Source organism: Corticium candelabrum, chromosome 3 (assembly GCF_963422355.1).
Source record: "Corticium candelabrum chromosome 3, ooCorCand1.1, whole genome shotgun sequence".
In the NCBI taxonomy this organism is placed as follows: Eukaryota; Metazoa; Porifera; class Homoscleromorpha; order Homosclerophorida; family Plakinidae; genus Corticium; species Corticium candelabrum.
Genome location: NC_085087.1, coordinates 3,172,042 through 3,244,130, shown reverse-complemented (window position 1 = coordinate 3,244,130; position 72,089 = coordinate 3,172,042). Strand labels below are relative to the sequence as shown.

At 40.3% G+C, this 72,089-nt stretch overlaps 4 protein-coding genes and 2 long non-coding RNA genes across 6 annotated transcripts in view; 2 read left to right on the top strand and 4 right to left on the bottom strand.

Annotated features, from left to right (window-relative positions):
• Positions 1-446, top strand: part of LOC134177595 (uncharacterized) — a 6,706-nt gene extending 6,260 nt beyond the window's left edge. The window contains exon 9 of the mRNA XM_062644371.1: positions 1-446. This exon is cut by the window's left edge and continues 99 nt beyond it. The gene's annotated coding sequence lies outside the window, so the exon portion shown is untranslated.
• A 380-nt stretch (positions 447-826) lies between these two features.
• On the top strand, positions 827-5,258 carry LOC134177248 (uncharacterized). Its single transcript, XM_062644031.1, has 6 exons — positions 827-963; positions 1,037-1,312; positions 1,396-1,680; positions 4,470-4,808; positions 4,879-4,949; positions 5,009-5,258. Exons 1-6 carry the CDS (start codon positions 900-902, stop codon positions 5,090-5,092), a joined length of 1,119 nt encoding a protein of 372 aa, XP_062500015.1. The 5' UTR covers positions 827-899; the 3' UTR covers positions 5,093-5,258.
• Positions 5,259-12,158: 6,900 nt separating this feature from the next.
• LOC134177594 (uncharacterized) lies at positions 12,159-14,721 on the bottom strand. The gene is made up of 7 exons (XM_062644370.1): positions 14,199-14,721; positions 13,786-14,130; positions 13,404-13,700; positions 13,213-13,341; positions 13,093-13,147; positions 12,273-13,026; positions 12,159-12,212 (listed from the first exon to the last, which is right to left on the bottom strand). The coding sequence occupies exons 1-7, from the start codon at positions 14,347-14,349 to the stop codon at positions 12,159-12,161; spliced, it is 1,785 nt and encodes a 594-aa protein (XP_062500354.1). The 5' UTR covers positions 14,350-14,721.
• Positions 14,722-16,616: 1,895 nt separating this feature from the next.
• Positions 16,617-17,588, bottom strand: LOC134176699 (uncharacterized). The gene is made up of 3 exons (XR_009969338.1): positions 17,467-17,588; positions 17,314-17,386; positions 16,617-16,712 (listed from the first exon to the last, which is right to left on the bottom strand). It is a non-coding gene; the product is annotated as an uncharacterized LOC134176699 (long non-coding RNA).
• Positions 17,589-39,030: 21,442 nt separating this feature from the next.
• LOC134177253 (uncharacterized) lies at positions 39,031-40,488 on the bottom strand. The gene has a single exon (XM_062644035.1). It carries the CDS (start codon positions 39,941-39,943, stop codon positions 39,386-39,388), a length of 558 nt encoding a protein of 185 aa, XP_062500019.1. The 5' UTR covers positions 39,944-40,488; the 3' UTR covers positions 39,031-39,385.
• A 17,825-nt stretch (positions 40,489-58,313) lies between these two features.
• Positions 58,314-58,906, bottom strand: LOC134177832 (uncharacterized). The gene is made up of 3 exons (XR_009969554.1): positions 58,869-58,906; positions 58,687-58,812; positions 58,314-58,562 (listed from the first exon to the last, which is right to left on the bottom strand). It is a non-coding gene; the product is annotated as an uncharacterized LOC134177832 (long non-coding RNA).
• Positions 58,907-72,089: the final 13,183 nt, after the last annotated feature.

Below are 72,089 nucleotides of genomic sequence, written 5' to 3'. Positions count from 1 at the left end.
AGGAAACAATACAATCACAACATGAGTATCAATTTGCTTAGAACGTAAAAGTATTCAATGACATTAGGCTAGTGCACTTAGATGCGTACATTACCCAAATATTGTATGATATAAAAATTATATTATGTCATGATATTGTACTGACCGACTCCGTGTACTGTACATGATTGTTTAGAATTTTGTCAATTATTATTCCTACCCACAACTGTTTTGTAGATATCATTATCTATGAACAATTTTCAGTCCGTAGTTGTACATAATGATATTTCCTTTCTCCTGACTCGTACCAGTGGCTAACACCCTGCAGATCATTGTAACTTTTCCTACTGAATCTGTTTTCGCTTACACAGATCTCTCATCAAATCTATGTTGTAGAACTAGTGTAGCATATACTAAAGTACTGTAGATGGTTGTCAACATGATGACCTAAAATTGTAACACACACACACACACACACACACACACACACACACACACACACACACACACACACACACACACACACACACACACACAAACACACACACACACACACACACACACACACACACACACACACACACACACTCACACACACACACACAGACAGACAGACAGACAGACAGACAGACAGACAGACACACACACACACACACACACACACACACACGCACGCACGCACACACACACACACACACACACACACACGCACGCACACACTACCACACCGGATCGCACAACAATTTATTACATATTTCCTACTTCCTACACCAAATTCTATTAACTATCTCGGAGTCTTAACGTGTGTCCGGCTCATAATCATGCCACGCCTTTTTCTGATTGAGGTCATCTAATTTACATCGCTATGCAGGATTTCGTACACTAGCAAACCATTGATACCACATGTACAGAAGGACTTCATGCTCGTATTGACACTCTCCGCACTTCTCCTCCAAACGAGTGCCGTCGCTTGCATTAGATGCGGTGAGCTGCAGACTGTCTAGGCAGTCAATCTAACCCATTGCAACCACTGATATCACTGGTGTGTCCGTTCTAGGCTCTCAGCAGACACTTGGAAACGTGTCATTCACATTCTACACGTTGACACCCACGGAAGTTACAGTTTTCGCGCAGTTCTTCGACTCCAACGGTTTTGCTGACTGGATCTCTGACACTAGCGGAGCACGGGTAGGACAGGGATACGTGCTGAGGTCTTCAAAGGTTTCTAAAGACCGACTGATCCTTCCAAACGTTACAGAATCGTTCGACAACTCGTCGTACAGATACGTTCTGCACGGCAGGGCTAGTGGAACGGCGACTGTGAGAACCGGAAGTGAGTTATTTGTTGTCCGACCGGCACGTCCAACACTACACGTGTGGCGCAGTTGTAAACGTTGATTGCTTTCCGTTCTCTAGCTATTCCGTCTGTTTCTTTACGAAACGAGTCGGAGCTGCGAGAGTATGTTGTAGCGCCGGGAGAGAGACCGCATCCTTTGTGTTTGTCGGTGTTTGGAAAGCCGGTGCCCTCTGTTTCGGTCACTAGAGGCGCGCATGTGCGAGTCCCATTCAATTGGACGAACGGCAGTCGCTGTTTGCAAGTGGAAGACTCATTAGCACCGTATGAGGAGATTGTGGTTTACAGTGTGGTCGCGTCGAACTGCTTCGGGAACAGCACTATTTCGTTTTCAGTGGAAGTGAGAGGTAATGTCATCATGAGTTAATTGGACTGAAATGCAATCATTGTTGTGTTTGTGCTGTTCTGTGTGTATGTAACCTGGAGATGTTGATTGGTACCTGTCCTGTGTGTTAGAAATTTCTCTAACAGACCCTCTGATAGATAATTAATGCGTGAATGATAATAAATTTATTGAATGCTGGATTCCATTAATAATTGATTACCTGAATCAGATATTATAGGGGCCGTCCGTAATTATCAAATAATTTAAAAATCTGAACGACCTTGGGAAGTGGGTGAGTAGGTGATGCCATATAGTGGGTCAAAGGACTGTTGGAATGAGAAATCATTTGAACATTGTGCATGGCCAGCAGATTTCACATGTCAGTAAGGTGATGAAAAAGCAGCTTACTCTTGTTGGTGTACGAAGAGGAAGAGAGAGCCTTTCTTCCAATGCAGCAAGATGCATGTCACCTCCTTGTAACAACTTGAGTTGTGTGCAAGGGCAATGGCGTGACAAATACTCAAAGGCAGGAAAGCTAGAGATGACATAATAGCTAATAATGTTGGAGTCCAACAGGAAATGCATAATACCAGCAAGAAGACGTGCTAGGACTAGGACCGGTTATTTCTGGCAACATAATGAACCGGAATGGAAATGGTCGCACTAACATAGTGATGGGTCTAGTATGATTGCTTCGGTATCCCATGCACATGCAGAGGATGAGACAAAAGTTAGTGGGTTCGCTTTGAGAGTCCAAAAATAACATTCTTGAATACAGGTGGGATTGATTCCTGTCAACTGTTGAAGGAAGATGTTATTACGTCAGTGCATGAGACAATGGATGGAGAGATTGTTTGACAGCTATGGATAGTTGTTTGTATTAGGTAGGCATGAGTGGGTAAGAAGAAATTCTAACGTTTGGATTTAAAAATCATTCAATAAGTACAGATGGTTCTCATTGAATCCCAGATCCGGATAATTGAACCAGTCAGGAGTCTGTATTGAGGTTGTGTATATGGCAAGTGTGCAATAAGTTACTTCCTGTTAACATCGCACTCTCACTTAATAAAGTTATACTTATACATGTCACGTGACCATGGTATAAATAATTTATCGTATGATTAGCATGCCTAGATGGCTGTTACCGACACTCGAGTGATAACCCACCCCTCACACTCGTAAAAAGCCATATGACACACCAATCATACAATAACCTATACAGAAGTACTATAGTTTAAAGGGGAACTCCAACAAAAATACAACCTGATCTCAAAATGTAGGGTTTGTCGTGAAACTTCGTGCTGCACTACTTTCAGGCCAGCCGTCGCCTTGGTAGCGGAGAAAACACGGGTTAGGTACAGAGCATGTGCCAGTAATTGGTGCTAAGCTCCGCCTACACCATATGAATTGCTTGCATAGGTCAGTTATCTTGACAGTAAACTACACGAAAACTAAACGGGAATGGTAACTATAAAGGGATCTTGTGCCTTAGAAGAGCAATGAAAGTAAATGCTAGGCATTGTTTTCTCCCAGCAGACTTGACCCACTCCTCTCACAGAAGATGAGGCTAGCGCAATAAAATTCAACGGTAATTAGCGTTAGTCTTCGTTCTATTAATCTACAAAGAGAAACATTCAGTGGATTCGAATATGAGGTTCTCTTAGAGAGATCTGAGAAAGCGGACACTCCCCTTTCAAACAGCGGCTGAGCCAAGTGTTACAGGTGCAGAATGGCTTTGATTGAGCCTTAGACTTTTCCCCAAGCACAATGATGTCGAAGACGTAGCTAGTACTGTAGTACGTAAGTTTTTTACACCCTGCACAGTGTGTGGACTCGTGACCATAGCAATGTACCGCCCCTTCGTCATTTCTGGATACTCAATCTTCTATCGTGGCTCGTGAGGCATCAAGAAGCCATGCTGATCGCCAAAGCTGATCACACTGAACTGCTACCTAAATTTGACACTAGAGAACAACAAGAAGGCTGACACGTCATGGTGCTAAGCGCTGCCTACATCAAATGCATTGCCTGCGTAGCTCAGTTATCTTGCCAGTAAACTACACATAAACTAAACAAGTTATGGTAACTATAAGGGATCTTGTGTTTTAAGGCCTTAGAAGTGCTCTTTGTACCGAAGTAGGATGCTAGAGGCCGTTTTCTCCCAGCAGACTTGACCTTCTCTTCTCACAGAAGATGATGCTAGTGCAATAAAACTCAACGGTAATTAGTGTCCACCTATGCAGGTTTCTCGAACAGAATGTTTACGCTTTCTTGACATACTTGAACCTAGTGCGTGTTTCTCCTCGATCAATAGAGCGAAGGCTGATGCTAATTATCGTTGAGTTTTATTGTGCTAGCATCATCTGTGAGAGGACAGGGTCAAGTCTGCTGGGAGAAAATGGCCTCTAGCATCCTACTTTCGGTACAATGAGCTCTTCTAAGACTTTAAAACACAAGAACCCTCTATAGTCACCATTCCCGTTTAGTTTACGTGTAGTTTACTGGCAAGATAACTGAGCTACGCAGGCAATGCATTTGGTGTAGGCGGAGCTTAGTGCTAATGACGTGTCAGCCTGGCTCACGCTCCATACATAACACACAATTTCTCCGCTACCAAAGTGACGGCTGGCCTGAAAATAGCGCAGCACGAAATTTCGCGATAAAGCCTACATTTTGAGATCAGGTTGTATTTCCATTGGAGTTCCCCCTTTAAATAATTCGTGATTAGGTACCCATACATACCAGCTAATAAAATTTGTTAAAATTTGCCACTGAGAGGGCTGATTGTAGAGCATGTTTACTTATTTTCAGGTGGTGGTGACAGTGATGAAGAAGTATTTCCTTGGTGGGCAGCTGTCATTGTTGTTATTGGGTGTGGTGTACTCGGAGCTTTCATTCTGTGTCTCGTCTGTTGTGTGTGTCGTCGAAGAGCTCACAGACACCTCGAAGTCAGAGAAAACAATGGGAAGAACTCTTGCAATAATAATAATAATAATCCGGACGACATACAGTACATCGAAATGAATCCATCGAAGGCATCACCATCGCCAGGACGATATTCGAATGCATTACGACCAGAGTCGAGTCACACTCTCTCGGTGAAGCCGTATGCAACAATCCAAATTACCGCAGCAGATCCGGTTCTTTTAGGTAATTCAAATTGTTGTTCAAGTAACATCTTCCTTGTACAGTAACTTGATAAATATTGCTGTCATTGTAGGCTCACCCGCTGTTGGCAGTGGAAACGGCACCTTAAATCATGAGAATGATGATTACGAAGTGATGACTATGGTAATTGTAGTACTGCAATCAGTTCCATTGTTTGTCGTGTGACATTCTGAGTTAAACAGGTATCCAAGAAATCTCAGAACGACTATGAGTACGAGACTGGATATGTTGCAGTCTCGATGAAAGCTAGCGATCTCGATCAGTAGGTCGTACGTATTGGTGATAAAATCCACATCGTTTTCACCGTGTGTCACTCGATTCGGTTGCATCGTGAGTGTACATTTTTGTGAACGATAAATTAGCGTTTTATAGAATAGAAATTATATTAATATATTAGAAGCAAGAGAAAGTGAGGTTTGATAACAGCTACAATTGTACACTAACTGCTCATTCTAGCGGCATGATAATCTTTGACTTCATGCTTATTAAAGTGTTCTTTAATTGTTAACAGTAAATATAGTACTTGCTGACCATTCAAAGTGCACCTAAAATTCTGTTGCCCCATAAAATGATTTCTTGCTTTGAAAATCTTTATTGTTTAATATAAGTAATTTTTGTGTGGGGTTTGAATGTAACCGTGATCAACTGTTTTCATATTTATATCTGTGAGGATTCAATGTCCTTTAAGCTTGGTGCACAGTACAACTCTGGCACTGCGTCCTGCGAGCGTCCTGGATGCTGACGAGGACGCTCACACGAGGGTCAGCAAACACGCTGGCGCTGTACCATTCACACAGTATTGTGTCTGACGAATGTCCATTGCACAAAGAGAGCACACTGCGACAATGGTCTGTCGCTGCAAAGTAACCACGTGTGCACTTGCGACAGACATGGACGACGACGTTTGCTCTAGTTGCTGCTATGCGTAGTCTCAAGCGTTTTCTTTCATGCTTGTCCTTGTAGTCCTTTGGCTGGACTTGCCAAAGGCAGGCAAAATCACGAAAACTTCCATCGAGGCCATGTGAACGAATAGAATATCCCTGATACGTCCAGCTGCTCTGACTGACTTTCGATTGGTTGAAAATGAGCACGTTATGTCATCAGACACTGGGTCACTTCCGGATAGGATGCTTGATTAGAACTTTTCTCTATTCCAGCATCGTGGATGCTAGGCGAGCGTCATGGGAGCGTCGTGGACGCTGACATGTTCACAGTGTGACGTTGATGCTCGTTCATCGTCGGTGTCCAGGACGCTCGTGCTAGCGTTGTACTGTGAACCGGGCTTTAGTCTCACGGGCAGCGAAAGCAAATTACAAGTGGTGAGTCCTAAAGGCTGTTCCACAACATTCACGTCAACGTCAACGTCTGATGATGCTAAGGTCGACATTGATGTTGTGAATCAGTCTTAGTAACGTGCGTTAAAAGTCATGGTCCTAAAATCGCTAATAGACGTAATAGCTCATGTGATTTGCTGTGTAGACAATTTACTTTGAAAACCCATACAGCGTGCAGTTGTAGTATGTACATGGTACAGTAGGGATCAGAATGGTGCTTGCCAAGCTTTGCAATCATGAGTTGGACCAATAAAGTGTTTGATAATATAGCCTAGACTGGAAGTAGGGACCAACAATCCACTGCACGGGCACATGCAAAAGTACACTTTTTGAGAAGTGGTTCGGCCATTTCACCTGACCAGCCTGACCAGCTCCACCACTGCTGGAACTATATTGGAATCTCTTCTCACTATTGATTGCTCACAGTGTGATCAATTGTTGTCTCTGTACGCAGGGTCGTCTCAAGATTTTCGTAAGTCATGGCGGAAATTATTATAACCACGCCCACCCAAAATTTCTGCTCCAGCTATTCCAATTTTATGGTGACACACCCACAAGAGCTTTGATGCACAGGTTTGCTTACACTGAGATGCCACAAACTGTTGTCATAGAATGCTCAGGCACAAAAGGAACAAAGTGGTTTATTTTTAAAGAAAGTTTCTCTCTGTCTTAGTTCACTGTGCTTGACCACATGGTAGCTATACTAAGCCTTATAGCCAGTGGAAAATTTCCAGAAGCTGAGAATCTAGTATATAAGATAGGAAGGGCCAGATATCTACAAAACTCGTTTACCATCAGATACTAACCTAAATAGTGGGCAGTGCCCACAAAACTGTTGATCTTTGAGTACTTACATTACAACTAAGTTCATACCATATGGCAGTCTTTGTCTTAATTTGGTCTTATCTTCAAACCAAGCATCCCAGGAACTACTTGTCAACTTCCCACTTTTCAAATACAAATACAAGTCCATTCATTGTCTTTATAGCTAGTGATAGTAATCACTGCCTACTCATGCATCAAAGCATATGTAGTCTCTGTGCCAGACCTTCAGGGTAAGGGCGGGAGATGTGGGTCCCCGTCCTCGTGCACCCAGACCTGTACCCCGCATACGCCAAAGGTCTGGCACACGAGACTGCAAAGCATGGCCGGTCTGTACGAAGTGGAAGCCAAGGCATGGCAAAGCGGCGGTGCCTTTTGTATGCTGGGGACAACCGTGGTATGGTAACTAACCGTTTACTGTAGGATGTCTGTTACCTATGATGTCTGGTACACTTGGTGGATATTTTGAGAGGTGAGGACTAGAGAGAGAGCATGGCCAGCCGAGACATTCATCTGATATCATTGATCATTGCATCAGACAATTGGGATTATACGTACATGCCAGCTAGCATCATGTCTTTGATATCTTAGTTTCCACTACATTTCTGTTTCTTCTTTCCAACATCATTGGTCAGAAGGTGGCATGTTAGTAGTAACTTATTTTTTTGAAACCATTTTATTGTAAATTCTAGACTGGACTAACTCTGTACATAGAGAAGAGGAGATACTGCAGGTTAATTGATTAATATTTAAACGGATCACATAGTTAGGGCCCTAGCTATAGCTCATCACATCATCATCATGCACACACACACACACTCACACACACACACACACACACACACACACACACACACACACACACACACACACAATGGACAATGGACAAATGTTAAGCCCTCCACGTTTTTTCGACGTCAGAGATAGCTCCCCTGCCTCTAGAGACAGGGCCTCCATTTGCTAAGTGGAGTCTTGGGGCCAGCGCTACAATCCACCTGGAGCTTGGCCAGAGTCATCCAGGGGCACTGACAATGGCGCAGCTCTGGGACTGGACACCAAGGCCCACACGTACCCGTCTGCTGCATGATGTTGCGGCCAAGCCAGCGGTCTTGTCCACCCCAGTCAATGACCAGGTACTCATTTATCCTCCTGAGTCGAAAGAAGCAAGTGTGGGAAACTGCAACAGTGTCGCCTCCACCAGGATCGAACCTTCAACCCTCATCACGGAATACAAGATTCCGGATGTGATCACCAACGCTCTACCATCTGCTCCACCGTGACACACACACACACACACACACACACACACACTTCTGGCTATATTGATGTGTCATGGATTCCAGGATCATAGTCTATTGTGTCCACTGTCAAACTGTAATTTACTACTGGTAGTGTTACAATCAGTTTAATTAATAGTAATTTATTGCAGTATATATGTTAAAGTTTCATGTGCACTGTGGTTTCAAACGGAAGTCGTATTATCTATAGGTACCCCAGACGTAGACATTGACACAGACTTCATCTCACAACGCACGTCGAGTAAGCATATTATGACAGTTGTGCCATACAATCTGTTGTACATTCTATAACCTCATAAATATGCCAATACCTTTGCTTTTGGATGTGTCATAATGCGCCCCTCCAAACATATATTAGTTTCTGGTCCACAGTTCTTCAAAATTTCCCACAGGTGGGCAGTTACTATTATCTTCATACTATGCCCAACAAATAAATTTCAATGGTATTAAATCTGAAGACTAAATATGCAGCATGTTAGGTCCATTTCGAATCTACTAACATTATTTAACTTCACTGTTTCCATGCTGTAGCAAAGATAAACAAACACAACAAGTACGGCAATAATGAAGTAGAGTTGTTACTATTTAATTCCCATACTTCTTCACTTTTTGGATTTGCAGCACTCTAGACACATACAATAGTATTCAGTGATTTTACTATGCATGCGTAATTATACTCTTTCTTGTTCTGAGACAAAAAATCATGCAGGTGGCGACCAGAAACTAATATATTTCTCGGAGTGGCATAACTATTAGCTTTCCCATGTTTGCTATTTCAAGACGGACAGTTATTTGATACATTTGTTTTTTAGAAAATACTAAACATGCAGACCATGCACAGTCGTGTACAACAATACACAATACAGACTTATGGTCAATGATCAAGGACTTCATCATGCAGATGGTATATGTCACATGTCAACTGCTACACACTCTGTAGTAGCTTTTACCGTACGAGAAGTCTTCTTGCCCATTTCCTTCGCAACTCATCCAAAGACTGAAGACAAAGTTGGTAAGAAACTTGCCTCCTAAACACGTGAGAACAATGGTCAAATAATAATATTTGTTAGCAATAATTGTCAGTCAGGAAAAAATTACTAAAATTGAAGATCAGACACTAGATCATAGCCATAAGCATGTACGATGAGTTACCTTAGAATTCTTATTTGAGAGGCAGCTACAGACTAGCGATTACTTCGTATTATTGCACCAGAGCTGCTGAATCAAAAATTGAAGCTAGACCTCTGGACAGAGCGTGGTACACTTCTCATTTTCTCTCTGCAAACATGAAAGGAGTCACTGAATATTCAGCAAGCTCATCATACTAATTGTACTTGTTGCGTATATGCATACAGCTGCACTCTGAGCAAACAACGCAAAACGTTTGCGCATGCGCAATAGGTTTTATGTCTGTTGTGTTTGAGTAAAGTGTGCGCAGCTGTTTCTCCTGGTAGTGAGAATTTGTGGCGAGTGAGAATGTTTAACGCGGTTGCTTGTACACAGCACACAGTACGTAACGTTACGAATTTGTGTCGATGTAGGTAGTTAACGCTATACGTTTATCGAGTCTTAAATGTCAGACTTGCAAAGGCTTTGGTAGTTATTTTTGTTACTAAACATACCGCTCGGCTTCTCAGAAAGATTGTTTTTATGTGCGGTATCGCATACGGGAATTATTGTTCTACCCACGATACCGTATACGGGACTTCAAATGGAAACATGGCAGTTAGTCAACACAGCGTAGAAATACATGGTCGCTGAGATGTACGACATGGAAGCTAAATCTACGCTATTGTCACTTATTATATAGTTATCGGAGCTTGAATTTACAATATTGTCGTCATATCAGCTAATTTGAACGGAGCGCCAGTGAAATGCCTCCCGCAACATTGCATGGATGGCTCTATACTAGCAAGTCCTAGCTCCCGAGCTATTTTGCCGCTGACAAATCGTAGCACCGAAGGCCAAATACTACGGCTACAAACATACTTGCAAAGTGAGTTTTGTTCTTGAAAGTTAAAAACCAGATAAGTTAGCAGATGTGGTACCTTTGTTCAGAAGTTGCTGTCTAGATTCTACAAACGACTAACACTGGCTGTTTCTTTTGATCCATTTGGAGGGCTAGACAATCAGCTTTGAACGAGTGCTTACTTATTAGAATTGAGCTTGGTTCTGAGCCGTGGTCGGCTATTGAAATCAAACTTTACGGAATTACCTCTGATTACCCTACTGTATTGAGTGAAATGTCGGTCTTGTCAGACAGTTTCGTGCTTGATTAGCCTTGAAATTGTCTATATTCGCTCTTTTTGTACATTCTATAGCATTATCAGACAATTTTTTGCCTAGTTGTAGCCAGTCGTGGCCATTCAACAGACAACGGTTATGTGGATGAGAAGTGCCTCGATCTAAAGCAGCAAAACAAACGTGTAAGTTTGTCGGACTATTTATTCGGTCTGGAATTTGGACTAGACTACTTAAGCGAATGTGTGTTTGGACGAAAAGGTGTTGCTCATGGATCTAATTTTCAACGAGAAATCACTTTGACACTTTGGCACAGTAAGGCATTGATCCTTGCAAGTGGAGAAATAATTTTGTAATCTTTGTCAATTTTAGTACCATAGTTTACCTTATTTGTATAATTTGCATTGCAATATTTGCAACAGGTACTGTGTGTGTGTGTGTGTGTGTGTGTGTGTGTGTGTGTGTGTGTGTGTGTGTGTGTGTGTGTGTATGTGTGTGTGTGTGTGTGCGTGCGTGCGTGCGTGCGTGTGTGTGTATGGCGTCTTTAGCTCAATTGGTTAGAGGGTTGCATTAGGAGAATAGAAACATCAGGACCTTTGGGTCTTGGGTTCCAGTATAGTCACAGGCATAATTACATCAGGCAAGGAACTCACGCGCAATTGCCTCTCTTGACTAAGGAGTGTATGACTACATGGTCGTTGACTGGGGGTAGACAAGACAACTGGTTTGGCACTATAACATCCTGCAGCAGACGCGTACTTGTGGGTTTGGTGTCTAGTCCCAGAGCTGCGCTATAGTCAATGCCCCTGATGACTCTGGGCAAACTCCAGGTGGATAGTCAGGGCTAGCCCTAAGCCTACTCGCAGCACATGGAGGCCCTGTTTCTAGAGGCAGTGGAGCTATCTTTGCAACTGATCAGATGGTCAACGTCGAAAGAAGTGAAAAGCTCAACATTTGTCCATGTGTGTGTGTGTGTGTGTGTGTGTGTGTGTGTGTGTGTGTGTGTGTGTGTGTGTGTGTGTGTGTGTGTGTGTGTGTGTGTCTGTGTGTGTGTGTGTGTCTGTGTGTGTGTGTGTGTGTGTGTGTGTGTGTGTGTGTGTGTGTGTGTGTGTGTGTGTGTGTGTGTGTGTGTCTGTGTCTGTGTGTGTTTGTGCGTGGTGCTATAGCTCAGTTGGTAAGAGAGTCATGCAATAGAGTGTGCACATCCGGGATCTTGTAGGGTTGCAAGCTAGTTCAAGTCACAGTGGTGGCGAGGTATGGCCCTTGGGCAAGAAACTCACACGCAATTCCCTTTCTCGACTCGACTCAGGAGTGTCTGTGGTTTGTGTGTGGTCATGAATGCCATTATTGTAAACAAGAAGTCGTTTACAATCTTTTGTTTAATTAATTAATAGCACTTATCATATTACATAAAACGCAGGAGTTAATAGCCAGAATTAGACCCCCATTATGCTAAGAGTATTACATCCAACACGTAGTCACCGCTTTCTCCAAATTCAAACTGTATTTATCATTCTCTAGTTAGACCAATCAGGTCTACTAATTGACTATAAATCTATTCTGACGTAGATTACATGTACGTCACTCAATTGAAATTTGCAATAAAGTACCAGTTGTCACTTATGGACCATTCGTTGTCACAGCTTTTTGTTGAGTGCAGAGAGGTCGAGTTCGACGTACTGAATACCATGCTGTCGTCCACAACAAGACACATCAGAGAACACATTTCACATTACAAATATACTAGTTACCTTGCTTCGACTGTCAGCTTTTTCCGTTGCATCATCATTCTTTGGTTTTGGTGTCATCAGTTGCGCATACAAAACAGTCGAGTCTTGGTCGGTGTCTTTTCCGGTACTTTGGCTGGGTTCTTGACTGGTGTCTGTTTGTGTGATTTGATCAGACCGTTGAGCGGTGTCTTGATGGCTGTCTTTCTTGGCGTCTTCCTTTGTTTTCAAATCTTTCTCTTCCAACTTTTTGGAATCAACTTTCTCAGATTTCTCTTTTTTAGATTTATAGAGACCAAAAGGAACTGGATGTTGAGGTTTGTTTTGTGTGCCGTCAATGGGGCTTGTATTGGAGTTTGTGTCTTTGACACGAATGTCTTCTGGTGTGTTTTCGGTTGTAGACGGAGTATTCACTTTCGGGGAGGGAGGGATGCATATGGGCACGTAGGCTGAACTGTGAGGCACCGCCACCGATGGAGTCGGCTTGATGTTTTCTTGAGGAGCACGAACTGATTTCTTCTTGTTAACGCAAGCATAAATGGGCATTTCGTGGATTTCTTTATTCACTAACTCGGTAGGTTGTACGTCTCCGTCGATTTTGTCGGCTGTGGCGTCAATGGTTTTTTGAGCCGCAGCCTCTGTAATGATGTCTGGTAAAGTATGGCTTGTGTGCTCGACTGTGTGTGATTGTTCGATTGGCGTTTCTGCGTACAAATGCCCCTCAGATGTACGTCTACGAAATGTACCCGTAGTTAGCTCTTCTCTTCCTACGTTGAAACTGAAGTGAAAGACAGAAAAAATTAGTCCTGGTTAGCAATAGACTCCATTGTATAGGTGCCATTACTCGTAGAATTTAGTATCGCAGTTGTCGTGCCAGTTGCCTGCAGATTGACGTCTACCTGCATCGATTAGAATGATCAAATGATTTACGTGTTTTACAAACGGCTGGTTTTGATTTGGTTACCTTTTCTAATTTTACGGCAACTTGAGAAACAGAATGTCAGCAGTGTTTGACGGTGCTTGTAGAACAAGAAGACGATCACAATGAAGAGGAGGAAAACGAATGCAGCAATTGTTACTATAACCCATGATTCTATAATAGTGTCATGTTTGAAGAAATGCATTTCTGGTAGTGTACTACGTTCAAATGCTCACCAAGCGTTGACCTTGTCAACACTTGATTTCTAGTACTTGATAGTGTTGGTACTTCTGTTACCATAGAATCGTTGTCTGCCGACAACGTGGCAGTTGCAGTTTGTAAAACTTGAACAGTAACACCAGTTGTCATTGTCATTGGAGTAGGTTTTGTTGGATTGTATACGGGTTCGGTTGATGTTGTGATTGTATTTGTAGTTGGAAAGACTGTAGTCTGTGCTTTGGGACTGGCGCTGCGGCTTGAACGTTCGGCCGTTGTGGGACTAGCAGATGACATTATACTTGTAGTCAAACCAGCTGGAAAGATACAATAACAAATGATATTGATGTGGATTGTTACATGACATTGTGGTATGAAGTATTGCAACAATTGTTGAATTACCTGACGAAACAACCTTGATAGTGAAATATATGACCGATACGGTTCTTGACGATAGACAAGTTTTTATAAGTAGCATATATTTTCCATTGTCCCTTTGTTTCATCCCATTCATTTGTAGGCAACCATTTTGATAGTAATAGCGGGAGGTTGGAACGGTTCTTCTTCTCTTTCCTTCCATTTTGTAAAGCAGATGATTTACTCTAGGAATATCCCTTTGAGCCATGCTTTTCGAAAGACTAAACTTGTAGCAGTAAACTTGTCGTGTTTGTCTAGAGCGTGCTTCAGGCACTTCAACAAGGCCATCGAAATTGTTCTCGTGTGTTGTACTTACAATAAGTTTATCAGCTGAAGTAAGAGATACATACATGTTGTAAACACTTGCACACTGAATTGCAAGTAAAACTATTTCCAACCTGCCAAACGTAGAGTAGCAGATTTACTGACGTATTTTATCAATTTCCCTTGTTGTTTGTAATGCACGACATACATTACCCTCATATGATGTAACTTCATTGTCATAGGACCGATGTTTAAGTTTTTTTGCAGTTGTTTGCTGTTACTCATCAGCAGGTCGGTTTTGTTCTCTGCAGCGAACCAAGTGATATTGCTGTTTGCCAGTGGAGGTAAGAATGGCCGTAGAGTGAAGTAGGCGTTGGGCAGAAGGTAGACGTCGATGTGTGTCTGATTGATTGTGTACTCACCGGCACCTGCACATACGTTTACGATCACTGCGTTGTTTAGCAAAGAAATACTGTTGCTCGTTATTGACAAGAAAATATACTTTTTGTTTTACGTCAAAGTTAGAGCCAAAGGCGCTTTACAAAGCCCCTCAATCGCACTCTGATTTGAGTAAATTGAACTTCTTACCACAGTGTACGCTTGGCTTTTGCTCTCGAGCCATCGAAACGGTGAAAATGAGAAGAAACGTCCATCTATTTCTATGCCATTGTGAAGCCGAGTTAGCCATTTCTAGTAAATGTGAGCGGCTTGTCTAATTATCAGCGACGCAACACTCACCTGACAGTTAGTTGAGATCAAATCGCTCTGGTTGCAATATCGAAGCAAACACTATCGTATAACATCGACGGATCCATTACATCTCTCATTGCAGCACTTTTAGAGGAGAAGATAAGTATGTTTTGCCAGCGAGACACTCTGGTATAGCTAATAATTATTATTAGAGATGTTTGCTTTTAGCGTGCGCTAGATTGCAATAGTACATTATTATGTTGCTTCTTTGAACATCCTATTTTGAAATTGAATTTAGTATATGAAATGCACATGCACGATAGTAAATTTTCTGTAATTATAGATTTCTGTATCGCGTACGTCAAACAAAAAGTTACTGTAAATCAATTAGATAGATGTTCGTAACTACAAATGTACGTAAACTGCCGCAAACTCTATTTCGTAAGAAACAAATGTTTGTAAACGTTCGCCATGCGTTTTGAACACGTGCGTCGAAGAGGCTCAGTCGATATCCGGATAGATCGGCCGACGTATCTAAAACTTCATCTAATATACTAGTAATGCGTGAACCTCCGTCGAGCGTCGCTTCAAATGAAAGCTACGAAGCAATACTCATTGGGAGTAGCTTCTATCCGGAGTGGAGCAAATTTATCTTCCCCCACGCAGAGTGTATCCAAACACCACAGCTGCCGACTGCTCCTTCTGTCGACCGTAGACAGGATAGAAGCCGGTTCTAATTTTTTCAAAGCTATAGTTATAAATTCTGTATGTCTTTGTGTATCGCGTTACGTACATAATTTAGCTGTATGTACAGTACACGTACCGTATCGGTAGTTGGCAACGCGCGTTAGCAAGGAAGTTCCGTACGTAAAACGCGCACTACTCTTCACGTTTGTGCATTCTACGGCAACAAGATTGGATGCTCGTAGATTTTCAGGTAGCGCTACTTGAAATACAACGTTTTTGTTGTTTCTGATCAAAAATTGACGTCTTTCTGGCTAGATGTTCTTTCATGTCGAACAGCGCGTAGTGATTGGCTGTCCGACCATTGTCCCTCGTTGCCTCGTGCGACACAAAGAAGACTAATGCGTCGTGATTGGTCACTCGCTTGCATACCATACATTCCTGAAGCAGCCAGCCAGCCAGATTTGGGGCAAATAGAACCCGTTAGTATACCGCTCCTCGCAAGTCACGTGACTTCTTCAACGTCCCGTTCCTTTGACTCGTAGCTTTCAACTAGTAATTGAAGCTGTGTTTACACCATCGCTTCTACAGCTATGAGCCTTCAATCTAGGAAAGCAGTCTCGCAGATCGATCAAGAAGCAAGAAACTTCGCTACCAAGTCTGAACATAAAAATATGAAATTTGATTGTTACTCTTCATAATTCCCTGTGTGATCTCTATGACACGAGACTATTTATCATCTTCAAACTTCATGCGCGTTAGCAACATCTGCGACTGCATGGATGACTATGTTTATGCTTTTGTGCCAAACTATATAATGTCTTCATTCTCAGGAATGTCTCTTTAATGTAACTATGTCCATCAAACGATACAAGCAGAGAAGGTGTTGCTAATTTGCCGTACATACGCATTGGTAAGCATGTTAACGTTATCGTCAGAAGATGATGGCAGCCGCGGTCTAGACTACTACAGTAGTAGTCTCATCCAGTCACACCCTCCCCAGTCATACAATGAATACTTGAATTACGTTACATTGTTGACACGTTTGTCTATTCATCTGCTGCAAGCTACAGAGAATATTTATAATTTCAAGTTACATTGCTGATTCATACGCTGGATTATCTTGCACTGCGGTGATCGATTGTTTAGCGGCAACCGACTCTAGAATGCTGGCGTCGTGCTGAGTTTGATTTCCTTCAACGCATTCATAAATGACGGTTGCATTGAAACGAGTTGAAATCGACTCTGGCATTGGTATGTCATTTGACGGATATCTATAATAATGTCATACAAGTATTGAATGTCAATACAGCAAATTGAATTACGTATTATTGATTTATTAAAATTATTTGTTTGCTTGCATTCACAGATTACGTTTGCATTATAATTCTTGTTACTAATGAATCATGTGACTGATTTGTTCTAAAATGAGTAATTTAGGCTATTCTAAACGAACTGAGTTAATTAAGGATTTGCTGTGTTCAGCATTGTGTTTGTGTGTCAAGGTGTAAATTGATGGCGTAGAGGGTTTGTGGGAGACTTATAAGTCTTTGCAGATAATGATATGAACTAGGCAGTTACTAGATATCAAATGTCTTTTCTTTGGAGTATACATTAGTTGTAACTGAAATGATTATGTTTGGTTTAGCTTCTCGCCTGCCGTGCAGAGATTTTGTATTGTGACAACAAAGCCAGGGATGTCAGCGGATGTCTTAGCAGTGAAGTCAATGATTACCTGCGGAATCAGCCGTCCGTTAGCATACGCCATTGGTATGTAGTAATTCCCTCGTTACTCACGTCGTGTTTATGCCACTCGTGTAGTTATTAGACTTAGTTTAACTTAACTTGTAATGTTTGCGGCATATTCCACTTTACCTCTTAGTCGATGTTTCTCTGTCTTTCAAGTTGCTTTCAACGTTTGAATAAGTAGGAGTTTCTTGTCTTTCTTCTATTCGTGTAAATAATAATGTAGAGCTTTTCAAATGAACACGTTAGTAAACTGTACAAATACAGTAGAAGTATCCATACCTTTCTGTTCTTTTCGTGACAAACATAAAATTCTGCGGAGGAATAGGTTTAGATGTCGGCGATGATTGTAGACAAAGAATACTGTTTGAACAACAAAGACAAACATGGAAATGCAACAGATAATAATGGCTGCTGTAAATAGTGATTTTTCTAAAACAGTCACACACATGCAGAAATTAGTTTATTGCATAATGGAACATTTGAAATGCACTGACCTCCACCTTGTGAAATGTCACTGGATTGAGTCGTGTGTCTCTTCAATGTTGCAATTACTACACTAGTCGTGTGTACATGTAATGGGACATGGCTGGGTACTAGAACTTGAAGTAGAATCGTTTCTTTGTCTTTCTGTTTTGTGCAATGACTTCATACATTCCACTGTCTGATTGTTGGACGTTTGACTTAATGATAAACGAACGTTGAAAAGCTACAAGTTTTGTGCTATTGCCATTGTGGACAACTGTTAGTAATAGGAGAGAAGGTTTTCCGGTCACTTTGTACTGCATTTTCCATGTTGAATTGACCGACAGGATGACAGCTGATGTTGTACTTGTTGAGTAGTAAATTTCATTGTGGCTGAAAGAGACGTTGAAATCGTTTAGTAAAACATTAGAAAAATTAGTTGTCATTGGAGTAGTATTTGTTGAATTGTATACGGGTTTGGTTGATGTTGTGATTCTATTTGTAGTTGGAAAGACTGTAGTCTGTGCTTTGGGACTGGCGCTGCGTCTTGAACGTTCGGCCGTTGTGGGACTAGCAGATGACATTATACTTGTAGGCAAAACAGCTAGAAAGATACAATAACAAATGATATTGATGTGGATTGCTACATGACATTGTGGCATGAAGTATTGCAACAATTGTTGAATTACCTGACGAAACAACCTTGATAGTGAAATATATGACCGATACGGTTCTTGACGATAGACAAGTTTTTATAAGTAGCATATATTTTCCATTGTCCCTTTGTTTCATACCATTCATTTGTAGGCAACCGTTTTGATAGTAATAGCGGGAGGTTGGAACGGTTCTTCTTCTCTTTCCTTCCATTGTGTAAAGCAGATGATTTACTCTAGGAATATCCCTTTGAGCCATGCTTTTCGAAAGACTAAACTTGTAGCAGTAAACTTGTCGTGTTTGTCTAGAGCGTGCTTCAGGCACTTCAACAAGGCCATCGAAATTGTTCTCGCGTGTTGTAATTACAATAAGTTTATCAGCTGAAGTAAGAGATACATAAATGTTGTAAACACTTGCACACTGAATTGCAAGTAAAACTATTTCCAACCTGCCAAACGTAGAGTAGCAGATTTACTGACGAATTTTATCGATTTTCCTTGTTGTTTGTAATGCACGACATACATAACCCTCATATGATGTAACTTCATTGTCATAGGACCAATGTCTAGGTTTTCTCCCAGTTGTTTGCTGTTACTCATCAGCAGGTCGGTTTTGTTCTTTGCAGCGAACCAAGTGATAGTGCTGTTTACCAGTGGACGTAAGAATGGCCGTAGAGTGAAGTAGGTGTTGGGCAGAAGGTAGACGTCGATGTGTGTCTGATTGATTAGGTACGTACCTTGACCTGCACATACGTTTACGATCACTGCGTCGTTTAGCAAAGAAATACTGTTGCTCGTTATTGACAAGAAAATATACTTTTGTTTACGTGACATTTACACCCAACACCCTTTCCTAGCTAGTCTAAGACCACAATCCGCTTTCAGTGAATTGAACTTTGTACCGCAGAACATCTCTGCCATTCACATGGCATAGTTAAAGCAAAGCTGCTAATTTTTACCACCTCTGTAATTATGAGGATTGCAACACTTACCTGACAGATAGTTAACTGTAAATTGAAATCAACTTAGTCGACCCTCAATATCGAACTTTCTTCTGCAGCACAGAACTGATGAATCAGCCGCGGCTATACCGCTATATATAAATAAACAAATATATATATATATATATATATATATATATATATATACACTTTTAGTTGATGGATTGCAACATAAGTTTGGGGTCTGTCCTAAAATGTCAATAATTTTTTAAACATATTTTTTAAGTTATGATATCTTGTTTGAATTTCAAAGTAAGAGTGATATGGACGATACCATGCCTTAGTATCTGCTGTAGTTTGTGATCCGAAGATGAAAACGCCACTAAACCCTTACCGCCGTTGCACCTCTTATCACTTTCTTTTAAAATAATTTGCCTTATGTTTATATACATAAATAATTCTAGTGTTCACCCTGAAAGTTTTGTCTCAACGTAAATCTTTTACTCGTTTGCTAGGACTCCGAGGCGCTGTCGAGTGCCTTTCGAATTCATTTCGTAGGTTCGTAGGTTAATTGTCTTTTTCTCGTTAGCTGTTCTTTATCAGCATATCTGCTCTGTCATCTGCAGCAAACCTAGTAATGTTTCTGTCTCTCAGCGGATGTAAATGTGGCCGCACAATAAAGTATGTGTTGCGAACAAGGTTGGACATCGAGGTGTGTCTGATTGAGTGCACGCGATACACAATTGCATTGTTTCAAGAAGAAATATCGCTGCATCCTTGTCTAATATCAAGAAAGTAATACTCAACATTTACGACTAACTCTGATGACCATTCTCGCACTCTTCCTATTGATCTCTTAGTAAAATAGAATTTCCTTACCGCAATATACGCTTGGTTTCTGGTCCCGAGCCAACGAAACGCTGAAAATAAGAAAAAGCGTCCATGTATTGACATGACATAGTGAAGCCGAGCTGCTCATTTCTCTAGCAAACTTGTTGTCTCTTCGAATTCGCACCTGACAGGTTGTTGAAATTAATTGATTTTACTCTGATTGCATGCAATATCGAAGTGTTCACCATTGAAAAATCATCCGCTGCAGCTACCGTAGTCGCACTTTAAGAGTAGAATCAGCGAGATAATCTGGTGCAATGTAATGGTTACGCCTAGTAATCAACATAGTTTCTCATGCCTTTAACGTACTTTAGAGTGCATGATTATGATACTACTCCGTTGATCGATCAAAAATCAAAATGTTAAATTATTTTTAAAATTTATTTAGACTGCGTTCTTGTTGTTGATTGCGTTTTCAAAGACGCTCTAAAATGTACCTACCACATTCGCAATCGAATAACACAGCATACGATACCAAATGACACCGCATACGGGACATCGGTACCGCATACGGGATCCGAAGTATAGCTACGGGCACGGTCGCCATTGTTAGTGTAAATCAAACTAGTTAACCATTTCAATATTAGTTGCACGTTTTAGCTCGTAAATAGGCACACAGCTTCCACTGTCATTGAGAAAATTTGTTGCTTGTATTTTATATCAAGGTTTGTTAAAATAGAATTGAAGTTTAAATAATATGGCAACTAAGAGTTTTATAGCAACTTCATTCAGTATGTCGATTTTGTAAGTATATTGTTATAAGGTTTTTGTAAATTTTTACGGTGTGCGTATGGGCGATTGCTCAAGTTTGCAATCAAATTGCTATTAGCAAACATTTTACTAAAGCTTGTGATAACCAGAAGTTAACTAGAATTACGAATGACAGTATGTTTTGAATTATCTTAATATATACATGTATATATGTATTTTTTGCTACAACCAATACAATATATATATATATATATATATATATATATATATATTATATTTTGATGGCGTGCCCAATGCATGCCTACTCATAAACATTTAACTATTTCCAACAAATGTGTCTCTACTATTTAGTGCTAAACTTTCTAAAATTAGTTTCGCATTATAAAGCCAAAGCTTGACAGAAAGCTGTTCATATAGAAACAGCGTTCTACTAAGAGTTTGACAACGATGAAATGCCGTCTTCCTTCCTATTATCTTCAACATGCGCGTGCTGTGGGGATGCCATAAACCAAGAGTCTCAACAACGAGTGGTTCAAATAGACTTCCAGTAGCCTTCAACATGTCTTCATGACAGCGGTTCTTCTCCAAAACTCCAGCTTCTGCTGCTGCTCCAGCACGATTTGCTGAATGTATTATATATGAAGGCTGGAGAGAATTTCTCAATGAAAGATCAAAGTAAGTTGGCAAGCCACCCTGGAAATCCTTGCATGATCACGAATGCTGGCTTCTTGCTTTAGGTCTGACTAAAGCTTGTTATTTAATAATACTTGTAGATGATGTTCGGTGCCGATTTCTGGTTTGAACTCATGGACAGGCAATAATTCTTGTAATAGTTCTTGTGCAAATACCTTTCCAGGAATATCCGGAAATGCGCTTTATGAGCTGTTGAAAGAAATGCTCAGATCTGTATTCATCAGACGTTGTGAGAGAGCCGAGTTGCATTACAGCTTCCCAAAAATGCCGCAGAAGAGGATCTACAAGCTTCTCGCAATCCAAGTCCACCCAAACGGATCGAAAGCGTTGCTTGACTCCAACAACTATCTCTAGCAGAAGAACTTTAGCAATAGACACTAGACACCTGCGCAAAGAAGCATCAAACTCATATATAATCTTTACATTATATTTTACAATACCCTAATACCCAACATCCTTCCAACATCTCTCCCAAGTCAAGTATGCAAATCTCAACTACAAACATCTAAACTTTTAACTGCATACGTGCATTTAACATCTTGGCGTTGTAGCACGGTAGTTTTACAGACAACTGTTTTAGTATGTTCTTGAAAGCTTGAGGAAACGGTATATAGTTGAAGTATCGAAGCTATCGATTGTTTGGTAGTATATATCCAGCATCCTATATTACATGATACTTTTTCTACATATTCATTCTAAATCTAATCAGACGCAGTTTATACATACATCACTCCATTGAAATTGATTAGTTGTTACAGTAGAATCGTCGCTTTAATTGTGAACGTCCTTTTTGGTAATAACAGAAATATCATGTTTGACGTACTGACCAGTGTGCTGTTGTCAACAGTATTCGCATTAGAGAACACAATTAAAACATAATTGTGCGTTTGCCTTGTTGTAATGCCAGTTTAATCAACTTCTCCTGCTGTCTTATTCTACTTTCATGTAATTTTAATTGGTTAAGCACACATAACAGCTAAATCTTGGTCAGTTTGTTTTTTCAATGTTTTTCTCACCGTCAGTCGTTGTTTCTGCTGCCGTTTTAACCTCAATTTTGTCATTCCGTGGCTTTTCGAATTTATAAAGTGTGTGAGTCGCTGCCTGCGCTTTGGTTTACGCTGAGATCTGTCTGGATGACTCTAATTCACAATAATGTTGAAAACTTAGTAACTATACTCACCATATCTTTGTTATTCACGATTATCTAACATTTGAGTGGTACTTACCGCACTTTTCTTTTGAAATACGAAACCAGTTTCACAAATTGCTCAAGAAGCGAGAGACTTCGCTACCAAGTTTGAACATCAAAATATGGAATTGCAGGGGCGGATCTAGGATCTGACTGAAGGGGGTGTGCGACGGTGTGAAATCAATTGTGGACGTGGTCGGAAAGTTGGTTAGATAAGAAGGGAAGCCAAGTGACATCTTATGCAGGAATAAATGACACACACACACGCGCGCACGCACATGTAATGTGTATTTCCACGTACAGTATGTATCCTAAGTATAGTCACAATCACTGAATGCAAGATCGAACAACGAGATCACACCGCTTCTGATTTTTAAAGGTAACTTTGGCATATTAATACGCACAAATCAACATCGTATGCAGAGATTTTTCAGTGTAAAGAGAATCAAAAAGCCTTTACAATATTGAAACTACGTAGTCTTTGGACTTATATATATATATATATATACACAAGCTCCAATGCCCGGCTTCGCCCAGGTAATAGTTTAATCACACAAATTATTGATTTGCAGACCCTGTTTGCTATTAATGACAGACAGACAGGACAGACAGACAGGTAGCCTCTAGAGGTAGAGATTATAGCAGAAAGTATCTAAAAATGCGTTTGATGGTTGGAGAGGCAGAGGGGGTGTAGCCAGGTCACGTACAGTTTGTATAGAGAACCGTTTACTGTCACTAGTTAGCCGTGGTGTAAGTGCTTTTACCGTTTAGTAGCAGCCAGACAGAATTCTCATTCATAGTTATATCCCGTTCCATTGCCGTTTCCAAAAATCCCGTTGATTGTATTAGCGATTGGTTGAAGCAATTTCGACTTGAACGTTGCTGCCGTTGCGAGGAACAGGTGTATCGAACTTGGCATCTATTCGACACGTGTCCAGTTTCAAAAATCCCGTTGATTGGATTATTGATCCCGTTGAAGGCATTTCGACAGTCCCGTTGCAGAGAACAAATGTATCTAACCTGGCATCTATAATTTCGACGTGCAAGTCCCGTGAAATACTTACCCGAATAATCCGTTCCCCGTATATAACGAATGCCGACTTTCGCCATTTCAACAGTCCCGTTGAACGTCGTCTCTTCGAAGACGTTGCTGGCGTTTCGGGAAACAGGTGCATTAAACACGGCAGCTCTTCGGCGGTTGTAGACTGGCAAACGACTGTGGGCGTATTTTTTCAAGACCCGGATATCAGCAAAATATCTTCCGTTTCCCAGTGTCGCCCACAATAAACGACACGCGCAGCGCGTACCGTACGACGTCGGGAACGGGCAGTCTAAATTTGGTGGAGATAGGATGCGCCGTTCCAGAGATATTCGTGCGCGAGCGGAAGCGAGTGCCATCGCGTCGTCGTGAGAGAAGTCAGGAAGACGACCACAGTCTCACTTTCGACCAGAATGAATTCGGTGTGCGCGAGCCAAATTCGGCTGAGATCGGACTGGCCGTTTTTGAGAAACGCTCCAACAGACGGACACACAGACAGACACCTCTCTTTTATATATATATATATATATGTATATATGATAGTAATCACTGCCTACTCATGCATCAAAGCATACGTAGTCTTCATGCCAGACCTTCAGGGTAAGGGCGAGAGGTCTGGGTCCCCGTCCTCGTGCACCCAAACCTGTCCCGCGTATGCCGAAGGTCTGGCACGCGAGACTACGAATTTTTTTGGACGAGGTTACGACTTAAGCTGGATTTACAACAAGGGCGTCACATGGGTCCCAAAAGTGGGGGGGGCGCAAATTTGAAGCTGACATATGTGACGTAATTCATGGCGTCATATATATTAAATTCTTCTGTAGTACTACAGTCTATGCTGAATCAGCTAATTTAGCTAAAGACAAGCTACACTTCTGTTTAATTAACGTTGAAAATAGAATTGACTCAAAATATAGCAAGCCACGCCCTAAAAAAGTGGGGGGGGCTAGCGCCCTCTCTAGCCCCTAAGACGTGACGCCCTTGTTTACAATATGCGAACGCTGGAGCGTCGCGTCGCGTCGCGTGCGTCACGTTGTACTAAATTCAAATTGTAAATGACTCGACGCGACGCGACGCGAGGGAGACGCGACGGACGCGACGCGACGCGTCCAAATAAAACCGAGTTCTATTTGAGCGTCGCACCGGAAGCTGAGCACGTCGCGTCGGAAGTAACACCTTGATTTCGACCAATGAGACCCAACTAAAAATGCACGCGTGGCTTCCGTGAGTGAGTACTGATTTCGGCGCTGTACTCGACGTTGAGCGGTCTATAGATTGTGTAGGGAGCTGTCCTTGCTCGTGGATGATCAGCTGCAAGATGTACAAAGACTAGTGTGCTAGGGAAAACGCATGGAAATGGCTTTTGAGCAAGCTGGGGGTTCCGGCAGAGTTATGCCAGTAGAAAATCAAAGCGCGAGTGGTTAGTTCATGAATTCATGCAGCGACGTTTACAGGGCGCTGAAATCATATTGTGAATGGCACAACGCGCGACGCGTGCCACTCCCACGCAAGACGGCAGGACGCGACGCGACGCTCAAGTGTTGGCATATTGTAAATCCAGCTTAATTATTAGTCGCTGGAGCGAACGTGGTCTGTTAGTACGAGGCTCGCCGCGCAGCTTTGATTCTCGGTAATCAATCGACATGTTACAACCGCGATTTTGACGTAAACGAACTGCTGCCTTTTTGCGCATCTTTCGAGCAGTAACCTGCACTGTTTATTTAAAGGTGGCCCCAGTTTTGAACGTCGCGTCGCCTGAACGTTGTTTTCTCGGCACAAATCGACTTCAAATATATTGGACGGCAGGTAAAGTGATATATAATGTAGAAATGATTATAATGATTACTGGGTTTTGCGGTTAAACAAATCTATTTGTTTTGAGATCTTTTTTGGATGCATGTATTGCCTGGATTGAATTGTGCGGCAATATTTACACTGCGGCAATATTTACACTGCTGCATATACTGCATACATCAAATTGTGTACTAGTTATTGCAAATCTATTTTATGTGTGCAATTATATAATATGCAATTACTAATTAAAAGTGCAAAGTACCTTATTAAGTATTCAGCTAACTTACTTCTATTTCACAGTACCAAAGTGCAAAGTATTCAGCTAACTTAATTAATTCTATTTCACAACTACTACTAGTACCAAAAGATTTCTTAGAAGATAAACACTATATATACAACTAGGTTGACACTTACAGGTGTATACATTGGATATGCCTTTTGCCAACTGGCATTATCATATTTGAAACTACACACTATGGCACACTATGGCATTGGTTGCTATATGGTTGGTGACATGAACGACAGTTATATAATTAGTATACTCTGTGTGTGTGTGTGTGTGTGTGTGTGTGTGTGTGTGTGTGTGTGTGTGTGTGTGTGTGTGTGTGTGCATTTGAACAACAAATATTTGTATATAGATATCAACAGTTAGATTTGTTGTTGTGCCAGTACACAGCAGAGTTTTACTAGAGATATTAGAGATAATAAGAAGTAATTGTGTTATGCTGCTTTGTGACATAATATAATATAATATTTTTTGACATTAACATGTACAAAGCAAGAAAGGTGACATCTGTCTGTTTTGTTGATTTCAATAAACTATTGATGACAAGTACATGTATACTTGTGATTTGGGTTTTGTTTGTTTATTGTTCCTTTGTTTGTTGTAATATGACGTATCTATGTACAGTGACTGGGGTCAAAAGTTTAAACCACTGTATCTGTACATTACTTTTGCACTCTCATAAACAAGATACTTTTTATACGAGTTTCAGCTCATTCATAATTTAGTACACTTTTGAGCTAGTTTACTAACTTGATTTTGTATTACAAATGTTAATAGTTTTTACTGGCAAATGCAACGAGTAGACAACACGAGAGAGCCACTTGGAAAAGGCAAAGCTGTGAAGAATGGAGAGATGTCGCTAGTAGTGTGGGACAGCTTATGCAGTACGTATGATGGAGCCATGCAACTCTCTTATTCCTATCAATGGAAATACAAATGGTTGGCAATTCTTGAGAAACAATTCTGCTATTTGCTGCTGAGAAAAATGTCCAACATTTCTTTATATATAGCCAAGATCATTTATTCTGCATGGGAATCAACAAAATCATTGTCTCATCTGCATGGCCAGCACTACATAACTGCAAGAATTAAAAACAAAGTGATAGATGGCAACATCAATGATAATGTAACAGTACTGCTGGCTATGTCAAATATTAATTAACTAAATCATCTTAGGTTGACCTGCTGTTCAATTGTCTACCTCGTTATTTTATATGTCTCTGTTATGACTATTGTTACCACTTCCCAGCATTCTGGCAGCCCTTCTGTATACTTAATTTCAAAGAGTGAGGCCTTTTGCCTTGATTTTGATTGGGCTTTCTTAGTGGAATTACATATCGGCTTTGTGTAACATTTTCTTTGGACTTGACGAGCATAGAACTCTCTCTTGAGATGCATGGTATCCATAGATTGATGTTTCGTTGATGCAGTCACCTAGAAGACTAAAACCCACGTTGACAATGGCTATACAGACAACAAGTCTCACTGAAAGACATTAACCTGATACAGTAGTCGAAGAATTCATGGCATGATGGTCCAGTACTGTTTGTTTGCACAAATATCATGTTACATATAGATATATATATATATATATATATCAGTGACGGATTCAGAAATTGAGAAAGGAGGGGTCTATAAAACAAAATTTTAACCACGCCTACTTCGCCTACTTTTGTTAGGATTCAGTCACTTTAATAATTAAGAACTTTGGAGCTGTCTCCCTTTGGCGTAAAAAACCAATTCCAAATAATTCCCAGCAGAAACAAGAACTAGCTGCACCAGCTGGTAGCAGCAAGCTAGCTATCTCAATCTAGGGTTATAGCAGCTAAGGCTATTTGTATATGCCATACATATAATATTATATACATTAATTAAGACATAATGTTTAGTACAATGTACACAGTGGAATTAAATGATTTTACATGTTAAAAACGTGAAATTATTGATCAGCTAGAGCAAAAGCAATCTTCATTCTCCCAGGATGTAATGATGCAAATGAGTTCACAAGTAGATTTAGTGCTTCTGGAGATTTCCGAATTCTTTCACATCGATCACTGTTTATTTTCATGATTACCAATCCATTTAATCGATCATCTGTCATTGTAGATCTTCTGCAGGTTTTAATCAGTTTGAGTTGACTAAAGCTTCTCTCACACTCGCAAGTGGTGACTGGAAGCGTTAGAGTCAACTTCAACAAAACGAATATGTTAGGAAACTGAATCTCATCACATGATTTGAGTGCATCAGCAAGCTTTGTTGGAACTTCATCTGAACACTTCCATTTCCGGACCCACATTCGATACTCAATGGAAAGCATGTTGTAATGAGGCAAGTCGTCTTTGAAATAATCAGCAGCTTGACTGAGTGTTTCTGGAAAGTTATCATGAGATTCAGAAGCAACCTTACTTGGAACCAAATGGAGCAAGCCGGGAACCAAGTACTGGTTTCCAGAAAATCTGTTGTCAAGCTCCCTTATGACATGAGATAGGAACTCATTGTACATGGTTACACCATAATACTGCTGTGCACTGCATGTTTCAATGTTGCTTCGATGAGACTGTCGCCTTGCAATGCGCGGTTTGGTCAACTCAAAATCTTCACCATGGAGATCTTGTCCTAACTTAAGACTTTCGGCAAAGATTTTATTGAATTCTTTGAAACAGTCCTCTCTCATTTTCTGTAGGATTAAACGTATTGACTGAACCTGCTTGTCGGCATACATGACATCAGAAGCTTGCATTTGAAGCTTGCCTGTGAGGCCTTTGAGACATTGCAAAATTTCAAGGAGAATCTTGAAGCAAACTGAGAAAGAAGGCGACTGAAGCTGAAACAGATAGCCATTCGCCTTTGTGATTGTATTGCCATCCCAGCACCAATCAGTACCAAAGTCTTTGTGTTGCCCTGGAGAAAGCATAGCTTAAAGAGATGTGTGAAATGCTAGTAACAACTCAAGAAAGACTGTGTACGAATCAATACGTTGAACCCTCCTTGTTCTACAGGCGTCTTTGAGCTTTCGGGCCTTGGCTTTTGGAAGGAATTTATCCATTGTCTTATTAAACAGTCGTTGCCTTTTGGGAGAGAATGTGAAGAACCTTGCAATTTATCCGATGTATGCCTCAATATTCATGAATGCTTGGATCTTACATGCAGACACCACAGCAAGATTCAATCGATGAGCAGCACAGTGGAAAAAAGCAGCCTTTGGAGCTTGCTGTTGAATTACAGCACTACATCCTGATCTTGCTCCAGACATGTTACTGGCTCCATCGTAGCACTGCCCTCGCATATCACTTGGTGACAATCCAACTGTCTGTATCCAGTTTAAAATTGCTGCAGCAATATTCTTTCCTGTGATCCTTTCTACTGAGACAAAGGCAATGAATACTTCCTTCACAGTACCATAATAAACGTAGTGAAGGGAAATTGAGAGCTGCTCTTTGTTTGAAATATCAGTGACTTCATCGACAATGACAGTGTAGTATTTGCTCTTCTTTACCTCTGCTATGATTTCGTTGCAGATGTACTTTCCAACCACTTCAATCAATTCGTTTTGAATCATTTTGGATGTGTATCTAGCATTTCTTGGAGAGTTCTTGAGATGTTCAGAGAGAATATTGTCAGTTTCAGCCCTATAGCATACAAGCTCAATGAAATTCCCTGGGTTTGAGTGTTCATACTCAGTATCCTCCCAGTTGAAACAATCATCACGATGACCACGAAACGCTATGCCTTGTTTTCCACACAGCAAAACTATTTTTAACAGAGACAAAATCACTTTCTTGTTAGCCTCCATCCGCTTCCGAGCCTCGGATACAAGCACTGTGTCAATAGCTTGTGATGGGTTACTTTAACAATCCAAGAATGCACTCATCTTTGCCAGAGAAGCAAGATGGTAATCAAGCTTGCCGTGAGCTAGCGTCCTGTCAGATAGTTTTGCCATGTTCTAAAAGGTGCAGTCACGAACTGACATGAGAATGTCCACCAGGTAACTCTGGAGCAAAAAATGCACAGGCTCGGCAGAATGCCCCATCCTCTGCACGACTGTAATAGAGCCAAGGATATTTCTTAAACGAGCTTGGTGTAAAGTGGCGATATTGTTTAGAAACAGCACAGTACGTCTTTGGGTAATAGGAAGAATCAAGATTTGGCTTAGATGTAAGCAATTGGTATTTACGTGTCGGATCCAAGTCACTTAACTTCTGGTTTGCTTTCAACAGTGCTCCAATATTGTCAGGAGGGAAAGCAGTGCTCGACTCAACTTGGGACAGAGTAGTGGCACTGGGTGACATTCGACTTGGACTTGTAAACATTAAAATTAAGCGGTGTTGTGATAGTTTGTATTCTATTTGCAGCTACATGTATATAACTTAATATTTGAATTTAAGATTAATACTATTTATAATCTACTTACTAGTAACATCTGGGGACCACACAAGGGTTTTCTGTTACACAGTTTTGTGATGGCGAACCTATATCTGCACTTGAGTGTAACTCTCCCTCAGACTCTGTAGTAAAGGGTATTGTCAGTAAATGGTAATCCATTGAATTTTGTCAAACGCTATTATATATAGTATAAATGCAAATTTGTCATCTGCATTTACCTTCTCTGCTCTTTTTGGAGAAGAATGAAGTGATAGGTGTAGCAGCATGTCTCTTTATTTTGAAGTATTTGTTGACGACTTCACGGAATCAGTAGATGCGTGGGATTGCAGAATGAAGTTCTCTGAGCATGAGCAGATCTTATGACCTCGATCTACCGTCCTTTTGCGCGCTTACAACAAGCCTACAGTAACACGATCTCGGCAACCAGGCGAAAGGACTGGAACTTGGACCTGTTAGTTTCGAAACTTAGCTAGCTGTCTTTAATTAAATATACTGTTGAGTAACTCAGTTCATAAAGTAACACAGTACCAAAGAACAGGTATTTTTGTATTAGAATGAAAAATCGAATCTGAAAACAGTAATGCTCAGCTCAAAGGGGGGGTCTATAGACCCCATAGACCCAGCCTGAATCCGCCACTGTATATATATATATTTGAAATATATACATATATTCCTCTTCTATGCAAACTACCCCAAACTGCCCCAGACTACCCCAAACTACCCTACCCACTCAGTCCCTAAACATAACTACATTACATATATATATATATATATATATATATATATATATATATATATATATATATATATATATATATATATATATATATATATATATATATATATTACTGCAAGGATATGCACTTGCACACATAACCATAACCCAGATCTATAGACACACACACACACACACACACACACACACACACACACACACACACACACACACACACACACACACACACACACGAGCGAGCATGTGATGTGCATGTGCATGTGTGTGTTTATTTTCTGTGTGCAAGACCGTGTGTCTTTGTGTCTGTTTGTGTACAGTTACTGAGCATATCTGTCTATATGTGTATCTACATTACACTACTCTACACTATTCATGCACACGCAAGCGTGCGTGCACACACACACACACACACACACACACACACACACACACACACACACACACACAGTTACAATCTTTGCTAGATCAACAGCATAAATTGACAGACAAACAGGTACATGTACCAAATTCATTTGCTCGTATGGATGTATGTATGTACTAATTAACGTAGAACTATTATTGACTGTATATATCTCTCAATATTGACTGTATAAATAAATCAATATTGACTGTATATATTACTCAATATTGACTGTATAAATCAATCAACTGACTGTATATACTAATCAATATTGACTGCATAAATCAATCAATATTGACTGTATATGTCAATTCATATTGACTATATAAAATTAATCAATATTGACTGTATAAATTAATCACCATAATAACTGTATAAATCAATCAATATTGACTGTATAAATAAACCAATATTGACTGTATATATCAATCAGTTTGAATGTATAAATCAATCAATACCGACTGATTTCACAGTCATTATATTGATTGATACATACAGTCAATATTGATTGATTTATACACTCATTATTGATTGATTTATACACTCATTATTGATTAATTTTATATAGTCGATATGAATTGATATAGGGCGTGTTTCCACTAGTGCCTAAACCGGTTTACCAAGTGGTTTAAGCTAAACTGGTTTAAGAATTGACCTGTTTCCATCTGCACTAAACCAGTTATATGTTAAACCTAAACCTATTTCTTAAACCTACTTCGAAGTAGGTTTAGCAAAGTGGTTTTGGTTTAACTGTCACATGACAGTAGCGCGCTTGTTTAGATGGCTTCAGACAATGTCGTTTTGATGATATTGACTATTTTGCTGGGATAGAATTGCCTTAAAAGATGTAAGGGTCGTTAACAAGGGGAAAGAAATCAGTAGCTACGGAGAGAGACAAGACGGTGTCTTTGGTCATCATCGTGCAAATTCCTACTAGAAGATGCTGAATCAGTAAAAACCAACAGTTGCTCTGACTCTGCAACAAAGCAGCCCAATACTTCAAAATAAGGCGTTCCTAGACGGTTTGTTTTGCACATCCCGGATGTGCAAGTTCCTAGTGGAAACAGCGCTTTCTTGAACTGGTTTAGTTCCTAAACCCATTTAAGCTAAACTAGTTTAAGGTGCAGCTAGTGGAAACACGGCCATATACAGTCAATACTGATTGATATATACAGTCAATACTGATTGATATATACAGTCAATACTGATTGATATATACAGTCAATATTGATCTATTTATACAGTCACTATGTTGATTGACTTATACAGTCAATGAAAACAGACAGACAGACAAACACAGACAGACAGATGTAAATGTTTGATTTAAATGGAATATATGTATTAAGGCAGACAGACAGACAGACAGACAAGGACATTTATGTCCCTTTACTTTTCTTAATCTGCAAATTGTATTTAGCTGTTGGACAGTGTGAACTGTACTTAGCCTTGTTTGCTATTATATTGTTTGAAACTTTCTAACTTCATTTATGAAAATATATGAAAAGACAAACAGAAAAGCTGCAGACAGGCAAACAGACAGTAGACAGTAGGACGTACGGACAAACAGAATTTAAAATAGGGCTTTGTGCTGGCCATGCAGTTGAGACAATGATTTTGTTAATTCCCATGCAGACTAAATGATCTTGGCTATATATAAGGAAATGTTGGACATTTTTCTCAGCAACATATAGCAGAATTGTTTCTCAAGAATTGCCAACCATTTGTATTTCCATTGATAGGAATAAGAGAGTTGCATGGCTCCATCATACATACTGCATAAGCTGTCCCACACTACTAGCGACATCTCTCCATTCTTCACAGCTTTGCATGCCTTTTCCAAGTGACTCTCTCGTGTTGTCTACTCGTTGCATTTGCCAGTAAAAACTATTAACATTTGTAATACAAAATCAAGTTAGTAAACTAGCTCAAAAGTGTACTAAATTATGAATGAGCTGAAACTCGTAAAAAAGTATCTTGTTTATGAGAGTGCAAAAGTAATGTACAGATACAGTGGTTTAAACTTTTGACCCCAGTCACTATACATAGATATGTCATATTACAACAAACAAAGGAACAACAAACAAACAAAACCCAAATCACAAGTATACATGTACTTGTCATCAATAGTTTATTGAAATCAACAAAACAGACAGATGTCACCTTTCTTGCTTTGTACATGTTAATGTCAAAAAATATTATATTATATTATGTCACAAAGCAGCATAACACAATTACTTCTTATTATCTCTAATATCTCTAGTAAAACTCTGCTGTGTACTGGCACAACAACAAATCTAACTGTTGATATCTATATACAAATATTTGTTGTTCAAATGCACACACACACACACACACACACACACACACACACACACACAGTATACTAATTATATAACTGTCGTTCATGTCACCAACCATATAACAACCAATGCCATAGTGTGCCATAGTGTGTAGTTTCAAATATGATAATGTCAATTGGCAAAAGGCATATCCAATGTATACACCTGTAAGTGTCAACCTAGTTGTATATATAGTGTTTATCTTCTAAGAAATCTTTTGGTACTAGTAGTAGTTGTGAAATAGAATTAATTAAGTTAGCTGAATACTCTGCACTTTGGTACTGTGAAATAGAAGTAAGTTAGCTGAATACTTAATTAAGGTAATTTGCACTTTTAATTAGTAATTGCATATTATATAATTGCACACATAAAATAGATTTGCAATAACTAGTACACAATTTGATGTATGCAGTATATGCAGCAGTATAAATATTGCCACACAATTCAATCCAGGCAATATATGCACCCAAAAAAGATCTCAAAACAAATAGATTTGTTTAACCGCAGAACCCAGTAATCATTATAATCATTTCTAGATTATAAATCACTTTACCTGCCGTCCAATATATTTGAAGTCGATTTGTGCCGAGAAAACAACGTTCAGGCGACGCGACGTTCAAAACTGGGGCCACCTTTAAATAAACAGTGCAGGTTACTGCTCGAAAGATGCACAAAAAGGCAGCAGTTCGTTTACGTCAAAATCGCGGTTGTAACATGTCCATTGACTACCGTGAATCAAAGCTGCGCCGCGAGCCTCGTACTAACAGACCATGTTCGCTCCAGCAACTAAGTCGTAACCTCGTTCAAAAAAAATTCGCCATGGCTGGTCTGTACCAAGTGGAAGCCAAGGCATGGCAGAGCGGCGGTGCCTTTTGCATGCTGGCGACAACCCTGGTATGGTAACTAAACTTCTACTATAGGTTGTCTGTTACCTATGATGTCTGGTACACATCAAGCTTGATGCAAATTTTGAGAGGTGAGGACTAGAGTAAGAGCATGGCCAGCTGAGACATTCATCTGATATCATCGATCATTGCATCAGACAATTGGGATTGTACGTCCATGCCAGTTAGCATCATGTCATTGATATTGTAGTTTCCAATACATTTCTGTTTCTTCTTTCCAACATCTTTAGGTCAGAAGGTGGCATTTTAGTAGTAACTTATTTTTTGAAACCATTTTATTGTAAATTCTAGACTGGACTAACTCCATACATAGAGAAGAGGAGATACTGCAGGTTAATTGATTAATATTTAAACAGATCACATAGCTAGGGCCCTGGCTATAGCTCGTCACATCATCATCATGCACACACACACACACACACACACACACACACACACACACACACACACACAATGGACAAATTTTAAGCCCTCCACGTTTCGACATCAGAGATAGCTCCCCCTGCCTCTAGAGACAGGACCTCCATGCGCTACGTGGAGCCTTGGGGCCAGCGCTACAATCCACCTGGAGCTTGACCAGAGTCATCCAGGGGCACTGACAATGGCGCAGCTCTGGGACTGGACACCAAGGCCCACACGTACCCGTCTGCTGCATGATGTTGCGGCCAAGCCAGCGGTCTTGTCCACCCCAGTCAATGACCTGGTACTCATTTATACTCCTGAGTCGAAAGAGGCAAGTGTAGGAAACTGCAACAGCGTCGCCTCCACCAGGATCGAACCTTCAGCCCTCATCATGGAATACAAGATTTCGGATGTGATCACCAACGCTCTACCATCTGCTCCACAGCGCCACACACACACACACACACACACACACACACACACACACACACACACGCACACACACACACACACACACACACACACACACACACACACTTTGGCTATATTGATGTGTGTCATGGATTCCAGGATCATAGTCTATTGTGACCACTGTCAAACTGTAATATACTACTGGTAGTGTTACAATCAGTTTAATTAATAGCAATTTATTGCAATATATATGTTAAAGTTTCATATGCACTGTGGTTTCAAATGGAAGTCGTATTATCTATGGGTACCCCAGACGTAGACATTGACACACACTTCATCTCACAACGCACGTCGAGTAAGCATATTATGACAGTTGTGCCATATAATTTGTTGTACATTCTATAACCTCATAAATATGCCAATACCTTTGCTTTTGGATGTGTCATAATGCGCCCCTCCAAACATATATTAGTTTCTGGTCCACAGTTCTTCAAAATTTCCCACAGGTGGGCAGTTACTATTATCTTCATACTATGCCCAACAAATAAATTTCAATGGTATTAAATCTGAAGACTAAATATGCAGCATGTTAGGTCCATTTCAAATCTACTAACATTATTTAACTTCACTGTTTCCATGCTGTACCAAAGATAAACAAACACAACAAGTACGGCAATAATGAAGTAGAGTTGTTACTATTTAATTCCCATACTTCTTCACATTTTGGATTTGCAGCACTATAGACACATACTATAGTATTCAGTGATTTTACTATGCATGCGTAATTATACTCTTCATTGATCTGAGACAAAAAATCATGCAGGTGGCGACCAGAAACTAATATATTTCTGGGAGTGGCATAAACTATTAGCTTTCCCATGTTTGCTATTTCAAGACGGACATTTATTTGATACATTTGTCTTTCATAAAATACTAACATGCAGACCATGCATAGTCGTGTACAACAATACACAATACAGACTTATGGTCAATGATCAAGGACTTCATCATGCAGATGCCATTATATGTCACATGTCAACTGCTACACACTCTGTAGTAGCTTTTACCGTACGAGAAGTCTTCTTGCCCAATTCCTTCGCAACTCATCCAAAGACTGAAGACAAAGTTGGTAAGAAACTTGCCTCCTAAACACGTGAGAACAATGGTCAAATAATAATATTTGTTAGCAATAATTGTCAGTCAGAAAAAATTACTAAAATTGAGTTTCAGACACTAGATCATAGCCATAAGCATGTACGATGAGTTACCTTAGAATTCTTATTTGAGAAGCAGCTACAGACTAGCGATTACTTCGTATTATTGCACCAGAGCTGCTGAATCAAAAATTGAAGCTAGACTTCTGGACAGGGCGTGGTACACTTCTCATTTTCTCTCTGCAAACATGAAAGGAGTCACTGAATATTCAGCAAGCTCATCATACTAATTGTACTTGTTACGTATATGCATACAGCTGCACTCTGAGCAAACAACGCAACCATTGCGCATGCGCAATAGGGTTTTATGTCTGTTGTGTTTGAGTAAAGTGTGCACAGCTGTTTCTACCTGGTAGTGAGAATTTGTGGCGAGTGAGAATGTTTAACGCGGTTGCTTGTACCCAGCACACAGTACGGAACGTTACGAATTTGTGTCGATGTAGGTAGTTTACGCTACACGTTTATCGAATCTTAAATGTCAGACTTGCAAAGGCTTTGGTAGTCATTTTTGTTACTAAACATACCGCTCGGCTGCTCAGAAAGATGGTTTTTATGTGCGGTACCGCATACGGGAATCACTGTTCTACTTTCGATACCGCATACGGGACTTCAAATGGAAACATGACAGTTAGTCAATACAGCGTAGAAATACATGGTCGCTGAGATGTACGACATGGAAGCTAACCTACTCTATTGTCACCTATTATATAGTTATCAGAGCTTGAATTTACAATATTGTCGTCATTTAGGCTAATTTGAGCGGAGCGCCAGTGAAATGCCTCCCGCAACATTGCATGGATGGCTGTATACTAGCAAGTCCTAGCTCCCGAGCTAGTTTACTACTGACAGATCGTAGCACCGAAAGCCAAATACTACGCCTACAAACATACTTGCAAAGTGAGTTTTGTTCTTGAAAGCTAAAAACCAGACAAGTTAGCAGATGTATTACCTTTGTTCAGAAGTCGCTGTCTAGATTCTACAAACGAATAACACTGGCTGTTTCTTTTGATCCATTTGGAGGGCTAGGCAATCAGCTATTGAGCGAGTGCTTACTTATTAGAATTGAGCTTGCTTCTGAGCCGTGGTCGGCTATTGAAATCAAACTTTACGAAATTACCTCGGATTACCCTACTGTATTAAGTGAAATGTCGATCTTGTCAGACAGTTTCGTGCTTGTTTAGCTTTGAAATTGTCTATATTGGCTCTTTTTGTACATTCTATAGCATTATCAGACAACTTTTTGCTTATTTGTAGCCAGTCGTGGCCATTCAACAGAAACGGTTATGTGGATGACAATTGCTTCGATCTAGGGCAGCAAAACAAACGTGTAAGTTTTCCGGACTTTTAATTCGTTCTGGAATTTGGACTAGACTACTTATGCGAATGTGTGTTTGGACGAAAAGTGTTGCTCATGGATCTAATTTTCAACGAGAAATCACTTCAACACTTTGGCACAGTAAGGCAGTGATCCTTGCAAGTGGAGAAATAATTTTGTATTCTATGCCAATTTTAGTACCATAGTTTACCTTATTTGTATAATTTGCATTGCAATATTTGCAACAGGTACTGTGTGTGTGTGTGTGTGTGTGTGTGTGTGTGTGTGTGTGTGTGTGTGTGTGTGTGTGTGTGTGTGTGTGTGTGTGTATGGCGTCTTTAGATCAATTGGTTAGAGGGTTGCATTAGGAGAATAGAAACACCAGGACCTTTGGGTCTTGGGTTCCAGTATAGTCACAGGCATAATTACCTCAGGCAAGGAACTCACGCGCAATTGCCACTCTTGACAAAGGAGTGTATGACTACCTGGTCATTGACTGGGGGTAGACAAGACAACAGGCTTGGCACAATAACATCCTGCAGCAGACAGATACTTGTGGTTTGGTGTCTAGCAACAGACAGGTACTTGTGGGTTTGGTGTCTAGTCCCAGAGCTGCGCTATAGTCAATGCACCTGGATGACTCTGGGCAAACTCGAGGTGGATTGTCAGGGCTAGCCCTAAGTCTCCTCGCAGCACATGGACGCCCTGTTTCTAGAGGCAGTGGAGCTATCTTTGCAACTGATCAGATGGTCAACGTCGAAAGAAGTGAAAAGCTCAACATTTGTTCGTGTGTGTGTGTGTGTGTGTGTGTGTGCGTGCGTGCGTGCGTGCGTGTGTGTGTGTGTGTGTTTGTGTTTGTGTGTGTGTGGTGCTATAGCTCAGTTGGTAAGAGAGTCATGCAATAGAGTGTGCACATCCGGGATCTTGTGGGGTTGCAAGCTAGTTCAAGTCACAGTGGTGGCGATCTATGGCCCTTGGGCAATAAACTCACACACAATTCCCTTTCTCAACTCGACTCAGGAGTACCTGTGGTTTGTGTGTGGTCATGAATGCCTTTATTGTAAACAAGAAATCGTTTACAATCTTTGGTTTAATTAATAGCACTTATCGTATTACATAAAACGCAGGAGTTAATAACCAGAATTAGATCTCCATCATGTTAAGAAATTTATATCCAACACGTAGTCATCGCTTTCTTCAAATTCATACTGTATTCATCATTCTCTAGTTATACCAATCAGTTCTACTAATCGACTATAAATCTATTCTGGCGTAGTTTACATATACGTCACTCAATTGAAATTTGCAATAAAGTACCCGTTGTCACGTATCGACCATTCGTTGTCACAGCTTTTTGTTGAGTGCAGAGAGGTCGAGGTCGACGTACTGAATACCATGCTGTCGTCCACAACAAGACACATCAGAGAACACATTTCACATTAAAAATATACTATTTACCTTGCTTCGACTGTCAGCTGTTTCCGTTGCATCATCTTCCTTTGGTTTTGGTTTAATCAGTTGCGCGTACAAAACAGCCGAGTCTTGGTCGGTGTCTTTTTCAGTAATTTGGCTGGGTTCTTGACTGGGTTCTTGACTGGTGTCTTTTGCTGTAATTTGATCAGAGCGTTGAGCGGTGTCTTGATGGCTGTCTTTCTTGGCGTCTTCTTTTGTTTTTAAATCTTGCTCTTCCAACTTTTTGGAATCATCTTTCTCAGATTTCTCTTTTTTACACTTATAGAGATCAAAAGGAGCTGGACGTTCAGGTTTGTTTTGAGTGCCGTCGATGGGGCTTGTATTGGAGTTTGTGTCTTTGACACGAATGTCTTCTGGTGCGTTTTCGGTTGTAGGCAGAATATTCACTTTCGGGGAGGGAGGGATGCATATGGGCACGTAGGCTGAACTGTGAGGCACTGCCACCGATGGAGTCGGCTTGATGTTTTCTTGAGGTGCACGAACTGGTTTCTTCTTGTTAACGCAAGCATAAATGGGCATTTCGTGGATTTCTTTATTCACTGACTCGGTAGGTTTTACGTCTGCGTCGATTTTGTCGGATGTGGCGTCAATCGGTTTTTGAGCCGCAGCCTCTGTAATGATGTCTGGTAAAGTATGGCTTGTGTGCTCGACTGTGTGTGATTGGTCGATTGGCGTTTCTGCGTTCAAATGCTCCTCAGATGTACGTCTACGAAATGTACCCGTAGTTATCTCGTCTCTTCCTACGTTGAAACTTAAGTGAAAGACAAACAATTAGTCGTGGTCAGAAAATAGACTCTATTGTGTCATGTATTACTTGTAGAATTTAGTATCATAGTCGTCGTGCCAGTGGCTTGCATTCGTTTGGCGTCTCCCTGCATTGATTAGAATGATTGTCAAAGGGTTTAAAGTGTTTCACAAACAGCTGGGTTTGATTTGCTTACGTGTTTTGATTTTACGGCAACTTGAAAAACAGAATGTCAGCAGTGTTTGACGGTGCTTGTAGGACAAGAAGACGATCAAAATAAGGAGGATGAAAACGAATGCAGCAATTGTTACTATAACCCATGATTTTATAACAGTATCATGTTCGAAGAAATGCATTTCTGGCAATGTATATGTGTGTGTGTATATATATATATATATATATATATATATATATATATATATATATATATAGGTGCCAATGCTCACCAACGGTTTGTCTAGTCAACACTTCATTCCTAGTACTTGATGGTGTTGTTGCGTTTGTTACCATAGAATCGATGCCCGTAGACAACGTGGCAGCTGTGATTTGTGAAACTTGAACAATAACACGAGTTTCATTGTCATTGGAGTAGTCTTTGAAGGCTTGTATACTAGTTCGGTTGATGTTGTGATTCTATTTGTAGTTAGGAAGGCTACAGTCTGTGCTTTGGGTCTGGTGCTGCGGCTTGAACGTTCTTCTGTTGTTGGATTAGGAGATGACTGTATAATAGTAAGCGAAGAATCTGGAAGATAAAAACAAATGATATTGATATGGATAGCTACATGACATCGCAAGTTGGGAGAGGAGGGACTTGAAAGGACGTTAGAGTAAATGAAATTCTCCATGCCTTATTAAGAGTGGGTTGTCGACATTTCCGGTCGGGAAACGCTTTCTGATTTTGAACTTTAACCTAAATACTCCTCTTGGGCAACAGAAGGCGCTTATACACATCTATTGTACTGGTGAACACTGTCGTAATGCTGTATGAAATTTAAATATTTTTTTTTCAAAATTTCTTTGCAGTTATTAATTGTCAAGTTGGGGGAATTGCCCTCTCTGACCCTCCCCAAGCTCCGTCGCTAATTAAATTGCTAAATAATTGTTGCATTACTTGGTGGTGCAACAATCCGGAGAGAGAAATATATAACCGATACGGATGTTGACGATAAGCAGGTTTTTATATATACCACGTATTTTCCATTGTCCGCTTCTTGTATCCCATTTATTTGCAGGCAACCGCTTTGATAGTTATAGCGGGTGCTTTTGACGGCTTTTCTTATCTTTTCTTTCATTTTATAAAGCAGATGATTTACTCTAGGAAAATCCCTTTGAGCCATGGTTTTCGGCAGACTGAGCTTGTAGCAGCAAACTGGTCGCGTTTGTTCAATGTGATGCAAGCACTTCAACAGGGTCATCGAGTGTGTACACCCGTTTTATATGGACAACAAGTTTATCAGCTGAAGTAAGAGATACATACATGTTGTAAACACTTGTACACTGAATTGCAAGTAACGTAGAGTAGCAGATTTACTGACGTATTTTATTGGTTTTCCTTGTTGTTTGTAATGCACGACATACATAACCCTCATATGATGTACTTCATTGTCATAGGACCGATGTTTAAGTTTTCTCCCAATTGTCTGCTGTTACTCATCAGTAGTTCGGTTTTGTTATCTGCAGCGAACCAAGTGATATTGCTGTTTCCCTGTGGAAGCAAGAATGGCTGTAGAGTGACGTTGTTGGTGGGGAGAAGGTAGACGTCGATGTGTGCCTGACTGATTAGGTACGTACCAGCACCTGCACATACGTTTACCATTATTTCGTTGTTTAGCAAAGAAACACTGTTGCTCATTAGTGACAAGAAAGTATACTTGTTGTTTACGTAGCATGCAGTTAGGAGCCAACGGCTCTTATTGCGAAGACCTTCGATCCACTCTGATTTGAGTAAATTGAACTTACCACAGTATACACCTCGCTTTTGCTCTCGAGCCATCGAAACGGTGAAGATGAGAAGAAACTTCCATTTATTTCTAGGCCATGGTGAAGCCGAGCTGCTCATTTCTAATAAGCGTGAGCGACTCGTCTTATCAGCGACGCAACACTCACCTGACAGTTAGTTGAGATCAACTCGCTCTGGTTGCAATATCGAAGCTAACACTATCGAACAACATCGACGGATCCACAGCAAGTCATTGCACCAGTTTTAGAGGAGAAGATAAGTATGTTTTGTCAGCGAGACTCTGGTTTAGTTAATTAGAAATAGTCACTTTTAGCGTTCGCTAGATTACAATGATACATTATCGCATTACTTCTTTGAACACCCTATGGTACTTGATACTTAACTTTATCATATGAAATGCGCATGTACGATACTAAATTTTTCTGTAATTATAATTTTTCTGTATCGCGTACTTCAACCAAAGGTTACTCATCAGACAGTGATGTATGAATATTGGGCTACAAATGGTAGCAACCTATGTAAATTCTAAGAAATGAAATAACTTACGAAATTTTGATCACGTATGGTATGACTCCGCGATTTGGAATTGCAACAGTAATTGTCACGCCGTAGATTGTGTGAGTCCAGATCACTTCCGTTGAGGCTGATGGACCGACAAGCTGACACTCTGTAACAAATATGAACGAGTCTAGATGAAAGCGGACCCGTGCATTTTGCTTTTTGAAAATGTACGAAACCAGTCTCGCAGATCGATCAAGAAAAAAGAGACTTCGCTACCAAGTCTTAAAAATATAGAATTGGATTGTTGCTCTTCATAGTTCCCAGTGTGATCTCTGGGACACGAGTCCATTTATCATCTTCAAACGGAAACTTGATCAACAACTGACGATCTTCATGCACGTTACCAACACCGGCCACTGCATGGATGACTATATGTTTATGCTTTTGTGCCAAAACTACATAATGTTTCTTGTCAGGAATGTCTCTTCAATTTAACCACATCGATCAAAACAGTACGAGCAGAGAAGGTGCTGGTAATCTGCCGTACATGCGCATTGGTAGGCAATTGCTAAATTATCATCATGAGATGACGCCATCCGCGGTATATACTACTACTCTAGTACTAGTCTCATCCAGCCACACACGCTCCCAGTCATACAGCGAATACTCGAAATTTGTTAAATTGTTGACATTAAGTCACGTTAGTCTATTCATTGGCTGCGAGCTACAGAGAATATTTATAATTTCAAGTTACATTGCTGATTCATACGCTGGATTATCTTGCACTGCAGTGATCGATTGTCTAGCGGCAACTGACTCTAGCATGCTGACGTCGTGCTGAGCTTGATTTCCTTCAACGCATTCATAAATGGCAGTCGCATTGAAACGAGTTGAAATCAGCTCTTTTATAGCTCTGTCATTTAACGAATATCTATAATAAAGTCATACAAGTATTGGATTTTAATAAAGCGAATTGAATTACATATTAATTACATATTCAAATTATTTGTTTTGTTTGCACTCACAGATTAAATTAGCATTATAATTCTTGTTACTAATAATCATGTGACTGATTTGCTCTAAAAGTGTATTTGAGCCTAGTCTAAACAAGTTTAGTTGAAAGGTTTTGCTGTGTTTGGCAGTATCTTTGTCTGGAGGCGCAGAGGGTTTGGGGAGGCTTAAGAGTCTTTGCAAATAAAGATATGGACTGGACAGTTACTAGATAGCAATATACTTTCTTTGGAGTATTGGTTGTAAATGAAATCATTTATGTTTGGTTTAGCTTCTCGCCTGGCGCACAGAGATTCTGTATAGTAACAACTAAGTCAGTGATGTATGTCTTATCAGTGAAATCAATGATTGCCTGCGGAATCAGCCGTTTGTTAGCATACGCCATTGGTATGTAGTAAGTTTCCTCACTACTCACCTTGCGCTTTTATGCCACTCGTTTAATTATCAGACTTACTTTAATTTATTAACTTGTTTTACGGCACAATTTTCACTTTACCTCTCAGTCGATGTTTCTCTCTCTTTCGAGTTGCTTTCAACGTTTGAATAAGTAGGAGTTTGTTGCCTTTCTTCTATTCGTGTAAAAATCATAATGCAAGAGTTTTCAAATAAATACCTTAGTGAATTGTACAAATAGAAGCATCCATACCTTTCTTGTCTTTTCGAGACAAACATAAAATTCTGCGAAGCAATAGGTTTAAATGTCGGCAATGGTTGTAGACAAACAATACTGTTTGAACGACAAATATAAAGCTGGAAACGCAACAGATAATAATTGCTGCTGTGAATAGCGATGTTTCTAAAGAAGTCACCGACGTGCAGAAATTACTTTAATGCATAATGAAACATTTGAAACGCACTGACCTCCACCTTGTGAATTGTAACTTGATTGAATCGTGTTTCCATTTAGTGTTGTAGTTGCTATATTAGTCGTGTGTACATGTAATGGGACATTGATGGTTACTAGAACTTGAAGAATAAAGTAGAATCGTTTCTTTGTGTTTCCGTTTTGTGCAATGACTTCATACATTCCACTGTCTGATTGTTGGACGTTTGACTTAATGACAAACGAACGTTGACCAGCTACAAGGTTTGTGTTCTTGCCATTGTGAACAACTGTTAGTATGAGGCGAGAAGGCTCTCCAGTCACATTGTATTGCATTTTCCATGTAGAATTGACCGACAGGACGATAGCTGATGTTGTACTTGGTGAGTAGAAATTTTCATTGTGGCTTAAAGTAAAGTTGAAAGCGTTATGTGAAACATTGAAAGATTTAGATGTCATTGGAGTAGTATTTGTTAGTTTGTATACGGGTTTTGTTGGTGTTGGCATTCTATTTATAGTTGGAATGGTTGTAGTCTGTGCTTTGGGAGTGACACTGCGGCTTGAACGTTCGGCCGTTGTATTAGAAGATGATATTATACTTGTAGGAAAATTACCTAAAAAGATACAATAACAAATGATATTGATGTGGATTGCTATATGACATTGTGGCATGAATTGATTGCAAAATAATTGTTGCATTACTTGGTGGTACAACAATCCGGAGAGAGAAATATATAACCGATACGGATGTTGACGATAAGCAGGTTTTTATAAATATCACGTATTTTCCATTGTCCGCTTCTCGTATCCCATTTATTTGCAGGCAACCGTTTTGATAGTTATAGCGGGTGCTTTTGACGGCTTTTTATCTTTCCTTCCATTTTGTAAACAGATGATTTACTCTAGGAATGTCCCTTTGAGCCATGGTTTTCGGCAGACTGAGCTTGAAGCAGCAAACTGGTCGCGTTTGTCCAATGTATGATGCAAGCACTTCAACAGGGTCATCGAGTGTGTACACCCGTCTTGTATGTACATCAAGGTTATCAGCTGAAGTAAGAGATACATACATGTTGTAAACACTTGTACACTGAATTGCAAGTAAAACTATTTCCAACCTGACAAACGTAGAGTAGCAGATTTACTGACGTATTTTATTGATTTTCCTTGTTGTTTGTAATGCACGACATACATAACCCTCATATGATGTAACTTCATTGTCATAGGACCGATGGTTAAGTTTTCTCCCAGTTGTCTGCTGTTACTCATCAGTAGATCTGTTTTGTTATCTGCAGCAAACCAAGTGATATTGCTGTTTCCTAGTGGACGTAAGAATGACCGTAGAGTGACCTAAGTATTGGGCAGAAGGTAGACGTCGATGTGTGTCTGATTGATTAGGTACGTACCAGCACTTGCACATACGTTTACCATCATTGCGTTGTCTAGCAAAGAAATACCGTTGCTCGTTAGTGACAAGAAAGTATACTTGTTGTTTACGTAGCATGCAGTTAGGAGCAAACGGCTCTTTTTACGAAGACCCTCCATCCACTCTGATTTGAGTAAATTGAACTTACCACAGTATACAAGTAGCTTTTGATCTCGAGCCATCGAAACGGTGAAGATGAGAAGGACGTCCATCTATTTCTAGGCCATGGTGAAGCCGAGCTGCTCATTTCTAGTAAACGTGAACGACTTGTCTAATTCAGCGACGCAACACTCACCTGACAGTTAGTTGAGATCAACTCGCTCTGGTTGCAATATCGAAGCTAACACTATCGGACAACATCGACAGATCCGCTGCAAGTCATTGCATCACTTTTGGAAGAGAAGAGAAGTATGTTTTGTCACCGAGAGACTCTGGTTTAGCTAATTATAAAAGATATTCGCTTTTAGCGTGCGCTAGATTGCAATAGTACATTATCATATTACTTCTTTGAACACCTTCTGGTACTTTAAACTTAACTTTTAGCATATGAAATGCGCATGTACGATACTAAATTTTCTGTAATTATAATTTTTCTGTACCTCGTACTTCAATCAAAAGTTACTCATCAGACAGTGTTGTATGGATATATTTGGCCTACAAAATGTGTATGAATATTTGGGCTACAAAAGGTATTAACCTATGTAAATTCTAAGAAATGAAATAACTCACAAAAATTGGTTACATATAGTATGGCTCTTCGATTTGGAATTGCAACAGTAGTTGTCACGCCGTAGATTGTGTGAGAACAGATCACTTCGGTTCTGTTGCGGCAGATGGACCGACATCTGCAAGCTGACACTCAGTAACAAATATGAACGAGTCTAGATGAAAGTGGACCCGTGCATTTTGCTTTTTGAAAATGTACGAAACCAGTCTCGCAGATCGATCAAGAAAAAAGAGACTTTTCTACCAAGTCGTAAAAATATAGAATTGGATTGTTGCTCTTCATAGTTCCCAGTGTGATCTCTTAAACACGAGACCATTTATCATCTTCAAACGGAAACTTGATCAACAACTGACGATCTTCATGCACGTTACCAACACCGGCCACTGCATGGATGACTATATGTTTATGCTTTTGTGCCAAAACTACATAATGTCTATTGTCAGGAATGTCTCTTCAATTTAACCACATCGATCAAAACAGTACGAGCAGAGAAGGTGCTGGTAATCTGCCGTACATGCGCATTGGTAGGCAATTGCTAAATTATCATCATGAGATGACGCCATCCGCGGTATATACTACTACTCTAGTACTAGTCTCATCCAGCCACACACGCTCCCAGTCATACAGCGAATACTCGAAATTTGTTAAATTGTTGACATTAAGTCACGTTAGTCTATTCATTGGCTGCGAGCTACAGAGAATATTTATAATTTCAAGTTACATTGCTGATTCATACGCTGGATTATCTTGCACTGCAGTGATCGATTGTCTAGCGGCAACTGACTCTAGCATGCTGACGTCGTGCTGAGCTTGATTTCCTTCAACGCATTCATAAATGGCAGTCGCATTGAAACGAGTTGAAATCAGCTCTTTCATAGCTCTGTCATTTAACGGATATCTATAATAAAGTCATACAAGTATTGGATTTTAATAAAGCGAATTGAATTACATATTAATTACATATTCAAATTATTTGTTTTGTTTACACTCACAGATTAGATTTGCGTTATAATTCTTGTTACTAATAATCATGTGAATAATTTGCTCTAAAAGTGTATTTGAGCCTAGTCTAAACAAGTTTAGTTGAAAGGTTTTGCTGTGTTTGGCATTATGTTTGTGTGTAATGGTGTAAATTGATGGCGCAAAGGGTTTGGGGGAGGCTTATAAGTCTTTGCAAATAAAGGTATGGACTAGACAGTTACTAGATAGCAATGTATTTTCTTTGGAGTATTGGTTGTAAATGAAATCATTTATGTTTGGTTTAGCTTCTCGCCTGGCGCACAGAGATTTTGTATAGTAACAACTAAGCCAGTGATGTCAGCGGATATGTCTTATCAGTGAAATCAATGATTGCCTGCGGAATCAGCCGTTTGTTGGCATACGCCATTGGTATGCAGTAAGTTCCCTCACTACTCACATCGCATTTTTATGTCACTCGTTTAATTATCAGACTTACTTTAATTTATTAACTTGTTTTACGGCACATTTTCACTTTACCTCTCAGTCGATGTTTCTCTCTCTTTCGAATTGCTTTCAACGTTTGAATAAGTAGGAGTTTGTTGCCTTTCTTCTATTTGTGTAAAAATCATAATGTAGGCCTTTACAAATGAATACGTTAGTGAATTGTACAAATAGAAGTATCCATACCTTTCTTGTCTTTTCGAGACAAACATAAAATTCTGCGAAGCAATAGGTTTAAATGTCGGCAATGGTTGTAGACAAACAATACTGTTTGAACGACAAATATAAAGCTGGAAACGCAACAGATAATAATGGCTGCTGTGAATAGTGATTTTTCTAAAACAGTCACCCACGTGCAGAAATTACTTTAATGCATAATGAAACATTTGAAACGCACTGACCTCCACCTTGTGAATAGTAACTTGATCGAATCGTGTTTTTATTTAGTGTTGTAGTTGCTATATTAGTCGTGTATACATGTAATGGGACATTGATGGTTACTAGAACTCGAAGAATAAAGTAAAATCGTTTCTTTGTGTTTCCGTTTTGTGCAATGACTTCATACATTCCACTGTCTGATTGCTGGACGTTTGATTTAATGACAAACGAACGTTGACCAGCTACAAGGTTTGTGTTCTTGCCATTGTGAACAACTGTTAGTATGAGGCGAGAAAGCTCTCCAGTCACATTGTATTGTATTTTCCATGTAGAATTGACCGACAGGACGATAGCTGATGTTGTACTTGGTGAGTAGAAATTTTCATTGTGGCTTAAAGAGACGTTGAAAGCGTTATGTGAAACATTGAAAGATTTAGATGTCATTGGAGTAGTATTTGTTAGTTTGTATACGGGTTTTGTTGGTGTTGGCATTCTATTTATAGTTGGAATGGTTGTTGCCTGTGCTTTGGGAGTGACACTGCGGCTTGAACGTTCGGCCGTTGTATTAGAAGATGATATTATACTTGTAGGAAAATTACCTAAAAAGATACAATAACAAATGATATTGATGTGGATTGCTACATGACATTGTGGCATGAATTGATTGCAAAATAATTGTTGCATTACTTGGTGGTACAACAATCCGGAGAGAGAAATATATAACCGATCCGGATGTTGACGATAAGCAGGTTTTTATAAGTAGCATGTAGTTTCCCTTGTCTACTTCTCGTATCCCATTTATTTGCAGGCAACCGTTTTGATAGTTATAGCGGGTGCTTTTGACGGCTTTTCTTATCTTTCCTTCCATTTTGTAAAGGTAATGATTTACTCTAGGAATATCTCTTTGAGCCATGGTTTCCGGCAGACTGAGCTTGTAACAGCAAACTGGTCGCGTTTGTCCAATGTATAAGCTAGGCAATTCAACAGGGTCATCGAGATTGTAACCGCGTTCTGTAGTTAGATCAAGTTTATCAGCTGAAGTAATAGATACATACATGTTGTAAACACTTGCACACTGAATTGCAAGTAAAACTATTTCCAACCTGACAAACGTAGAGTAGCAGATTTACTGACGTATTTTATTGATTTTCCTTGTTGTTTGTAATGCACGACATACATAACCCTCATATGATGTAACTTCATTGTTATAGGACCGATGTTTAAGTTTTGTCCAAGTTGTCTGCTGTTACTCATCAGCAGGTCGGTTTTGTTATTTGCAGCGAACCAAGTAATATTGCTGTTTGCCAGTGGACGTAAGAATGGCCGTAGAGTTACGTAGGTGTTGGGCAGAAGGTAGACGTCAATGTGTTTCTGATTGATAAGGTACGTACCAGCACCTGCACATACGTTTACCATCATTGCGTTGTTTAGCAAAGAAAATTGTTGCTCGTTAGTGACAAGAATGTATACTTGTTATTTACGTGACATTTACGCCCTATGGGTTTCTTAGTCTATTATACACAACATTCTATTTCAGTAAATTAAACTTCATTCTGATGCAGAATATCTCTGACATTTACATGGCATAGTTGAAGCATCTATAATTATTACTCCTGTAATTATCAGGATTGCAACACTCACCGTCCAGATGGTAAACTGTAAATTGAGATCAACTTGGTCGCGCCGCAATGTCGAATTGTCTTTTGCAGCATCGAATTCGTTTTGTAGGTTAGGTATTTGTACCGTTTGCTCTTCTTCATCACCATATTGGTCTTGTCATCTGCAGCAAACTTATACCCCGTTTACACGAGCACGCATTGCAAGCCGAGCCGAGCCGCGCCGCGCTAGCCCGTGCCAGCCCAGTGTTCCAGCCCGCGTTTACACGACACACTTCGTACAAGGAAGCCAATGCGTGTTACTTGAGCTTGACATAGCTCGCGTGCAACGGAAAGAAACCGAGCTGTTCGCTATGGCTTTACAATAGTCATATTAAGAAGGCGTAGCTACGACATATACGAGACGTCGTAGGTCTATCGCCAGGCTACTGTTGCGCACTTGCAGCAACGGATTTCAAAAGATAAACTTCTTGCTCCTCTTGGTAGCTCCATAATTGGATAATACACAGAGTCTCCGTCTCGCCCTACGCTATTTGTGCCATTTTCGAGCGAAAGTATTGCGCGGCGGAAAGGGGTCTGGCTACGCAAGACTCCCATGCGCGGCCCGTTTTCCAGCACGCCATGCGTTACACGATGTACTTGACTTGAGCCAAGCCGGCCTGGTACGCGCTGGCCCGGCTAGAAATAACGAGCAGAGCTGTCACGGCTCGGCACGGCTCGACCCGCCCTTACACGTACACTATAGAAACCGAGCCATCACGGACTGGCCCGCTTACAAGTGCTCGTGTAAACAGGGTGTTAGTTCCGCCTAATGGATGTAAATATGGCCGACCAACAAAGTATGTATTGTCAACAAGGTTGAACATCGAGGTGTGTCTGATTGAGTGTAGGCGTTACATGAGTGCATTGTTTCGCTAATATCGCTGGTTCTCTAGTAACAAGAATGTGCTACTCAACATCTATAGCTAACTAACGACCACTCTCAAACTTTGCCGCTTGCGCTCTGATTAAGTTAAATTTCCTTACCGCAGTATACGCTTGGTGTCTGCTCTTGAGCCAACGAGACGCTGAAAATGAGGAAAAGCGTCCATTTATTGTTCTGACATAGTGAAGCCGAGCTGCGCATTTCTGTATTAGTAAACTTGCTGACTCTTCGAATTCGCAGCGACGTAACACTTGCCTGACAGGTTGTTGAGATCAATTGACTTTAGTCCGATTGCATGCAACTTAGTCCGATTGCATGCAATATCAAATTGTTCTCTATTGAAAATTCATCCGCCGCAGTCGTAGTTTGTGAGTAGAACCAGCGAGACATTCTGGTGAGTAGTATATAATAGTTACATAGCTAGTCATGCCTTTAGCGTGTAATCAAGAAATAGAATAATGAAATATTTTTTATATCTTTATTTAGACTGCGCTCAAGATTTGCTGTTAATTGCATTTTCAAATGTAGCGCATGCATTCGGAATGGAATAACACCGCATACCGGACCAAATGAAACCGTATTCGGGACGTCGGTACCGCATGCGGGATCCGAAGCACACGAGCACGGTCGTCGTTGTCATCGTAAATCGAACAAGTTTGATTTTTCAATACTGGTAGTCTGTTTTAGCGCTAAGTAGGGTCGCAGTTTTCACTCTCATGCAGAGAAATCTGTTTGCTCTTATTTTATGTCAATACTTGTTAAAATAAAATTGAAGTTTATAGCAATATGACAACTAAGCGTAACTTACTTACTTACTTAGTCATGATATCAGTATATAAGGCATTTCTAGGAGCTATTTCGTAAATACTACTATGTTGTGCGATGGCCCATTGCTGTTTGCAATCAAAATACTGTTCTTTAAATAGCAGATAGCAAACATTATACTAAGCCTTGTGATGAGCAGCAATTAACTAGAATTTAGAATGAGAATGTATGTTTGAAGTATTTCAATCAGATTTGACATTCATTAGATAGATGATGGTGCGAAGCGGTCGATTGATTTTCTAGTTTCTATTTATCATGCTCTATTACATAATACATTTTATACACACTTACTTTTAATCTAATAAGACGCAGTCTATACCTACATCACTCAATTGAAATTAATTAGTTATTACAGTAGAATCGTCGCTTCAATTGTCTCATTTGTACAGTCTTTTTGGTATAAGAAGAGAAATATTATGTGTGACATACTGACTAGTGTGCTGTAGTCACCGGTTAGACATATTAACTTAAAGAACACCAAGAAGAAATAATTGTGTTTCACCTTATTTTTCAACTTCTCTTGCTATCTTATTTTTTGATTTAATTTTAATCGGTTGAGCAGATATAATGGATAAATCTTGATAAGGTATTTTCAATGTTTTTCCTGCCGTCGGTCGTTGCTGCCGTTGTAACCTCAATTTTGTCATTTCGTGGCTTTTTGGATTTAGGAACTTTGTGAGGCGCTAGTTGCTTAGGTTTACTTTGAGACCTGTCTATAAATGACTCCAATTCACGAATAATGTTGGAAACTTAGTAACTACTCACCATCTCTTTGTTATTCATGATCGTCTAACACTTCAGTCGTATACTGTACATACAGCAATTTTCTTTTTGAAAATACGAAACCAGTCTCGCAGATCGTTCAAGAAGCAAGAGACTTCGCTACAAAGTCTGAACATAAAAAGAAAAAGAAGTCTGAAGTCTAAAAGAAAAACGCCCTCCAAAAGTGGTGGGGCTTCAGCCCTATCACGCGACGCCCCTACAGGTGAGATTGATTTTTGTCAACTGCTGACCGAAGATGTTATTACGTCAGTGCATGAGACAATGGATGGAGAAATTAATTGTTTGACAGCTATGGATAGTTGTTTGTATTAGGTAGGCGTGAGTGGGTAAAAAGAAATTCTAATGTTCGGATTTAAAAATCATTCAATAATTACAGACGGTTCTCATTGAATCCCGGATCCAGATAATTGAACCAGCCAGGAGTCTGTATTGAGGTTGTGTATATGGCAAGTGTGCAATAAATTACTTCCTGTTAACATCGCACTCTCACTTAATAAAGTTATACTTACACATGTCACCTGACCATGGTATAAATAATTTATCGTATGATTAGCATGCCTAGATGGCAGTTACCAACACTCGAGTGATAACCCACCACTCACACTGGTAAAAGCCATAAGGCACACCAATCATACAATAACCTATACAAAAGTACTATAGTTTAAAGGGGAACTCAAACGAAAATACAACCTGATCTCAAAATGTAGGATTTGTCCTGAAACTTCGTGCTGCGCTACTTTCAGGCCAGTCGTCGCCTTGGTAGCGGAGAAGATACGGGTTAGGTACAGAGCATGTGCCAGTCATTGGCGCTAAGCTCCGCCTACACCATATGAATTGCCTGCATAGCTCAGTTATCTTGACAGTAAACTACACATAAACTAAACAGGAATGGTAACTATAAGGGATCTTGTGTTTTAAGGCCTTAGAAGCGCTCATTGTACCGAAAGTAGGATGCTAGAGGCCGTTTTCTCCCAGCAGACTTGACCTTCTCTTCTCACAGAAGATGATGCTAGTGCAATAAAACTCAACGGTAATTAGTGTCCACCTACGCATGTTTACGCTTCCTTGACATACTTGAACCTAGTGCGTGTTTCTCCTCGATCAATAGAGCGAAGGCTGACGCTAATTATCGTTGAGTTTTATTGTGCTAGCATCATCTGTGAGAGGACAGGGTCAAGTCTGCTGGGAGAAAAAGGCCTCTAGCATCCTACTTTCGGTACAATGAGCTCTTCTAAGACTTTAAAACACAAGAACCCTCTATAGTCACCATTCCCGTTTAGTTTACATGTAGTTTACTGGCAAGATAACTGAGCTACGCAGGCAATGCATTTGGTGTAGGCGGAGCTTAGTGCTAATGACGTGTCAGCCTGGCTCACGCTCCATACATAACACACGATTTCTCCGCTACCAAAGTGACGGCTGGCCTAAAAATAGCTCAGCGCGAAATTTCGCGATAAAGCCTACATTTTGAGATCAGGTTGTATTTCCATTGGAGTTCCCCCTTTAAATAATTCGTGATTAGGTACCCATACATACCAGCTAATAAAATTTGTTAAAATTTGCCACTGAGAGGGCTGATTGTAGAGCATGTTTACTTATTTCAGGTGGTGATGACAGTGATGAAGAAGTATTTCCTTGGTGGGCAGCTGTCGTTGTCGTTATTGGGTGTGGTGTACTCGGAGCTTTAATTCTGTGTCTCGTCTGTTGTGTGTGTCGTCGAAGAGCTCACAGGCACCTCGAAGTCAGAGAAAACAATGGGAAGAACTCTTGCAATAATAATGATAATAATCCGGACGACATACAGTACATCGAAATGAATCCATCGAAGGCGTCACCATCGCCAGGACGATATTCGAATGCATTACGACCAGAGTCGAGTCACACTCTCTCGGTGAAGCCGTATGCAACAATCCAAATTACCGCAGCAGATCCGGTTCTTTTAGGTAATTCAAATTGTTGTTCAAGTAACATCTTCCTTGTACAGTAACTTGATAAATATTGCTGTCATTGTAGACTCACCCGCTGTTGGCAGTGGAAACGGAACCTTAAATCATGAGAATGATGATTACGAAGTGATGACTATGGTAATTGTAGCACTTCAATCAGTTCCATTGTTTGTCGTGTGACATTCTGAGTTAAACAGGTATCCAAGACATCTCAGAACGACTATGAGTACGAGACTGGATATGTTGCAGTCTCGATGAAAGTTAGCGATCTCGATCAGTAGGTCGTACGTATTGGTGATAAAATCCAAATCGTTTTCACCGTGTATCACTCGATTCGGTTCGGTTGCATCGTGAGTGTACATTTTTGTGAACGATAAATTAGCGTTTTATAGAATAGAAATTATATTAATATATTAGAAGCAAGAGAAAGTGAGATTTGATAACAGCTACAATTGTACACTAACTGCTCATTCTAGCGGCATGATAATCTTTGACTTCATGCTTATTAAAGTGTTCTTTAATTGTTAATAGTAAACATAGTACTTGCTGACCATTCAAAGTGCACCTAAAATTCTGTTGCCCCATAAAATGATTTCTTGCTTGGAAAATCTTTATTGTTTAATATAAGTAATTTTTATGTGGGGTTTGAATGTAACCGTGATCAACTGTTTTCATATTTATATCTGTGAGGATTCAATGTCCTTTAAGCCTGGTGCACAGTACAACTCTGGCACTGCGTCCTGCGAGCGTCCTGGATGCTGACGAGGACGCTCACACGAGCGTCAGCAAAGACGCTAGCGCTGTACCATTCACACAGTATTGTGTCTGACGAATGTCCATTGCACAAAGAGAGCACACTGCGACAATGGTCTGGCGCTGCAAAGTAACCACGTGTGCACTTGTGACTGACATGGACGACGACGTTTGCTCTAGTTGCTGCTATGCCTAGTCTCAAGCGTTTTCTTTCATGCTTGTCCTTGTAGTCCTTTGGCTGGACTTGCCAAAGGCAGGCAAAATCACGAAAACTTCCATCGAGGCCATGTGAACGAATAGAATATCCCTGATATGTCCAGTTGCTCTGACTGACTTTCGATTGGTTGAAAATGAGCACGTGATGTCATCGGACACTGGGTCACTTCCGGATAGGATGCTTGATTAGAACTTTTCTCTATTGCAGCACCGTGGATGCTAAGCGAGCGTTATGGGAGCGTCGTGGACGCTGACATGTTCACAGTGTGACATTGATGCTCGCTCATCATCGGCGTCCAGGACGCTCGTGCTAGCGTCGTACTGTGAACCGGGCTTTAGTCTCACGGGCAGCGAAAGCAAATTACAAGTGGTGAGTCCTAAAGGCTGTTCCACAACATTCACATCAACGTCAACGTCTGATGCGGACGCTAAGGTCGACATTCATGTTGTGAATCAGGCTTAGTAACGTGCGTTTGAAGTCATGGTCCTAAAATCGCTAATACACGTAATAGCTCATGTGATTTGCTGTGTAGACAATTTACTTTGAAAACCCATACAGCGTGCAGTTGTAGTATGTACATGGTACAGTAGGGATCAGAATGGTGCTTGCCAAGCTTTGCAATCATGAGTTGGACCAATAAAGTGTTTGATAATATAGCCTAGACTGGAAGTAGGGACCAACAATCCACTGCACGGGCACATGCATAAGTACACTTTTTGAGAAGTGGTCCGGCCATGTCACCTGAACAGCCTGACCGGCTCCACCACCGCTGGAACTGTATCGGAATCTCTTCTCACTGTTGATTGCTCACAGTGTGATCAATTGTTGTCTCTGTACGCAGGGTCATCTCAATATTTTCGCAAGTCACGGCGGAAATTATTATAACCACGCCCACCCCAAATTTCTGCTCCGGCCATTCCAATTTTATGGTGACATACCCACAAGAGTTTGGATGCACAAGTTTGCTTACACACTGAGATGCCACAAACTGTTGTCATAGAATGCTCAGGCACAAAAGGAACAAAGTGGTTATTTTGAAAGGAAGTTTCTCTCTGTCTTAGTTCACTGTGCTTGACCACATGGTAGCTATACTAAGCCTTATAGCCAGTGGAAAATTCCAGAAGCTGAGAATCTAGTACATTAGATAGGAAGGGCCAGATATCTACAAAACTCGTTTACCATCAGATACTAACCTAAATAGTGGGCAGTGCTGACAAAACTGTTGATCTTTGAGTACTTACATTACAATTAAGTTCATACCATATGGCAGTCTTTGTCTTAATTGGTCTTATCTTCAAACCAAGCACCCCAGGAACTACTTGTCAACTTCCCACTTTTCAAATACAAATACAAGTCCATTCATTGTCTTTATAGCTAACGATAGTAATCACTGCCTACTCATGCATCAAAGCATATGTAGTCTCTGTGCCAGACCTTCAGGGTAAGGGCGGGAGGTGTGGGTCCCCGTCCTCGTGCACCCAGACCTGTCCCCCGCGTACGCCGAAGGTCTGGCACACGAGACTGCAAAGCATGGCCGGTCTGTACCAAGTGGAAGCCAAGGCATGGCAAAGCGGCGGTGCCTTTTGTATGCTGGGGACAACCCTAATATGGTAACTAACGTTTTACTATAGAATGTCTGTTACCTATGATGTCTGGTACACTTGAGGGAAATTTTGAGAGGTGAGGACTAGAGAGAGAGCATGGCCAGCCGAGACATTCATCTGATATCATTGATCATTGCATCAGACAATTGGGATTATACGTACATGCCAGCTAGCATCATGTCATTGATATCTTAGTTTCCACTACATTTCTGTTTCTTCTTTTCGACATCATTGGGTCAGAAGATGGCATTTTAGTAGTAACTTATTTTTTTGAAACCATTTTATTGTAAATTCTAGACTGGACTAACTCTGTACATAGAGAAGAGGAGATTAGCTCATCACATCATCATCATGCATGCATGCACACACACACACACACACACACACACACACACACACACACACACACACACACACACAAACTTTTGGCTATATTAATGTGTGTCATGGATTCCAGGATCATAGTCTATTGTGTCCACTGTCAAACTGTAATTTACTACTGGTAGTGTTACAATCAGTTTAATTAATAGCAATTTATTGCAGTGTATATGTTAAAGTTTCATGTGCACTGTGGTTTCAAACGGAAGTCGTATTATCTATAGGTACCCCAGATGTAGACATTGACACACACTTCATCTCACAAAGCAGGTCGAGTAAGCATATTATGACAGTTGTGCCATACGATCTGTTGTACATTCTATAACCTCATAAATATGCCAATACCTTTGCTTTTGGATGTGTCATAATGTACCCCTCCAAACATATATTAGTTTCTGGTCCACAGTTCTTCAAAATTTCCCACAGGTGGGCAGTTACTATTATCTTCATACTATGCCCAATAAATAAATTTCAATGGTATTAAATCTGAAGACTAAATATACAGCATGTTAGGTCCATTTCGAATCTACTAACATTATTTAACTTCACTGTTTCCATGCTGTAGCAAAGATAAACAAACACAACAAGTACGGCAATAATGAAGTAGAGTTGTTACTATTTAATTGCCATACTTCTTCACTTTTTGGATTTGCAGCTCTCTAGACACATACAATAGTATTCAGTGATTTTACTACGCATACGTAATTATACTCTTTCTTGATCTGAGACAAAAAATCATGCAGGTGGCGACCAGAAACTAATACATTTCTTGGAGTGGCATAACTATTAGCTTTCCCATGTTTGCTATTTCAAGACAGACATTTATTTGATACATTTGTCTTTTATAAAATACTAAACATGCAGACCATGCATAGTCGTGTACAACAATACACAATACAGACTTATGGTCAATGATCAAGGACTTCATCATGCAGATGGTATATGTCACATGTCCACTGCTACACACTCTGTAGTAGCTTTTACCGTACGAGAAGTCTTCTTGCCCATTTCCTTCGCAACTCATCCAAAGACTGAAGACAAACTTGGTAAGAAACTTGCCTCCTAAACACGTGAGAACAATGGTCAAATAATAATATTTGTTAGCAATAATTGTCAGTCAGGAAAAAATTACTAAAATTGAGGATCAGACACTAGATCATAGCCATAAGTATGTACGATGAGTTACCTTAGAATTCTTATTTGAGAGGCAGCTACGGACTAGCGATTACTTCGTATTATTGCACCAGAGCTGCTGAATCAAAAATTGAAGCTAGACCTCTGGACAGGGCGTGGTATACTTCTCATTTTCTCTCTGCAAACATGAAAGGAGTCACTGAATATTCAGCAAGCTCATCATACTAATTGTACTTGTTACGTATATGCATACAGCTGCATTCTGAGCAAACAACACAACACGTTTGCGCATGCGCAGCAGGTTTCTTGTCTGTTTTGTTTGAGTAAAGTGTGCGCAGCTGTTTCTACCTGGTAGTGAGACTTTGTGGCGAGTGAGAATGTTTAACGCGGTTGCTTGTACACAGCACACAGTACGGAACGTTACGAATTTGTGTCGATGTAGGTAGTTTACGCTAAACGTCTATCGAATCTTAAATGTCAGACTTGCAAAGGCTTTGGTAGTCATTCTTGTTACTAAACATACCGCTCGGCTGCTCAGAAAGATGGCTTTTATGTGCAGTACCGCATACGGGAACTATTGTTGTACCTTTGATACCGCATACGGGACTTCAAATGGAAACATGACAGTTAGTCAACACAGCGTAGAAATACATGGTCGCTGAGATGTACGACATGGCAGCTAAACCTACTCTATTGTCACCTATTATATAGTTATCAGAGCTTGAATTTACAATATTGTCGTCATTTAGGCTAATTTGAGCGGAGCGCCTGTGAAATGCCTCCCGCAACATTGCATGGATGGCTGTATACTAGCAAGTCCTAGCTTCCGAGCTAGTTTACTGCTGACAGATCGTAGCACCGAAGGCCAAATACTACAGCTACAAACATACTTGCAAAGTGAGTTTTGTTCTTGAAAGCTAAAAACCAGACAAGTTAGCAGATGTATTACCTTTGTTTAGTATTCGCTGTCTAGATTCCACAAACGACTAACACTGGCTGTTTCTTTTGATCCATTTGGAGGGTTAGACAATCAGCTATTGAATGATTGCTTACTTATTAGAATTGAGCTTGGCTCTGAGCCGTTGTCGGCTATTGAAATCAAACTTTACGAAATTACCTCGGATTACCCTACTGTATTGAGTAAAATGTCGATCTTGTCAGACAGTTTCGTGCTTGATTAGCCTTGAAATTGTCTATATTGGCTCTTTTTGTACATTCTATAGCATTATCAGACAACTTTTTGCTTATTTGTAGCCAGTCGTAGCCATTCAACAGAAACGGTTATGTGGATGACAATTGCCTCGATCTAGAGCAGCAAAACAAACGTCTAAGTTTTCCGGACTTTTTATTCGTCGTGGAATTTGTACTAGACTATTTATGCGAATGTGTGTTTGGACGAAAAGGTGTTGCTCATGGATCTAATTTTTAACTAGAAATTACTCAACACTTTGGCACAGTAAGGCATTGATCCTTGCAAGTGGAGAAATACTTTTTAAATTTTGGCAATTTTAGTACCATTGTTTACCTTATTTGTATAATTTGCATTGCAATATTTGTGTGTGTGTGTGTGTGTGTGGGTGCGTGCGTGCGTGCGTGCGTGCGTGTGTGTGTATGGCGTCTTTAGCTCAATTGGTTAGAGGGTTGCATTAGGAGAATAGAAACATCAGGGCCTTGGGCCTTGGGTTCCAGTATAGTCACAGGCATAATTACCTCAGGCAAGGAACTCACGCGCAATTGCCTCTCTTGACTAAGGAGTGTATGACTACCTGGTCATTGACTGGGGGTAGACAAGACAACTGGCTTGGCACTATAATATCCTGCAGCAGAGGGGTACTTGTGGGTTTGGTGTCTAGCAACAGACGGATACTTGTGAGTTTGGTGTCTAGTCCCAGAGCTGCGCTATAGTCAATACCCCTGGATGACTCTGGGCAAACTCCAGGCGGATTGTCAGAGCTAGCCCTAAGCCTCCTCGCAGCACATAGAGGCCCTGTTTCTAGAGGTAGTGGAGCTATCTTTGCAACTGATCAGATGGTCAACGTCGAAAGAAGTGAAAAGCTCAACATTTGTCCGTGTGTGTGTGTGTGTGTGTGTGTGTGTGTGTGTGTGTGTGTGTGTGTGTGTGTGTGTGTGTGTGTTTGTGTGTGTGGTGCTATAGCTCAGTTGGTAAGAGAGTCATGCAATAGAGTGTGCACATCCGGGATCTTGTGGGGTTGCAAGCTTGTTCAAGTCACAGTGGTGGCGAGCTGTGCCCTTGGGCAAGAAACTCCCACACAAATTCCTTTCTAGACTCGACTCAGGAGTACCTATGGTTTGTGTGTGTGGTCATGAATGCCTTTATTGTAAACAAGAAATCGTTTACAATCTTTGGTTTAATTAATAGGACTTATCGTATTACATAAAACGCAGGAGTTAATAACCAGAATTAGATCTCCATCATGCTAAGAAATTTACATCCAACACGTAGTCACCGCTTTCTCCAAATTCATACTTATTTATCAGTATCTAGTTATACCAAATCAGGTCTACTAATTGACTATAAATCTATTCTGACGGAGTTTACATATACGTCACTCAATTGAAATTTGCAATAAAGTACCCGTTGTCACGTATCGACCGTTCGTTGTCACAGCTTTTTGTTCAGTGCAGACAGGTCGAGTTCGACGTACTGAATACCGTGCTGTCGTCCACAACAAGACACATCAGGGAACACATTTCACAATAAAATATACTATTTACCTTGCTTCGACTGTCAGCTGTTTCTGTTGCATTATCTTTCTTTGGTTTTGGCTTCATCAGTTGCGCGTACAAAACAGTCGAGTCTCGGTCGGTGTCATTTTCTGTACTTTGGCTGGGTTCTTGACTGGTGTCTTTTGCTGTAATTTGATCAGAGCGTTGAGCGGTGTCTTGATGGCTGTCTTTCTTGGCATCTTCCTTTGTTTGTAAATCTTGCTCTCCCAACTCTTTGGAACCACCTTTCTCAGATTTCTCTTTTTTAGATTTATAGAGACCAAAAGGGACTGGACGTTGAGGTTTATTTTGAGTGCCGTCGATGGGGCTTGTATTGGAGTTTGTGTCTTTGACACGAATGTCTTCGGGTGCGTTTTCGGTTGTAGGCGGAGTATTCACTTTTGGGGAGGGAGGGATACATATGGGCACGTAGGCTGAACTGTGAGGCACTGCCACCGATGGAGTCGGTTTGATGTTTTCTTGAGGAGCACGAACTGATTTCTTCTTGTTAACGCAAGCATAAATGGACATTTCGTGGATTTCTTTATTCACTGGCTCGGTAGATTGTACGTCTCCGTCGATTTTGTTGCATTTGGCGTCAATCGGTTTTTGAGCCTCAGCCTCTGTAATGATGTCTGGTAAAGTATGGCTTGTGTGCTCGACTGTGTGTGATTGGTCGACTGGCGTTTCTGCGTACAACTGTTCCTCGAATGTACGTCTACGAAATGTACCCGTAGTTATCTCTTCTCGTCCTGCATTGAAACTGAAGTGAAAGACAAACAATTAGTTTTATAGTCAGAAATAGACTCTATTGTATTGGTGTCATGTATTACTCGTAGAATTTAGTATCGCAGTTGTCGTGCCAGTGGCTTGCAGTTTGGTGTCCACCTACATCGATGAGAATAATCAGCAAATGGTCAGACGTGCTTTACAAACGGCTGGTTTTGATTTTCTTACGTTTTCTTCTAATCATACGGCAACTTGAGAAACAGAATGTTAACAGTGTTTGACGGTGCTTGTAGGACAAGAAGACGATCACAATGAGGAGGAGGAAAACGAATGCAGCAATTGTTACTATAACCCATGATTCTATAACAGTATTATGTTCGAACAAATGCATTTCTGGTAATGTATGTACTAGGTGCAAATGCTCACCAACTGTTGACCTTGTCAACACTTGATTCCTAGTACTTGATGGCGTTGTTGCATTTGTTTTCATAGAATTGTCATCCGTAGTACACAACGGGGCAGTTGCATTTTGTGAAACTTGAACAACAACACGAGTTGCCTTTGTCATTGGAATAGTCTTTGTTGGTTTGGTTGGTGTTGTTATTCTGTTTGTAGTTGGAAAGGTTGTAATCTGTGCTTTGGGACTGGCACTGCGGCTTAAAAGTTCGGCCATTGTGGGACTAGGAAATGACTGTATAATTTTTGTAGACAAACCAACTGAAAAATTGTAATAACACATGATATTGATGTTGATTGTTACATGACATTGTGGCTTGAATTTTTTTTAAATAATTGTCGAATTACCTGATGAAACAATCGCGAGAGAGAAATATATAGTAGATACGGTTTTTGACGATAAACATGTTTTTATAAGTAGCCTGTAGTTTCCCTTGTCCGCTTCTCGTATCCCGTTCATTTGCAGGCAACCGTTTCGATAGTTATAGCGGGTACCTTTAACGGCTATACTTTCCTTTAGTTCCATTTTGTAAAGCACATGATGCACTTTAGGAAAATCCCTTTGAGCCATGATTGTCGGCAGCTTAATCTTGTAGCAGCAAACTGGTCGCGTTTGTCCAATGTATAAGCTAGGCAATTCAACAGGGTCATCGAGATTGTAAACGCGTTCTGTAGTTAGATCAAGTTTATCAGCTGAAGTAATAGATACATACATGTTGTAAACACTTGCACACTGAATTGTAAGTAAAACTATTTCAAACCTGACAAACGTAGAGTAGCAGATTTACTGACGTATTTTATTGATTTCCCTTGTTGTTTGTAATGCACGACATACATAACCCTCATATGATGTAACTTCATTGTCATAGGACCGATGTTTAAGTTTTGTCCAAGTTGTCTGCTGTTACTCATCAGCAGGTCGGTTTTGTTATCTGCAGCCAACCAAGTGATATTGCTGTTTGCCACTGGGCGTAAGAATGGCTTTAGAGTGACGTATGTGTTGGGCAGAACGTACACGTCGATGTGTGTCTGATCGAGTAGGTACGTACCGGCACCTGCACATACATAACGATCATTGCGATGTTTAGCAAAGAAATACTCTTGCTCGTTCAGTGACAAAAGAGTATACTTGTTGTGTAGTTACGTATAAGTTAGAGCCAAAAGCGCTTTACAAAGCCTCTCGATTGCACTCTGATTTGAACTTCTTACCACAGTATACACGTGGCTTTTGCTCTCGAGCCATCGAAACAGTGAAGATGAGAAGGAACCATCTATTTCTAGGCCAGGGTAAAGCCGAGCTGCTCATTTCTAGTAAACGTGAGCGACTTGTCTAATTATCAACGACGCAACACTCACCTGACAGTTAGTTGAGATCAACTTGCTCTGGTTGCAATATCGAAGCAAACACTATCGTATAAAATCGACGGATCCATTGCAACTCTCATCACCACTTTCAGAGGAGAAGCTAGGTATGTTTTGCCAGCAAGACATTTTCGTTAAATAATAAAATTAGCTAACTAGAGATGTTCACTTTTAGCGTGCGCTATATTGCAAAGTACATTATCGTGTTGCTTCTTTGAACATTCTATGGAAGACTAAAATTTTAGCATATGAAACGCGCATGTACGATAGTAAAAGTTTCTGTAATTATAAGATTTTTGTATCGCGTACGTCAAACAAAAAGTTACTGTAAATCAACTAAATAGATGTTCGTAACTACAAATGTTCCTAAACTGCCGTAAACTCTATTTCGTAAGAAATAGATGTTTGTAAACGTTCGCCATGCGTCTTGAACACGTGCTCAGTCTACATCCGGGTATTGAAAAATTTCATTATTAATATATCTCTGATTTCTTGGCTTACAAAAGTCAGGAGACTACCCTGAGCCAATAAAGCTGTTTCTGCCAAACCAAGACAATTATTCATCAGACAGTGTTGTATGTGCATCCGCAAGGTATTTGGGCTACGAAGTGTACGGAATGGTTGGGTTACAATTAAAGTTAGTAAGTTATGTAAATTATTTGCAATTTACGAAATTTACAAATGAAATAGCTTACGAAAATTTATTGATTACAGTATGGCTTCGTGATTTGGAGCTGCAACACTAATTGTCACACCATAGATTGTGTGAAAGCAGATCACTTCCGTTGTGGCAGATGAACCGACATTTGCAAGCTGACACTCTGTAACAATATCAACGAGTCTATATGAAAGCGAGTGCATTTTGCTCTTTGAAAATATACGAACCATGCAGTCTCGCAGATCAATCAAGAAACAAGAGACTTTGCTCCAAGTCTGAACATGAAAAATATGGAATTGGATTATAATTCCCAGTGTAATCTTTGAGACACGAGACCATTTAGCATCTTCAAACGGAAGCTTGATCAACTGCACGCTAGCTAAATCGGCCACTGCATGGATGACTATATGTTTGAGCTTTTGTTCCAAAACTATATAATGTCTATTCTCACGAATGTCTTTTGAATTTAACCACATCGATTAAAACGATACGAGCAGAGAAGGTGTTGGTACACTGCCGTACATGGGCATTGGTAAGCATTTTAAATTAACGTTACATCATCATAAGATGACTACTCCTCAGTTACTGTAGTACGCATCCAGCCACACTCTCCTCGACAGTCATACAACGAATACTAGAATTACGTTACATTGTTGACACATCGAGTCACATTTGTCTATTCATCGTCTGCAAGCTACAGAGAATATTTATAATTTCAAGTCACATTGCTGATTCATACGCTGGATTATCTTGCACTGCAGTGATCGATTGTCTAGCGGCAACTGACTCTAGCATGCTGATGTCTAGCTGAGCTTGATTTCCTTCAACGCATTCATATATGACGGTTGCATTGGAACAAGTTGAAATCGACTTTGTCATAGCTCTGCCATTTGATGGATATCTATAATAAAATCATACAAGTATTGGATGTCAATACAGCAAATTGAATTACGTATTATGATATATTAAAATTATTCTTTTTGCTTGCACTCACAGACTACATTTGCATTATAATTCTTGTTACTAATAATCGTGTGACTGATTTGTTCTAAAATGTGTATTTGAGTCTAGTCTAGTCAAGTTTGGTTGGAGTGTTTGCTGTGTTTGGCATAATGTTTGTGTGCAACGGTATAAATTGATTGCGCAGAGGGTTTACGCGAGACTCTAGGTCTTTGCAGATAAAGATATAGACTATAGACAGTTACCAGATGACAAATGTATTTCTTTGGAGTATTGGTTATAATTGAAATCAGTTGATTCTGTATAGTGACAATTAAGCCAGGAATGTCCGATGTCTTATCAGTGAAATCAATGATTGCGTTCTGACATGGCAGTTTGTTGGCTGTCACTTCTTTCGATGCGCGCTACGGTCCGGGGTGGAGTCAACTCTGTCTAACTGCGTTAAACCGCATCAGTAAGTTTCCTCACTACTCACATCGCGTGTTTATGCCACTCGTTTAGTTACCAGACTTAGTTTAATTAACTTGTTTTGCGCCATATTCCACTTTACCTCTCAGTCGATGTTTCTCTGTCTTTCGAGTTGCTTTCAACGTTTGAATAAGTTGGAGTTTCTTGCCTTTCTTCTATTCGTGTAAAATCGTTAAGTAGACGTATTCAACTAAACACGTTAGTGAATTGTACAAATATAAATATTCATACCTTTCTGTTTTCGAGACAAACATAAAATTCTGCTAAGCGATAGGTTTAGATGTGGACGATGGTTGTAGACAAGAAATGCTGTTCGAACAACAAAGATAAAGCTGGAAACGCAACAGATAATAATGGATGCTGTGAATAATGATGTTTCTAAAACAGTCACACACGTGTAGAAATTAGTTTATTCCATAATAAAACTTTTGAAATGCACTGACCTCCACCTCGTGAAATGTAACTTGATTAAATAGTGTTTCCATTCAAGGTTGTAGTTACTGTATTAGTCGTGTGTACTTGTAATGGTACATTGCTGCTTACTAGAACTTGAAGAATAAAATAGAATCGTTTCTTTGTCTTTCCAGTTTGTGCAATGACTTCATACATTCCACTGTCTGATTGTTGGACGTTTGACTTAATGATAAACGAACGTTCGCCAGTTGCAAGTTTTGTGTGGTTGCCATTGTGAACAACTATTAGTATTAAGCGAGAAGGCTCTTCAGTCACATTGTATTGCATTTTCCATGTAGAATTGACCGACAGGATGATAGCTGATGTTGTACTTGGTGAGTAGAAATTTTCATTGTGGCTTAAAGAGACGTTGAAATTGTTAAGTGAAACATTAGAAGATTTGGTTGTCATTGGATTAGTCCTTTTTGGATTATATACGGGTTTGGTTGGTGTTGTTATTGCATTTGTAATTGGAAAGGCTGTAGTATGTGCTTTGAAACTGGCGCTGAGGCTTGGAGTTTCGGCCGTTTTTGGGCTAGGAGATGACTGTAGAGTTGTAGGGACACCAACTAAAAGGATACAATAACAAATGATATTGATGTAGATTGCTACATGACATTGTGGCTTGAATTTTTTTAAATAATTGTCGAATTACCTGATGAAACAATCGCGAGAGAGAAATATATAGTAGATACGGTTTTTGACGATAAACATGTTTTTATAAGTAGCCTGTAGTTTTCCTTGTCCGCTTCTCGTATCCCGTTCATTTGCAGGCAACCGTTTTGATAGTTATAGCGGGTACCGTTAACGGCTATACTTTCCTTTAGTTCCATTTTGTAAAGCACATGATGCACTTTAGGAAAATCCCTTTGAGCCATGATTGTCGGCAGCTTAATCTTGTAGCAGCAAACTGGTCGCGTTTGTCCAATGTATAAGCTAGGCAATTCAACAGGGTCATCGAGATTGTAAACGCGTTCTGTAGTTAGATCAAGTTTATCAGCTGAAGGAATAGATACATACATGTTGTAAACACTTGCACACTGAATTGTAAGTAAAACTATTTCAAACCTGACAAACGTAGAGTAGCAGATTTACTGACGTATTTTATTGATTTCCCTCGTTGTTTGTAATGCACGACATACATAACCCTCATATGATGTAACTTCATTGTCATAGGACCGATGTTTAAGTTTTGTCCAAGTTGTCTGCTGTTACTCATCAGCAGGTCGGTTTTGTTATCTGCAGCCAACCAAGTGCTATTGCTGTTTGCCACTGGGCGTAAGAATGGCTTTAGAGTGACGTATGTGTTGGGCAGAACGTACACGTCGATGTGTGTCTGATTGAGTAGGTACGTACCGGCACCTGAACATACATTACGATCATTGCGATGTTTAGCAAAGAAATACTCTTGCTCGTTTAGTGACAAGAGAGTATACTAGTTTTTTACGTAAATTTTACACCCAATTCCATTTCCTAGTCTACTAGAACACAATCCGTTTTCAGTGAATTGAACTTCGTACCGCAAAACATCTCTGACATTCACATGGCGTAGTTGATGCGAAGCTACTCATCTTTATCACTCCTGTAATTATCAGGATTGCAACACTTACCTGACAGATGGTTAACTGTAAATTGTGATCAACTTGGTCGCACCGCAATATCAAACTGTCTTCTGCAGCCAGAACTGATGGATCAACTGTGGTTACCCTTTACTCTTTTGGTCGATCGATGTCAATAGATGTTTAGGGTTTGTCAGAAAGTTTTGATATTTTCTTAAAGCTTAAAGTCTTAAGATTATGTGTTGTGACATCTTGTTTGAATTTCAGAACGAGTGATATGGACGATACCGTTTCGCCAGCGTGATGTGCATAAGTACAAGTTTGTGATCCCACGATGAAAAGCTTACCAAACCCTGACCGTCTTTGCACCTTTTATTGCTTTGTTTTTTAAAACGTTTTTGGCCTATATTAAAGAATGCAGGCGTTCACTCTGAAAGTTTGGTCCAAACGTATAGAATGTCAATCCTTTTGCGCGTCTGGTAGGACTCCGAGGCACTATCGCCTGCTTTTTTCAAATTCGTTTTGTAGGTTAGCTGTTTTCTTCTCGTTTGCTGTTCTTTATCAGAATATCTGCCGTGTCATCTGCAGTAAATCTAGTGATGTTTCTGTCGCCTAGTGGATGTAAATATGGCCGCACGCCAGAGTACTGTATATATGTGTTGCGAACAAGGTTGGACATCGAGGTGTGCCTGATTGAGTGTACTCATTACATAATTGCATTGTTTCGCGAAGAAATGTTGCTGCTTGTCTAATAACAAGAAAGTGCTACTCAACGTTTATGGCTAACTAACTAGTGACCACTCTCGAACATTTCCGATTACGCTCTGATTAAATATAAATTTCCTTACCGCAATATATGCTTGGTTTCTGCTCTCGAGCCAACGAGACGCTGAAAATTAGGAAAAGCGTCCATTTATTGATATGAAGTAGTGAAGCCGAGCTGATCATGTCTTTAATGAACTTGCTGACTCTTCGAATTCGCAGCGACGCAACACTCACCTGACAGGTTGTTGAGATCAATTGACTTTACCCCGATTGCATGCAATATCAAAGTGTTCTCTTTAGACGAATCATCCGCTGCAGCTACCGTAGTCGTACTTTAGGAGTAGAACCAGCGAGAGATTTTGGTGCATTGTAGTGGTTACGCCAAATAATCAGCATAGGTATAGTCATGCCTCTAGCGTGCTTTGGAATACGTCATTATGATACTGCTCCGTTGATCGATCAAAATTCAAAATATTGAAATAATTTTTAAATTGATTTAGACTGCACTCTTGCTGTCAATTGCGTTTTCAAAGACAATTTAAACTGTATTGCGCATTTGGAATCAAATAACACAGTTATTTGGACAGTTGGACATCGGTACCGCATCCGGGAGCCGAGGTATATAGCACATCGGCACAGTCGCCGTTATTATCGTAAATCAAATAAATTAAGATTTTCAATATTAGTTGTTTGTTTTAGCGCTTAACATAACATGAAAGCAAACAGATTTCTCTCAACGAGACTAACGAGACTAAAAGCTGCGTACTCAACTATAGTTTTTTGGAATAGAATATGACAACTAAGCGTTTTTGTAGCAATTTTATTCAATGTATCGGTTTGTAAGTATATTTTATGAGATTTTTGTGATAGAGTGCGCATAAGCCCTTGCTCGTGTCTGCAATCAAAATGCCGTTTGCAAACATTTTACTAATAATTGCGATGAGTATATAGCATGCAATTAACTAGAATTAAGAATGAGAGTATGTTTGAATCATCTCAATCACAATTAACATTCGTTTGGTATGTATATATATATATATATATATATATATGTGTGTGTGTGTGTGTGTGTGTGTGTGTGTGTGTGCGTGCGTGCGTGCGTGCGTGCGTGTGTGTATGTGTGTGTGTGTATGTATGCCTAGACAACTAGCTAGGTCATAGTGATCTATACAGCTAGCAACATAAATTAATAATGATTGCAAATTCAAATACGCAAGAACAGTTTAAGAAGGTAGTTGGTGACAGTATTAAAGACGATAAAGATAGAAGACAGCAAAAACAGAAGGCACATGACAACCACCAAATCCTCCAATTGACCGAAAAGACTCCAAAGACCGGCATAGTACGAAGCACGTACGGGTAATGGCCCGAAAGGCTTCACTGACGAACTGAAGCACAGTCAAGCAGAAGTAAAGAACAAATGAATATAGAAGAAAGCAAATACAGGAGGTACATAGCAAAACCACATTCTCCAGTTGACAGCTAGAAAAGACTCCAAAGACCGGCAGAGCACAACGCATGTATCAAGGGGTAATTGCACGAATCGATGAAGGCTTCACCGACGAACTGAGGCAAAGAAAATCAGGGGAAAGGCGAAGAAGAAGAGACAATACAGCAAAAGCAGAAGTTTCACGAGAACACCACATCTCTCAGTTGACAGAAAGACTCCAAGGGCCGGTATAGCACGAAGCACGTAAGGGAAATTGCACGAATCCATGAAATCCTTACTGACGAACAATAAGAAGAAGAGGAGGACAAACCAACGATACGATTTTGAGCACCAACCACCTCGTCAAAACAAATGCTAATCGGAAGTTGGGAAACTACAAACAACTCCACCCCTTCCAGTAGAGACTAACGAACCTGCCAAAACAAAGCAATAGTCGATGTAGCGAAGCAATCAATTTTTGGTAGTTGTCATAGCGTGTTGTCATAGACCTGCGAGTACTCCGGGGACATTGGGTTTTGGCGCGAGCCGGTAACGTGTTGTAGTCTGAGTAGTAATGTACTGAGTAGAAGACTAAATATACTACACTGGCGACAAGGATTATGGCAAACGACACATTCGGGTTGTTCGGAAGAATGGGTAGCTACGACCCGTCGTCGTCACCTTGGGAAACGTACGAGGAACGCCTGGAGCAGTTTCTAGTGGCAACAGGTAACAGCGAAGACGAGGCGCGGAAGAAGGCATTCTTCTCGACGGTTATTGGAGAACATGCATACACGGTATTACGTGACCTCGTACAGCCAGACAAACCCGCAGACAAAGAGCATGTGGAGCTCCTAGACGCGCTGAAGAGACACTTCCAACCTCGGCCCGTAGTCATCGCCGAACGTTTCAAGTTGCACAGAAGGAACCAGAAACGAGGAGAATCAGTCAAAGAGTTCATAAATGCTTTGATGTTGAGTGAACATGGTCAATTTCGCGCTTTTCGTGAGGAAGCATTGAGAGACTGCCTGGTGTGCAAGACTACAAAATGAGGCTATCCAAAGGAAACTGCTAGCGGAAGAGGAATTGTCTCTAGAAAAGACATTCAAGATGGCTATCTCGTTGGAGCTGGATTTACAGAAAGCAGTAGAAACCAGGCATGAGACATCAATAGACAAACAGAAACAACATGAGAGTGACACAGACACCGTCACAGAAGAGTCAGGGGAAAGGCCGAACACAGTGGCGAATCCAGGGTTTACAGAGGGGTGGCGCAGTGATAATTTTTACTTATGACGTCACTATGAATTAACTGAATTGGCGAAAATTTCCGGTTTTAGTATTGAAAACGCGGTTTAAATCACGTGCATTTTAACACATGCGCATTGTTAAGACTTTAGTGACGGATCCAAGAAACAGCTAAAGAGGCGCGCATGGACAAGACAAATTGAAGCGAAATGTAAATAACAAACTGAACTACAACCTCAAACAATAGGCTGTCTTACTTAGGCATGTGCTCTTTCATGCACTACTCCTTGATTAAGTTAAAAGCTACATAGCTACCAACTCGATCGTCACAAGCCAATTATTAACTTACAAATCACAAGCACCATCAGAATCTGAACTGTCACAGCCTGAAGTGTCAGAGTCTGACTAAGGTGAGAGGTGGAAAGGATTTGCCAGTAGTAGCCTTCTATGTTTCTTCGTCAGATAAAAGAAGACCAAGCGATGATCATTTATTCATGATCGCTTATTCATGATATAACTAGACCACAATTTAGACAACTAGAATAATTGTACCAAGTTTTTATCAAAATCGAAGAGTTTCAAATTTTACTGACCCGGGGGCGAGCCGTGTCCTGGATCCGCCGCTGGAACAGGGGACACGG

What these genes read in the sequence shown, in the direction of transcription:
- LOC134177594 (XM_062644370.1), bottom strand. Translation starts at nt 14,349, where the DNA reads ATGAGTAACAGCAAACAACTGCAAAAAAACTTAAACATCGGTCCTATG. An exon ending in TGCTACTCTACGTTTGGCAG is followed by an intron (nt 14,131 to 14,198) that starts GTTGGAAATAGT and finishes CTCTTACTTCAG; the next exon opens with CTGATAAACTTATTGTAAGT. An exon ending in GTTGACAAGGTCAACGCTTG is followed by an intron (nt 13,342 to 13,403) that starts GTGAGCATTTGA and finishes ACACTATTATAG; the next exon opens with AATCATGGGTTATAGTAACA.
- LOC134177248 (XM_062644031.1), top strand. Translation starts at nt 900, where the DNA reads ATGCTCGTATTGACACTCTCCGCACTTCTCCTCCAAACGAGTGCCGTC. An exon ending in GGCGACTGTGAGAACCGGAA is followed by an intron (nt 1,313 to 1,395) that starts GTGAGTTATTTG and finishes TCCGTTCTCTAG; the next exon opens with CTATTCCGTCTGTTTCTTTA. An exon ending in GTTTTCAGTGGAAGTGAGAG is followed by an intron (nt 1,681 to 4,469) that starts GTAATGTCATCA and finishes ACTTATTTTCAG; the next exon opens with GTGGTGGTGACAGTGATGAA.
- LOC134177253 (XM_062644035.1), bottom strand. Translation starts at nt 39,943, where the DNA reads ATGCCCATTTATGCTTGCGTTAACAAGAAGAAACCAGTTCGTGCACCT.